The sequence below is a fragment of the Ahaetulla prasina genome, chromosome 2, assembly GCF_028640845.1.
Source record: "Ahaetulla prasina isolate Xishuangbanna chromosome 2, ASM2864084v1, whole genome shotgun sequence".
NCBI lineage: Eukaryota > Metazoa > Chordata > Lepidosauria > Squamata > Colubridae > Ahaetulla > Ahaetulla prasina.
In genome coordinates this window covers 161521910-161584932 of record NC_080540.1, presented here as the reverse complement: position 1 = coordinate 161584932, position 63023 = coordinate 161521910, and the positions used below count along the sequence as shown (strand labels likewise).

The 63023-nt window shown below is 42.4% G+C and overlaps 1 protein-coding gene across 4 annotated transcripts; it reads left to right on the top strand.

The window, feature by feature from the left end:
• The first annotated feature begins 3804 nt into the window (after positions 1 to 3804).
• On the top strand, positions 3805 to 25396 carry LOC131192459 (pleckstrin homology domain-containing family A member 3-like). Of its 4 annotated transcripts, none has more exons than XM_058171624.1 (8): positions 3805 to 4010; positions 5997 to 6113; positions 9376 to 9417; positions 12858 to 12994; positions 13886 to 14056; positions 16558 to 16601; positions 21813 to 22031; positions 22938 to 25396. In XM_058171624.1, exons 1-7 carry the CDS (start codon positions 3971 to 3973, stop codon positions 21997 to 21999), a joined length of 738 nt encoding a protein of 245 aa, XP_058027607.1. In that variant the 5' UTR covers positions 3805 to 3970; the 3' UTR covers positions 22000 to 22031; positions 22938 to 25396. The 4 variants fall into 4 exon arrangements, with proteins under 4 accessions (XP_058027607.1, XP_058027606.1, XP_058027605.1 ...); XM_058171623.1 differs by having other exon boundaries at positions 9376 to 9531; positions 13889 to 14056; XM_058171622.1 differs by having other exon boundaries at positions 9376 to 9531.
• Positions 25397 to 63023: the final 37627 nt, after the last annotated feature.

The following is a 63023-nucleotide window of genomic DNA, read 5'->3' as shown; positions in this document are numbered from 1 at the left end:
CAAGTAAAAATGCGAGTAATAACACAACAAGATGATCGAAACCTGCCTGGCATCACCTTCTTTTAGCTCTAATGTCTAATCCCTTTCCAATTGCTTAAGAACGAATGATGTTCCTGCAGTTATAATTCCATAACCACATTCGATAGGTAGGTAGGTAGGCAGGCAGGCAGACAGACAGACAGATACAGACAGATTCATTCATTCATTCATTCTCTATGCTTGCATGGCACACTTATCCATATTTAAGTGAACCCATGTTCTGGGTTCACTGAATGATGAAATAAGCATGTTTGAGTTCATTAAGGGCATGTAAACATAAATTTAATCGTTTCGTTATTTTGTGTTGTGTAAATGTAGCTAAGAAGGGAAATGCATCATTTGCTGAAGTTCTGCAAATCCAGTAACTTTGGCTTCCCTATTTTTACATCCAGATGTATAGAACTCATGCAGTGTGCCCTTGCAAAGATGGTACATACATAGCATTAACAATGTTAAAGATAAGTTTCTGCCAAAAAAAAGTATTTCAGTTTAAAACATATAGATTAAGAATTTTTTTAAAAAATCAGTGATAAAAGGGAATACCAAAAATATGACCTTAGTTATAATTCGTGACTAATTTTTAAAACAAGGCTGAATTTTTCAGCTGGAAACAAATAAAATAACGTAGGTTGAAGGAGATGATACTGAACATAGAGAACTTGTTTAATTATACACTGCTTAGGCATCAGGTCAGCATCAGACCCAGGCAGTCAAATTTTGTGACACATATTGTGCAGAAGAATGAATTTTGGTTCAGCTTATGGGTCAGTATTTCTTTTATCTTTAGGATAGATAACTGATTTAACTGATTTAAAAGATTAGACGCAAACACACTCCAAGGTATGGGAGCCTATTTAATAGAATCTTCTCTGCTAGAGCTATCAGATCTAAATTACTACTGTAGAAGTCAGCCAGATTTTTGAAGCCCAGATCTGGTAGTCTAGCTCACAGAGGGCAAACCTTTTGGGCCCTGCATGTTAAAATTCAGAATATGCCTAACTTGACTCTGCTGGCATGTCCACCCCCCCACCTCACAAAAGAGAAAATTCTTTCTATATTCATTTATAATTCAACACACTTGTTCATACAAATGAAAAAACTGATTTCATACCAACACTGATATAAGTAGTCCTCGGTTTACAACAGTTCACTTAATGTCCATTCAAAGGTACAATGGCACTGAAAAAAGTGACTTATGACCATTGCAGCATCCCCATGGTCACGTGATTTACATTGGGATGCTTGGTAACCAACTCAGGACAGTTGTAGTGTCCTGAGGTCATGTGATCCCCTTTTGTGACTTTCTGACAAGCAAAGTCAATGGGGAAGCCAGATTCACTTAACAATCAGGTTACTAATTTAACAATTGCAGTGATTCACTTAACAAATGAAGCAAGAAAAGTTGTAAAATGGGACAAAACTCACTTAACTAATTCCTCACTTAGCAACATAAATTTTGAGCTCAATTGTGGTCATAAGTTGAGGGCTACCTGTAGTGCGTTCATTTTGAACTCTGTGGTTGCAGGTAGCCTCTGGACTTGCATCTTGAAAATGATCTTTGCTGCACAAACAACCACTCTGACACCTGATCTGTGTGGCTGTCATGTTTCTATCATATTTTGTAAGCTGCGCGCTCTTTCCTGTCACCACAAATCACAATTCTGAAGATGACAGATCATGTGCTGATATCAATGGGGAGAATCCATTTTAAGCTTTGGGTAGTGCAGGATCTGATATTTCTTGTATTTGTGCTCATTCAAACAGGGAAAATAGTTGTCAGATTTTGATGGATGCTGACATGTCATCCAAAAACAAAATGTGTCAACTTTGACAAGCATATCATAGGTTCGTCATCACTATCCTAACTCGAATGGTCACTCCTCTAATGTCATGTTATTGTGCAAATAATAGTTTAGTAATCAGTTGCTCAGTCTTCAAGGAATATATTGTGGGGGTTTAAAGTGCATGTCTAAGGATATGAAACAGCCACTTTTAGCCATGATTATAGAATAAATCTCACCAAACTCAGTGGGACCCAAGGGTGCCTTTATTGGTTTATTGGGATTCGTGGTGGTGCAGTGGTTAGAATGAGGTATTGCAGGCTAATTCAGCTCACTGCCAGGAGTTTGATCCTCACCTACTCAGCCTTCCATCCTTCTGAGGTCGGTAAAATGAAGACCCAGATTATTGGGGGCAAAATGCTGATTCTGTAAACCACTTAAGAGAGGGGCTGTAAAGCACTGTGAGCCTAAATGCTAAATCTAAATGCTATAACTGTCTGGTTCGGTTCTGCAACCCAACAAGAAAAACTCAGACTTCAGAGGATAATTACAACTGCAGAAAAAATAATTGCTACCAACCTGCCTTCCATTGAGGACCTGTATACTCCACGAATCAAGAAGAGGGCCGTGAAAATATTTACAGACCCCTCGCATCCTGGACATAAACTGTTTCAACTACTACCCTCAAAACGACGCTATAGAGCACTGCACACCAGAACAACTAGACACAAGAACAGTTTTTTCCCGAAGGCCATCACTCTGCTAAACAAATAATTCCATCAACACTGTCAAACTATTTACTGAATCTGCACTACTATTAATCTTCTCATAGTTCCCCATCACCAATCTCTTTCCACTTATGACTGTATGACTATAACTTGTTACTGGCAATCCTTATGATTTATATTGATATATTGACCATCAATTGTGTTGTAAATGTTGTACCTTGATGAACGTATCTTTTCTTTTATGTACACTGAGAGCATATGCACCAAGACAAATTCCTTGTGTGTCCAATCACACTTGGCCAATAAAATTCTATTCTATTCTATTATATTCTATTCTATTCTATTCTTTTCTATGGCTATTCTGCATGTATGGGTTCAAAGGGTGCGCTTCAAGGTTTTGGTGAACGTCTTTAAAGCGCTCCATGGCATAGGGCGGGGTTATCTACGGGACCGCCTACTGCTACCGAATACCTCTCACCGACCCGTGCGCTCTTACAGAGAGGGACTCCTCAGGGTGCCGTCGGCGCGACAGAGTTGTCTGGCGACGCCCAGGGGAAGGGCCTTCTCTGTGGGGGCTCCCGCCCTCTGGAATGAACTCCCCCCAGGACTCCGTCAACTTCCGGACCTCCGAACCTTTCGTCGCGAGCTTAAAACTCACTTATTCATCTGCGCAGGACTGGGTTAGTTTTTTAATTAATGGGTTTTTAACGAGTTTTTATTATTTATCTTAAATTTTTAATCTCGGCCAATTGAATAAGTTTTTTAATTGTATTTTAATTGTATTTATATTGTAATATTATTGTATTTTTATCTGGCTGTGAACCGCCCTGAGTCCTTCGGGAGAAGGGCGGTATAAAAATTTAAATAATAAATAAATAAATAAATAAAGACGATGGATTTCCAGCCAAACACAAATTATATCAAATATTTGACAACCGCCAGCCGTCATACGACAGTCTGAATCGGTACATGTTTAGTCATTTAAGACCCACTAAACGTACATCAGCCAACTTGCAGAGACCGGGCTCTAACCAATATCCCTCAACTCCGTACAGCCGGCCGAGCCGCATTTCTAAAAGAAACGAGTCTAGGAAATGCTGGGAGAGGGCTGGCCGTTAGCAGAGTTTCGGAACTACATTGCCCTTAAGTCAGTGCGAGGGTCCGCCGCTTTGCAATTGGCTCCGAGAGAGATTTCCGGCTGTTGCTTCTCGTCCGATTCGTTAACGCTTCTCCCGCCTCCGCTTCCTCCCCCTGTCTTCCTTCTCGTCGGGGCTCCTGTTCGGCTGTCTCTCTCTGTCTGTCTCTCCAACGCTCCCCCCCCCTCCGTTCCGACCGGCACACGCCCCATGATTGGCTGAGCCTCGCCGGCGCAGGGCCGCAATTGGATCGGCGTGGCAGACCGGCGCTGAGCTTGCGCTGGTGATGGAGGGAGCGCTGTTGAAATGGACCAACTATCTTTCAGGTGAGTGGGGGGTGTTCCAGCAGGCCCGGCTTCGAGGTAGCGACTAACTGGGGGAACTGGAATGCCGGTTCCTCGCCTCCCCGCCCGCCTGCATCCTTTCTCCCTGTTGCCCTTGTAGACATAGGAAGAGCACCCAGCGACCCAGGCTCCCTCCCATCTTTGTTCACCCGCAGACGGTACTCCGATCCTCAGGGTCTCGCCCTTTCTGAGCCTTCCCGAAATGCAACGGATCCTTTTTGCCAAGGGAACCCCCTTGCCTCTTCTTCCCGAGTCAGGAGGGTTGGTCGATCCGCCAGGATTTTAATGGTCGAAAGTACCGTTTTAAGCGCTGGAAGAAGCGAAAGCGGTTTCCCCAGCTTGGAAACGCAGGGAAAGAATAAACTTCGACCGTTGCCAGGTGGCCTGGAGATGTGAAGCGCTACAGTTTGTGAAAAAGGGACTGTATGCTTTTCTTGAAAGAGGTAAAGCACAAGCCCGCAGTGGGGGCAAATCTGGAAGAGGTTCATCAAGATAAACAATAATAATTGTCTGTGTTTATAACTTTGCTTTGCAAAGGAAAATTCAAAAGCCTAACCTCCCCCAAAGTAGATTTAATTATTAATTAATTAACAAATGTTAATTAGATATTAATTATTTAATCAATTGTTTAAAGTACGGCTTTCTGAAATAAAGAACTGCCCTTTATAATAAAGGGTGTGTAGTCACTGTATTGATAGCTGTAACCTTCATGGCAGTGTATATGTACCTTTTTTTGTTCTACTTAAAGAACGAAATATTCATGGCCAATGAAGTCCATTTTCTTTATTCTTGGAATGTATACAGTATATAAAAGCTTGCCATGGGCATCCCTTTTAATGCAGGGTAAGTAAGCACTTGGTTCCCAGAGTAGCCATATTCATAAACCAATACAATGTAATTGACGGATGACAACTAGTAAATCCCAAGTCTGTGTTTGCCCTCAGCCCTGAAAAGTCACTGGGGGATTGAGCTGGGCATCTACTCTCAGGCAGCTTATTGCATTGATGGAGATAAGGCCACCTTGAGCTGTTGGAGGAAACGTGGGATATAAATAAATAAGGTAAAATGTGAGGGGAGAGGAATTGATCACTTTTTTATTTATAACTATTGCGCAATAAACTTTCTCTTGGATGGATTATATAAAAGAATAAACACCTCATGTGATCCAATAGAAAAATAGAATAATGCCCCAAAGAGGCTGCATGGGGAATAGAACCTAAAATACAGTAATACTGTCATCTCATGCAGGGAATTAGAATTATTTTCTATAATCTGGGTTTAAACGCTGGGCTCGAAATCCTAGAATACTAAGGAAAAGAGACATGTATTTGCCTGGTGCCAAACTCACAATAATCTGGAATAGACAAGATTCCTCCTGGAGGGTATTCCAAACTGTAAATAGATTGGGTGCTAACTCACAGAGGTTTCCTGAATAGAACACTTTACTTTTCTGTTGCTGATTCTTCCCTGGATGGCGTGGAATGGAAGCTATTTGTGGGGTGAATCTGCTGTGGGTTTTGTCTATTGGGCCAAGTTTTGGGCCAAAATCCAAGTACCTTTAAACTAGAGAGAGAGAGTGACAAATATTATTATTTGTCAATTGAGGTTTGTACTTGGTGGTTTATGAATGAGCAGCCCTCAGCAGCATGACTGCTTCTAATTTAATTATAAATAATGTTTTTAAACAATAAATACGGAGAGGCAAGGAGCCTGGCATAAATTAAGAAGGACCATGTTGCCCACCCTAGTCAGTTTAGTTTAGAAATTCCTGGGAAGTTAATCTAATTCCAAACATATGGGGAAGCTTAGTTGGTTTCCCTCGCTCCCCACCCCCCACTGCAAAGTGTTTACAATAGGAGTCTCCAACCTTGGCAACTTTAAGATTTGTGGACTTCAACTCCCAGAGATCCTCAGACAGCTTTGCTTTTCAAGGTCCGATTTGCCCTCTTTTTTTCTCTCTGGCCTCAGGTTGGCAGCCACGATACTTTGTATTAGAAAATGGCATCCTCTCCTATTATGACTCTCAGGACGATGTGGGCAAAGGCAGCAGAGGCAGCATCAAGATGGCTGTGTGTGAAATCAAAGGTAGGCAATTTCGGTACTGTACATGAATTAGAAAAAAGGTGTGCCATGCTGATGTGAGGTGCAACCAGACAGCCGGGATATAATATGCGGTGTTTCTGAAGGCTAAATAGGGCTTCTGTCTACACTTCAGAAACATTGTGTTTTCTAGTTTATCTTTCTCAAACTTTGCTGCATTTGGTGTTGTGCGTTCTGTTTTCTGCTAAGAAGGGCAGGAGCTTCACCTTGTTGCTTTCTTTACTTTGGGGCTATTTGCTGCTCTTCCTTTAAAGGCACGTGGTTTCTTACTTTTTTCATTACTTATTTTCTTACACAATGATTGATACCAGCCATTCAGTGAAGGCCAGATTTAAAAAAAAAAATATTACTAGTTTTGGTGCCTTTGAATTAGCCTTGATTCATGGCCTTTGCCTTGGCAAGTTCTTGCAGCTTTCTTGGCAACATTTTTGGAATTGGTTTGCCCTTGCCTGCTTCCTAGGGCTGAGAGGGAATGACTGGTACAGGTCACCTTACTGATTTTGTACCCAAGACGACAATTCACAGTCTTCTAGTTTCTGGCATGATATCTTAAACCACTGCATAAAACTGGCTCTCTTGAAGCCCAAATTAGATATTGTTAATATCTAGGGACCCCAGATATGGTCCATCAGCCTTGTTGCTTTTCAGCCTTCAAACAGTGGATTGGTAGTCTACTGACAATAATGAAAGTTACATTGATTCATTGCATGCTGCAGAGCCTAGATTATGCAGATTTGACTTGTATCTGCTAGAACTTGTAACATACGTTGTAGAAGTTACATGGTGGCTGCCATGCCTCTACTCTGGGCACCCCCAGTGTTCTTTTAAGTATTGACTCACAGGTAGCCCTTGGTTTATAACCACATTTGGGCCTGGAATTATGGTTGTAAGTTGTTGGGATCATTAAGCGGGATAGTTACATGACTATTTCACTCAGTGACCACAATCCCAGTTTTCCCAGTTGCGGTCATTAAATGGAGGAAACGAAAGCTCTTCCCTTTCTGCATGGAAGGGAACTCCTGTGGTGGGCCAGAGAAATGAAGTTTGGATCCTGAAGATCCGAGTTTCATTTCTCCAGCCCATCACAGGTCTTCTCTCTCCCCCCTCCCACCACCCACCACCCCCATGTGCAGAAGGGGACTGCTATGCTGGGCTAGAGAAAGGAAGCATAGATTTTTGGGAACCAAACTTCCTTTCTCTGGTCTGCCACAGGAATTCCCCTCCCCTCTCTGTGCTAGATTTTTGACTTTTCAGAAAGCTAGAGAACACAATGTTTCTAAAGGAAACATTGCATTTTCTAGTGTTCCAGCGAGAAACTAGAAAACACAATGTTTCTGAAGTGTAGACAGAAGCCCTATTTAGCCTTCAGAAACACCGCATATTATATCCCGGCTGTCTGGTTGCACCTCACATCAGCATGGCACACCTGTCAGCAGCTGCACAGAAAGGCAAAAGTAAATGGGTCCAGGTGTTGCAAGCTTGGTGGGGTGGGGAGAAGGCCTGAACTTTCTGGGTATGGTGGGGCATTGGTGAGGAAGTAGGCAGTGAGCAAAATAAGGCAGGGGAGTGGCAGAGACTGGTGGGCCTGGTTGGGCGACTGAGATGAAGAGGGAAAATAGGTGGGAACCCTTCAATGGTTGTAACTTTGGGCAGGATTTATAACTCCGTGTGTTCAGCACAGGGGTAAAATGCTCCCGGTTCGGACCGGATCACCCGATCCAGTAGCGATGGCGGTGGGTGGTTCGGAGAACCAGTAGCAAAAATCCCTGCTCCCCCTCCAGCTGAGCCATGCAATCATCAGAGGGTTTTGTTTTTTTTACTTTTAAAAGCATTTTTTCTTTGGCCGAAAAAATGCTTCTAAAAGTAAAAAAAAAAAGCCTCTGATGATCGCCCGGCTCAGCTCAGAACCCTTTAAAAGCATTTTTTTCTACATCATCTTCGGCCAAAGAGGTTGTTAAAAAAAACCAAAGCTTTTAAAAGGCTCCTCTGGCGATCCCAGCTGAGTTGCCTGAAGAGATTGTAATACCTCAGCTGAAGAGGTTGTAGAAAAAATGTTTTTAAAAGGTTCTGGTGATCAGGCAACTCAGCTGGGATCGTCAAAACCCTTTAAAAACTTTTTTCCTCTGGTGATCCCAGCTGAGTTGCCAGATCATCACAGGCTTTTAAAAGAATTTTGTAGAAAAAATGCTTTTAATAGTAAAAAAAAAAAAAAAAGTTGGCCATGCCGATAATTACCGGAACCGGTAATAACAAATTTTATACTTCACCCCTGGTTCAGCACCATCTTAAGTTCAAACAGTACATCAAGGAACAAGCTGTAGGAGGCTTGTGCATTTGCCAAATAAACGGGGGATGGGAAAAGTCTTGTCTTGCCACTGTGATTGAACAGTAGCTTCATCTGCAAATATCAGTAAATGAAGTAGGCAGACTTTATCTCTTGTTATCAAAAGCACAAAGGTTGCATTTGGAAAACTGACTGTTGGCTCCGAAAGCTTGAAGCAGTGTTCCAAAACTTGGTACTTTTTAAGGCGTTTTCATTCAGTTAGGTTAATTTTTATTAGGTTGATGTCTTCCATCTAAAGCGTTCTGGTTGGGTTCTTCGCTACCATATTATGGTTTGTGCTTCCTACAGATTTACATAAGTGTAGGACATGGTATCCCTTTAGCCCCAGAATATCTCTGAGTGTTAAAAAGCCATCACTCTGCTAAACAAATAATTCCCTCAACACTGTCAAACTATTTACTAAATCTGCACTACTATTATTTATTTATTTTATTTATTTATTATTTAAATTTTTATTAATCTTCTCATCGTTCCCATCATACATCTTCTTCCACTTATGACTGTAACTTTGTTGCTTATATCCTTTCGATTTATACCGTAATTGATTGTTTCCTGATGCTTAATTGTAGCATAGGACTACCATTAAGTGTTGTATCATTAAGTGTTAAATTTGTACCCTATGTGTATCACTAAGTGTTGTAAGTGTTGTACCTTCTTTTATGTACACTGAGAGTGTATGCACCAAGACAAATTCCTTGTGTGTCCAATCCCACTTGGCCAATAAAAAATTCTATTCTATTCTGTTCTATTCAAGGTTGAAATGTCAATTGGTGGGCATGAAATCATATTCGACATAACAATAAGACGTGTGACCCTGTGTGTGGCAGAGTTGGGTAGGGGCATGTTACTGATGATTGTATGCTTGCTTTTATTTACCCTTTATTTCTCTCATCCTTCCTGTAGTGCATGCAACTGATTCTACTCGCATGGAGTTGGTCATTCCAGGTGAGCAGTACTTCTACTTGAAGGCAGGAGGTGCTGCTGAAAGACAGAAATGGCTGGTGGCTTTGGGCAGCTCCAAGGCCTGCCTCGGGGATAGCAGAAGCCAGAAAGAAAAAGGTTGGTTCTTGGTCATTGACCAAGCTTTGTGTAAATTGGGTGGCTCAAGGTTACGGGGTTGTTGGTAGAGCTGGTTAGTACTGAGTTGAAGTACTTGGTCAACGTCAATGAGTATTTTGCTCTGCCACCTCCTTAGCAAACATATCTGGGTTTGTTGAGTCATTTGCAACCTCTCCCCTCCATTTACACCCATGTTTGCATAAAAGAATTTGGTTCTTCTTGTAATAGCTAGCTTGCTGACTGCCTACAATGGGTTAGAGAAATAGATGTCAGGATCCAAAAAGAAGACCACAGTGTAGAAATAGCACTGAATGTGCTATAGGGTCCCCAGTGCTAATTTTGATGACTTGGACAATGTTTAGGCACAGATAGTCCTCGACTTACAACAGCTTGTTTAGTGACCGTTCACAGTTAACAACAGCACTGAAAAATGTGACTTGGGACCGTTTTTCACAATTACAATCATTGCAGCCTCCCCATGACCATGTGATCAAAACTCAGATGCTTGACAGTTGAGTCATATTTATGACCATTGCTGTGTCCCGAGGTCATGTGATCACCTTTTGTGACCTTCTCACCAGCAAAGTCAGTGGGGAAGTCAGATTCACTTAACAACCAGGTTACTAACGTACCAACCACAGTGATTCACTTAACAACTGCAGCAAGAGAGATTGTAAAATGGGGCAAAACTCACTTAATACGTGTCTCACTTAGCAATAGAAATGTTGGGCTCAACTTTGATCGTAAGTCAAGAACTACCTGTACTTCAGCAATAAAATGAGGGAAAGAACAGAATTGATTCCCCCTTTTGAAAAGCAAGTCTTTAGGATTTTTAAAAATTCATTATTTAAATGATCGAAGACAGATAGTTCTATGGACAAGTGTAGCATTTCCCCCATTTATTGGTGGGTCTCTGAGGTTCTCCAGGAAAAAGTGCTGCAACTGGTTCATAAAACTGTTCATGCTCAACCCAAGAAAATTAAGACTCCTTGAGAATAAAAAATGAAGGGTATAATGTGCAGAGAAAAAAAGAATGAATTCCAGGGCCAACTGCAGCATTGTTTTACTGACTGGGTTCACTCATAAACCATAGTTTATTTCAACCAAGGTTTCCTGACTTAGCAAACATGACATAGTTCATGGGACACATCAAGGTTAATTTAGCATTATTCATGGGTAACATCTTCCCACAGGCCTATATGTTAAATTTCACACTGTCTATCGTGTTGATATCGGATGGCTACTTTTGCAATGGCTTGTCAGCCCTCACTTAACCTTTTCCCCCTTTAAAGCAAGCAGTCCCAATTTCGATGGGGGAAACTCACATAGGAACCCCACAAAAGTCCAAATCACTGAGTATAAGGGAGGGGGATGTTAATCCCTCCAAGTAATCCCCCCTTTAGGATATGAAAAGAGATTAAAGCAGCTTTATGTTACTGTCAGGAAGGCTATACTATATAGCTTATCCAACAGCTGTGCCTATGCCTAGCAGATTAGTGACAGCCCCCCGGGGGTTTCTTACTTTGTACCCAGTCACATTACTACAGCACAAAGCATGCGTTCCTATTTTGGTTAAAGCACTCTCAGCCCCAACCTACACTATTACCCGGTCTTGGTTCCATAGTAAATCTAACTACAGGCAAACTTGACTATTGGCTGGATGTATATCGTTCATTTAGGCAAAATAAGTCACCACTTAATGTAACTTAGGTTAATTTAGCATTATTGACAGTTGCTTTGTCAATTTTTCCATGTATGGGAGGAAGTCAAAGCCTGTGCTTAGAATACTTTTAATGTAAAGGTAAAGGTTCCCCTCGCACATACGTGCTAGTCGTTCCCGACTCTAGGGGGCGGTGCTCATCTCCGTTTCAAAGCTGAAGAGCCAGTGCTGTCCGAAGACGTCTCCGTGGTCATGTGGCTGGCATGACTCAACGCCAAAGGCGCACGGAACACTGTTACCTTCCCACCAAAGGTGGTCCCTATTTTTCTACTTGCATTTTTTACATGCTTTCGAACTGCTAGGTTGGCAGAAGCTGGGACAAGTAATGGGAGCTCACCCCGTTACACGGCAGCACCAGGGATTTGAACCGCTAAACTGCCGACCTTTCGATCGACAAGCTCAGTGTCCTAGCCCCTTGAGCCACCATGTCCCTTTACTTTTAATGTATATTTAGGCAATTTGTAGGCCATTCTTGTGATGCTTCGCCTTTTACTCTGCAGATTGTTAATGTTTCCTGCGTTTTGTGATTGCTATTTTATTTTAGTAAGACGATTCTGAAGTTCTACTTCCCTAAATAAATATTGGAAACATGAGTGTGCGCACAGACACAAGTTATGTTGTACATTTCCCAGAATAAATACCACTGAGACAGTGGCTAAGCCTAAGCCTCTCTTGGCAGATTGGGTGATAAATGTTTTCTTCCATCCCACCCACACAGATGCAGTTGTGCACCAACTGCAGTTAACATATTTTTCCCTTTCACAGAAAGCCACAAAACCAGCTCTCCTTTGCTTCATCACCTCCTAGTTTCTTCTTCATATTGGTGGGTTAAAGAATTATCAAGGCCTGGCATAGTTCAATAAAGATTATGTGCTATCCATAGGCACTTTCCTTGGTACCAGCCAGAGTCTCTGCTTCATCTGATTTTCAGTGTTTTAAAATGTTTATTTTTTTTTAAAAATGCTTGATCTGCCATGTCTCATGGCACAGAGTAAGAATATTCTTAGAAAATAAAAATTAAGTTGTAAAAGGGCTTCAACCGTCCTTTCAAAATTGCACCTGCGCGCACTAATCCAAGAAGGTAACTCTCAATCAAGCTTAGCGCCATGTGCAAACTCTTCCTTGAAAAGTTCTTCAGAGCATGTGGGAACATGAACACATCTAGCAGCAATTCTTTAAAACAGCTCTGTGTTCCTGGATCCCGTAGACAGATGCCTTTGGGTCTCAGAGATAAATTGGTGGCATTTCATTGAAACAGAGGGGATTGTTTTGGTTTTACTCATCTTTTTATATATTTATTTTTACTCCCTCCTGGAAAAGGCTACATGAAACGAACATAAATTGACAATCTATACTTCATCGCGCATGACATCATTTGCATTTTATTTTCATTGTTGGTTCTAGCCACATATTAATACTCAAAAGATATTTGCATCTTGAAATCACGGAAGGCATCTTAAGAGGCCATCTTGATATGACAGGAAGCAAGCTGTTTCACTGGCAGAATCAGAACTAATTCTATTTTTGCTTGAATTTCCCATTCTCTGCGGGGCTGTGTGAATGTTCTCTCAGTGTCTCGTGTAAATTCTTTGCTTGTCTATCCCAGATCTGGACATAAGCAACGAGTCCCTCGGAAGAAAACTGTCTGAATTGCGTTTGTATTGTGACGTGCTGACACAGCAAGTGCTAGCTGTGCAGGATGCAACACAACCTCAAGAGAATGGATCTCCTTTGGACATCCAGGTAGGGTGGGAGAGAATCCAGAGCAATTATAGGTTTCTGTTTTTTGCATGTTCTAGCCAGGCCTGGTAAGAAATCTGTGGAATGTTAATTCTCTGACAACATTAATAAGTTTATTTCTGCTCACTGTAGGGCAGGGATGGGAAGCTGAGAGCCCTCTAGGCTTCCTGGTCTTGTATTAACTTCAGCCACAGAGCCAGTAGGAGTTTGTAGTCCAGAGGTCTCAAGAACCAGGTGACACAATCAGTAATTGCATAGTGCAATTAAGCCCACATAAAAATCCAAATATCCAAGATAAATCTGTTTTATGGATATGTAAAGCAGATATTCCTATGTTTTAGAGATGATCTGACATAAAAGAAGCAAGGCTGATCCAAGATTTCTTTTCCTTTTGCTTGGAAAGATCCAAATGCTGCTACAATTTGCATATATCAACAAAGGTCGCAACCCACCTAGAATTACTTTGCAAACCTCATTTAACCAAATGACATCTATAGGTTTCATTGAGGCTTGAATATATATCTCACTTTGTCTCCTTTAATGTATTAATGCACCTGGCACAGATCAGGCCCACCCAGAAAGTTGGACATTGCATTAGAAGCAATTCTAATTCAGCAAAGCAAAATCAGTCAATTGACAGATAAATCTTGGATGCATAATCAAAAGTGCAGCTACTTAATCTTTTGGACGTGGGTGACTTATCAATCGATCCAAGTGCTAAAATAAAATTCCTCAGGATTTTTTTTTTTGAACAATTTATTCTCTTTCGATCTTTTCATCATTGTTCCAGAAATAATTGCCAATAATTGGGTGGTGGGGCTCTGAGGATTAGGATGGAAAGGCCACCTTGCAATAGTGCTGCTTCACTTGTCTGTGCTCTCAACTCCCCACCAGAAGATGAATGAAGCTTCGTCTTTATTACGGGCAACCTGCAGTCAGTTCATCTCCACCCTAGAAGAATGCATGAAATTTGCAAATACTCGTTTGGCTCCTGAGCTGTATCATCCTTCAACGATCCCCGAGCCTTCTGATTTTGTAGGCACTAAACTTCCACATTCCCACCGGGTAAGGCTATTTATGACTTCTTGCTATTTATATTCATTAGTTCTACCCTAATAAGAAGCTCAATTGGGTTGCTTCTGGAAAAACTGTATTTATGCCACATTGCCAGGAGTACACATTGCGCATGCAGTACCGCACCAAAAGGAGGTTTGAGAAAGTGAGTAGAACAGCAAGGGAGGGAAATCAGTTGTGGCACGCAGTTTAACTTTGCTAGAAAGCAAAGCTAAAGCGCGTGGCACAGCTGATCATCAGATTGTAGCTTTTTTAAACTACCGCTTCACCCGAACCGGTAGCTTTTTAAACACGCAGTGTGCATTTGGTGCACACTGCGCATGCGCACACATCACGCATTTGGTGTGCCTATGCACGTAGCATGCATTTGGTGTGCGTGCGCGTAGCGCACATGAGCAGCCAGTGAACCAGTAGCAAACTGGTTCAGATTTCACCCCTGGACTAAATGTATGGCACCCCAGGTGTCACACTGTTCACACATTGATATGTATATGTAATATAAAATAAAAAATTTGATTAAAAAAAAGTTTGGACTAAAGATTTCCGCTCCATTTCCTTACCCCTTGCTTCTGGTGTCGTTATCATTAAAAAAAAATGAAATCAATCTCCATTCTCCCATGAGAAATTATCTTCTAAATAATTCAAAGCTATAATTCCAAATCCTTCTGGTCCCTTAATCTGTCATCACTTTTCCAAAATCCATATACTAAGCACCCTTTTGCTGTGCAGTCCCCAAAAAATAATGAATTAAAAAAACTTTTTAAAATCAAATTCGCACCGTCTCTTAAGAAGATGAGAAACTCATCCGATGAATTCAATAAAACCTTGCTACTCCAAAGGGTCTTAATTTCTCTAATATGCATAGATTTTTTTTTAAAACAAAATCCAAAAACAGTGATTAAGATATAAGGCTTGGTCAAGCTGAGTGTCTATAAAGGCTGCTTTGTGGGTTTTAGCTTGATGTAAATCCTGACTATCAGCCACTACTTTCATAAGTTGACTGTAAAAACGACAGTTTCCAGGGTCTACTCACGAGGAGCGACTGTCCAGGGTCACGTGGGATGATGTCAACAATCTCCTTTGTTTCAGAGAGATTACGCTGACTCGGATCCAGTATCCTGTGGCGCTTTCCCACACAAAGCTGTCTTGCTAGCTAGCAAAAGCTAGCTAAGCATCTGCTCCCAGGAAGTCTCACAGAAAAGTTGTATGTTTTATACCAGTTGGAACAAAAGTTGCCATTATACAGCATGGCTTTCATTTTTGATTCTAAGAACTGCCATTTTCATACCTTGATCATCATATTGAGTTAGTTGCTTTTTCATTACCTAGGAACAGGGCTATATCTGTTAAGGCAGGGGTCCCCAACCTTAGTAACTTTAAGGTTTGTGGACTTCAACTCCCAGAGCTTTGCTGGCTGAGGAACTCTGGAAGTTGAAGTCCACAAACCTTAAAGTCACTGAGGTTGGAGACCTCTGTGTTAAGGGGTCTCTGACAATTCACAGCAGCCAACTCGCTGCGAGACAACTCGCTGCAGGACAAGAGTTACACTAATATCAAAGAAATGGTGGAAGAGAAGCATTAAAGAAAGAATGCAAAAGGAGGGACAAAATGAAATGTGAATGACAAAAATTAAAGCATTGTTTTATTTATTTTAAATAATTGCATTGAATTGTTAAATTGTCTCGTGGCGAGTTGGCTGCGGTGAGTTTTGAATTCTGTTCTGCTACAAACTGCAGTCATCTATAGTCATCTATAGGTGATATGAAGTGTAAAAGTAATTTGGACTTGCTTTATGGTGAGAAATAGGCTGCTATCTATTTGTGTGTGTGTGTTTGTTTTTTTACATGGAACCTCCAGATCTTAGTTTGCTTCTATTACTGATTTGGCTTGCACCAGTGATTGGGGATAAGGCTCCCTAGTGGTCAACAGATTGGGAAAATACATCAGATAAGTAGTTGGCAGATAGTTTAAAAGATGTCATCTGTGACATTAAGCCCTTAAAACATCTGATAAACTAAAGAGAATCCGTTTTTCCAGAGACTATGCAGCTAGAGGAAAAAAAGTCAAACTAGGTTAATAATTTTAAAAATCAGAATGTGACAGTGGTGGGTTGCTACCGGTTTGCCACAGATCGGGTGAACCGGTAGCAGCGGGAGGCTCCGCCCACCTGCCCAGATGCTTCTGTGCATGCGCAGGAGCATGAGCGCGCCCATGAGCAAACCGGTAGCAACGGGTTTTGAAACCCGCCCCTGTAGTGTGTAGTTGTACACCTACAGTGACTATCCCCTCAAAGCATCTGGGTTTGTGAAGTTGTACCTATCCATGCACATGCCAATCAGAGTAACAGGATATTATTTTGTGTTTAGGTCCTTACCATTGTTGGGGGCAATACTCTGACTGTGTAAACCGCTTACAGAGGGCTGTAAAGCACTGTGAAGCTGTATATAAGTCTAAGTGTGATGGTATTTTTTCTCTCTCTCTCCATTCTTCAGGTTAGACGTTCTATGAGCCACACAGGCATAGTTTCCTCAGACAGGTAAGCAGCCAGAATATCTCCAAGGCTTATTTTAGGATTGGTTAACTTTCCCAGAGAGTGTTTGGAGCCAGGGGGTGGATTTTTTGTTTTGTTTTTGTTTTGCCATGGTATTTTGGAAATAATCCCATGGAGTTAAGCATATTCCCTCTTTTTCACTGCTCTCCACGGTCCCAGGCAATAAAAATAAAGAAAGTGAAATATTGAAGGTGGGGTAACTTAATTACAGAGGTAACTGGCAGCAGATATATCTCAGTAGCGACAACAGAGGATTTTTCACTAAGCATTAGACCTGCCAGACTTCTTTTTTGTCAATTTCTCCCTCTTCCTGATTACTTCCTTTCCTTAAATGAAGAGGGTTTTTGCTTGCAAAAGAACTCAAGAAAGAAGTTGATTAATAAAGCGGGTAGATGCTATTAAAAACTTTTAATTTAGGAGGGTGGATTGTATTTTAACTCGACAAGGCTCTCTGAATGGAAAGTTCATACTTGTAAGTTGTCTGAGTTTCGAATTTGATACAGCTGGTCCTTGTTTACCAACCATTCGCTCAGCGACCATTCAACGTTTCAGTGGTGCTGAACGAGTGGTACTTAACGATTGGTCCTCAAAGTTCCAGCATTGCACACCTCCGTGGTCACGTGATCACCACCTGGCCACCTGACCACCGTTGCACTCTTAACTAAAGTTGCAGTGCCCTGTGGTGATACGATCACCGTTTGTGACCTTCCCTGCCAGCTTTCCGCAAGCAAAGTCAAGCCAGCAAGGAAGGTGGCAAGTTGCTTGTTTAAGTCTCCCTCACCTGCAGCAGCCACCATCAGGTCTAAAATCTCCCGTGGGTGTCGCTGCAACCACTCATGCACCTCCCCACGCACCCAGCAGCAGCAGCCACTCCCAGATCAAAAGTCACTTCCGCATGCCACGTACTTGCCATTCGGCTTGCTTGGGAACCGCCTGAGACTTGCAACTTCCTACCAGCTTGCCCATTGACTTTAGTTGTTGGAACCCAGCAGGAAATTGCAGGGAGGCTCTTGCTTAACAACCCGCAATGCTCGCTCAACAACGGCAACAGGAGCTACTGGGATTGCTATTGCTAAGCGATGCGGTCGTGTGACATCACACTTTGTAAATGCATTGCTTAGCGATTGAAATTCTGGTCCCAGTTAACATAGTGAAGCAAGGACTACCTCCAATATGAAATGTTAACCATCCCTGTCGCTGATTTAATCAATAGGAAACATTATTTTTCTAATTCTATTCATTTGGTTGGGTTTTGCAAAGGAGGGTGTATTTATTTACTTATTCTTTTATTCAGAAGTTTTTTTTTGGTTTTTTTTGTTTACATTTATACCCCACCCTTCTCCGAAGACTCAGGGCGGCTTACAGTGTATAAGGCAATAGTCTCATTCTATTTGTATATTTTTTTACAAAGTCAACTTATTGCCCCCCCAACAATCTGGGTCCTCATTTTACCTACCTTATAAAGGGTGGAAGGCTGAGTCAACCTTGGGCCGGGCTCGAACCTGCAGTAATTGCAGGCTCTGTGTTCTAATAACAGGCTTCTCTATTGCCTGAGCTATCCCGGCCCCAGAAGTATGGATTCTGCAACATGTTGTAGAGATTTATATCATGTAAGTGTATTGGATTATTTAAACAAAAAAGCAAATGTAATTACTTTAAATTTCAAGTGGGCCTCTGGTGGCTCAGACTGCTAAGTCTGTCTATTATTAACACAGCTGCTTGCAATTACTGCAAGTTCAAGTCCCACCAGGCCCAAGGTCGACTCAACCTTCCATCCTTTATAAGGTAGGTAAAATGACCCAGATTGTTGGGGGCAATAAGTTGACTTTGTATATAAATATACAAATAGGATGAAGACTATTGCTAACATAGTGTAAGCCGCCCTGAGTCTTCGGAGAAGGGCGGGATATAAATGCAAATAAAAAAAAAAAAAGTATCTTAACATCTTCTGGGAAACAAATTAAAGCATGGTCCTGCCAGGAAATGTGTGTCTTTCCTTATACTGACAACTTTTTCCTTCAAAAAGTTTGAGGACCGTTTCGGAAGACTTAATCGAAGAGGAAATAGCAGAAATCTTGGGGGTGGGGGGAGCGTCCATGTCATGCTAGACTTTTATTATTTTAATGGAAATGAAAGCTAAGTGTAATTGACTGGATATCATGAGCTTAAAATAAGAGGATTTTAATGAATTCAGAGCAATTATTCTTGCGACAGGAGAAGCAAATGGGAAAAAGCGCTCAAAGTACGTGGATTAGTGTTCCTAAAAAAAGGAGAGTCAAAAGGCACAACTGCAGATGATTCCAATTTATAAAAAAAAAAAAAAAAGCATGGAGCACAGCAAAAGAAATCGGCGTGACTGCACAAAACAGTTGGCGAAGATCTGAAAATACTGTAAGCAAGGACTGTTCTAAGACAGAACGGGATGCGTAAAAGACGAAGAAGCCTCGGAGAAGTAGTCTGGAAATAGAAAGCACTCAGAAAAGCTGAAATTCAAAAGGAACTGCCAAGAATAATCGAAAGAACTTCTTTAGAGATCTTCAAAAGAATAAAAGAAAATAATCAATATACCAATTATGCAGTGAAGACGGCAAAAATGTAACAGAAAAGAAAGAAAGAAAAAGAAAGAAAAAAAAGAAAAGAACGAACAATATTAAACTCCCTTCAGACCACGCCTTCACACTTCCTAGAAATTAGCTCTGTGTTTTTCCAATTCAATAATTTTAAGATGCACTGAATTCCCAGAATTCTCTACCCGGCATGCTAGCTGGGGAATTCTGGGAGTGAAACACCACACATCTTAAAAGTTGCCAGAGTTGAAAAACACTCATCTAACTCAAGAAAGCAGTCAGCATCTTTGTCCCACAGGTGCTTTTTTTTCAAGAGGCAGCTGGACTTTCTCTTTTTTTCTTTGAAGACCTTTCGCGTCTCATCCAAGAAGCTTCTTCAGCTCTGGATGAGAAGCGAAACACCTTCAAAGAAAAACCAGAAAGTCCAGTTGCCTCTTGCAAAAGCACCTTTGGGACAACCATGACCTGGATGACTGAGAATCTCCATAGACAGTCAGCGGTCCTTGAATACTGCCTAAGCTCAGAAATGGTCTGAATGAGAGAACAAGGTGAAACCAGACCCAATGGTAGGACTGCTTGATTTTGGAAACAGAAGGGAAGTTTCAGTTGAAAAAAGCAGATTTATAGTCCCTCTGCAGTCATTACCAGAGGTGGCTGCTGCCGGTTCGGACAAACCAGTGCTTAAGATTCTGCACAGTTCGGCGAAGCAGCAAATCCCACCACTGGCTGGCCCTGACCCTGCTTGTTTTTCAGCCTGTTTTCCAGACCAAAAATGGTTGAAAAATGGCCAAAAACAGCCAAAAAACAGACCAGTTTTCTGGCCGAAAATGGCCTGAAAAACAGCCCCAAAATGGGCGGGGGCTGGGCCAGCCAAGTAGTGGGATTAGCCCCAACCAGCTGAATCCTACCTCTGCCTTTGAGGTGAGTGGCTGGGAGGCGGGGCTGGGTGTGTTGAGTGATGTCTCCCACCCAGTCACATGACCAACCGTGGCTACGCCTATGAAGCCAGAGAACCAGTTAAATTATTCAAGTCCCACCACTGGTCATTACCCTCCAGGTAACGTCTGTGTTAACAGCTCATTTCAGCTCTGTGGCTACTGTCCCAACTGCGACCTTTCCTGAACCAGTCTGACTTAGCAACGATTATCCCCCATCTTTGTTAAAATCCCATCTTGCCTACTACAGTATCCTTTACATGGAGCCGTTTCTGAGAAGCGCCGGAAGTTGTAATGGATAGAAAATGCAGTGATCAGGCTGCTAAACAGTGCATGATACAGGAATCACATGATGCCTAAATGGAAAAAATCTGCACTGGTTGTCAGTTGCTTATTAAGTACTATCTAAGAGCCTGGCATCGACCATTAAAGACCTAAATGGCTTGGCCTTTGCTGTGAATCTGCCTAGTTACTTAGATCAGCAGAAGAGGCCCTTCCGGAGAGCCTTGTGGCTCATGGAAGAGCTGTGTAGTGCTGTCCCTAAGAAAATGTGTTTGTTTGGCCCGCCGTTCATCCAACCTTCAGAAAAAGGGCCCAAAACCCCATCTCTGCTCACCAGGCTTTTCCCTTTTAATGGAGCCGATTCGAATAACATTTATTTTACGTCCGATGTAATGGGATTATTTTGATATTTTTTTTTCTCATTTGCCTTTCTAAATGTGAGCAGCCTTGAATGTCATGCCTGTCTCTGTGGCTAGTGCCCCAACCGTGACCCGGGATCAAAGTTGATTATATATATAAATAAAATAGGAACACGATCGTCGAAACGTTTTAAAGGGCATCCCCCAGAAGAAGATTGGGACCTCTGTCGTCTCAAACAGCAGGATGAGGAAAAAGGGGTTTAAAGATGCACATGCTTAACAAATGTCAGGAAAAACCTCTTGATGGTAAAGCAGTGGACCCAATGACCCCAGAGAGGTGGTGTTCAGGAGACGTATTCAAGTGGAGACTAAAAGGCCATCTTTCTCCCCTCCGTTTTAATTTAGATTCTTGCACAATGGGGATTGAACTCACTGGTCAGGTCTCATTGCTGTTTACAGGACTTGGCCTGCTTTCCATGCAGCGTAGCTGCTTGCATGAAAGATCAGTTTTTGTTAGCCTTGCAAGGTAGCACAACCAGGAATGCTAACTGTCTTATTATAAAATTAGATTAACAGAATCTTGCCGAGACTGAAAGCACAGGTGGTCCTCGACTTAACGATCACAATTGAGCCCAACATTTCTGCTGTTAAACTGAGACTTTTGTTAAGTGAGTTTTGCCCCCCATTTTACGGCCTCTCTTGCCCCAGTTGTTAAGTGAATCACTGCAGCTGGTAAGTTGGTAACCGGTTCGTTAAGTGAATCTGTCTTCCCAGATTGACTTTGCTTGTCGGGAGGTTGCAAAAGGTGATCCCGTAATCTTGGGACACTGCAAATCGAGGATTACCTGTATTTCTCCTGTCGTAGAAAACTAGGGAAGGGTCCCTTTTGAAGTGTTTCCCATTCCCCTTTTTCTTCTGGGGGCTGAGACATCGCTTATGTGCCAGTTGTTCCTATCTGTGGCTGTCCCGCCTGTCTCCACCCACCCATTACACAGAGCTGTAGCATGTCGAGTGCAGGGCTTGCTAGCTACTCCTGCCTGTCTTCCTTTGCAGGGTTCTGGAGCCAGCTCGGATCCCCCCAGTGCCTCCCAAGGGCACCGAGACTGTCCTGCGCAACTTGGAGGACATGGTGGTGTTCTGCTCACAGCAGTGGGGGCAGCCGGGCTCCCAGTCTGGGAGTCCTCCCAGCACCATAAATGAAGAAGCCGTCGGTAGAAGTCACCACCAGATAACTGCATGAGATTGACCTGGGAGGGGAAAGGCAGTGAGTTGGTAGGTACATAAACTTGTTCCCTGCCCGGTGTGAAATAATTGCCGTGTGTACTTTTCTATGCTACCAGAATGTGGACTGAGGTGTCTGAAATAATTCTTACCGCCTAGGTCTTACCTAATACCGTATGGAAGTCCGGTCACCCAAGCCTGGAAGCCCTTGAATTGGGCTTACCTGAGATCTAATCCAGCATGTGGCCAGGTTGGAGCAAGAGAGATTGGTCTTCTCTCTTTGAACCAGATTCCCATTTTGATCTGAAATTAGATGGTAGCTGCCGCATTAGCAGGAATTGCGAAGCAGGCAGTGTCAGTTGGGGAGGAGATCACCTGTCAAGGTTTGCCACAAATCCCTGAAATCAGTACAGAATCTGGAGAACAAAGTAGAAATACTTCAACTTTTGCACTGGTGGAGGGAAAGTGTTATAGTACAACCAGGCATTGTAGCAAATTGTGGGGGAAAGGAATGGCCAGCAATGGTGGGCCATGCCAAAAGGCCTAGAATATTTTGTGGCCCATAGAATGCCTGCCTCTGCACTGAAGATCCTGACACTTGCTCCATTTACAAATAGGTTTTACTCTTGGTTTATGAATCCTGACTTACTTGGAAGCCATGTCCTCCTAGTTGAGATGGTAGGCTAAACAAACTCTTTGGGTTCGCTTAATAGAAATGATAACAAGAAATAGTAAAGCGGTGGTTCAGATAGACCAGAATTCTCTGGGATTTTGACATATTGTTCTGTGAGTATTTTCTGTCTCCAGGTTTACTTTGTAAACTCTGCCAGTAGACACAATGAGCCTTGCTCTGCTTGAGAAATTTCCATGTGGTTTAATTTCTCTTCCGCTCAGCTTTGAGTAGTCTTAACTACGAAACTCTTTTCATCTCAGTTCTTTTTTCTTTTTTTTTCTCAGATAAACCATTGTTGGTTCAGGACTTCCCAGTGGACTCAGCTGATGGCAACCAACCAACCAGCGTAACCTGGATTTTTTGGTGCTTTCTCAGCTCCTGGAATCAGCTTGGCTGCTCTTGAACTGAAACAGTCCGTCGGAGGCTTCCTCCTCTAGCTTAGGAATTACCTAAACTTTCTGGGTATGGGCTCCTGCAAGACCAGCAGGCACAAAGGGCCAGGCACCAGAGGCGGCATCCGTTCTGTTTTTTTCTGGCTTGTGCTTGCCAGGGGGTTGGAGAATGCAACCCATATATTCCAAAATAGATGTTGGCACCTAGGGGATGGGTTGGGAAGAAGAACCGGGATTAGTTCTGCAGGCTAGGTTGGTAGGAAAGAAGAGATTGCTCTCAAAAAACATATAGGATGATTAGTAATTCCACACCGGAAAAGTTAAGCAACCATTCTCCTGGCACTCCCCCAATCGTCTTACGTTTGCATTCGGCCGTCTGAGATACTTTTGAGTCTATCGAAGGATGGCCTGTTGCAGAGGCGGAACACAAATCTCCTGTCAGCAACCCTGCTAGTGTTTTGCCTTCTGTTAATTGGATGGGGGAAGCCTTTTGGCCAGGAATTCAGTCTAGATGGAAGCAGGGGAGATCTTGGTGAGCTCCACTGCTTTTCTCAGTAGGAGCTTTCCTCCCTCAAGCTTCGACTTCCCCACAGAGCTCGCTGGCTGGGATGGAGGAGTCCCTCGGAGCTCATCAGAATGCTCCTTAGTTCCTTGTTAGAGCAGCCTAGAGCAAATTCTAAGGTAACTGGAAAAGCAGCCCCTCTGGGCATGTGATCTGAAAGCGAAGTTTGGTTCCCTCACGTATCAGTCGCTTGCCTTTTGCATAAAAGGGGTGAAGTCTTAGTCTTTCGGGAATGCCTGCCCTCTTCTTCTTTTTTTTGTACAGACACACGGCAGCCTTGTGGGCATCTGCATAGACCTCTGTCTGGAGCTCTCTCTCACACACACACAGGAAGAGTCCAGCCAAGGATGAGACTCTTAATTTTGAAAATGAAGACTTTGATTTTGAAACGAACGCAGTGTGACGGCTATATGTGTTTTTTTCCCCTGTGGGGTGGAAGTTGGCACCACTGGGGTTTTCTGCCAGAAGCAAAGCCAAAAAACAAAACAGCCTCTTTCGGGCTTGCCTGATATAGACACAGCAAACAAGGCGAACCTGCATGTGGTCGCTCGCCTGCAATACGGTGAAGGGGAAAAAAAAAACAACCGAGTTCAGGAACACCTGGAACTAATTCCTGTCTGTCCCGATGAACAGGTGGTTGCAGTTTTATATATAAAGAATTGTCGCATCACTGAAGCCCAGTGCAAAACTGAGAGGCAGGTGACTCATAATGGCAGAAACAAACTGGGAAACAGCAGGGCGCTATTTCTGGCTCTCCTACTCTTCCCCCCCCCTTCCTTGAAGAGACGTCTTGTTTGACTTGTATTTAATTTCTTTCCTGGGGCATTTTATGTAATTAAACAAGGGCTATATTTTTCTGGAGGTTTAATTCTAGTTACCTGAGCAAGAATCCACCAATCCACCACTGCATAGTCAAAGCCAGGTATCCTTCCGTTACTTTTCTGAACATCCCAGGAAGGGTGAGAAGCAGTTTGGGGTAAAGGTTAAGGCATCAGGCTAGAAACTGGAGGACTGTGAGTTCTAGTTCTGCTTTAGGCACAAAGCCAGTTGGGGACCTTGGGCCAGTCCTTCTCTCACAGCCCTAGGAAAGAGGCAAGGGCAAACCACTTAGGAAAATCTGGCTAAGAAAACTGCAGGGACTTGTCCAGGCAGTCACCAGGAGACTGGTGTTCATTGACTTGAAGGTGCCCATGCACGCGCACACCTATGCATACGCACAAAGGGTAGAAAAGAAATTCCTACAAATGGGACAATCCTCCTTTGCCGCAAACTACAAGCATTGCCCACTGGCAGTGTGCTCAGGTGACGTAGCGCCATGTTGTGTAATGGGGCAGAATACCCAAGAATTATAACATTAAAGGAAATGATGGCCCCCAAATCTCACAAGATACACCAAGACTTGTACAGTTTCAGTGATTTTGTTGATATTCTTACTTGAAATCTTGTGAAATCTCGTACAAGAGCCATTAAATCTTACTGGATAGGTCAATTTCGCAAGATCCCATCTTGTTATTTGATTTTAGGATACTGCTGGTGTCTTGACTAAGCCTGACCAAGAGTTGAGGTGGTCAGCATTTGGACAGCTCCTCATTTATAAGAGCTAGGAAATATGTGCAACGCTAATTTCAAAAGAAGGAATTGTTCATGGAATGTTTGTGTACAGTATTTATATATTGGAGCTCTCTTAATGCCAGTTTCCTTCTTTTTTATTTGTCTGTCTTTATATGACTGCGCATCTCACAAAGAGGGGCTCTGGATAGTTACAATGGAATAATAAAAACAATAAATTAAAAAAACCCAGTATTTTTTTTTTAATTAAAAATCATAAGGTGTAAGAGAGAATAGATGTTAACAGCCACCTCAAGATCTCACCAGTTCCCTGGGACTACCAAATTTATTCTAAGTATTCTAAGCAGGATTGGCCCTGGTTCATTCTTAGATGGGCATTTATCATGAATACATTAGCCTGAATTAGAAAAATGTTAAAAATATATCTTGAAAGGAGAAAGTGACAAACTATTTCCAAATGTTTCCAAGAAAATTACATAGATCTGTGAAGTCATCTAAAATGATGCTGGACCCAAAGGTGATGGAATGGAATGGAATGGAATGGAAAAGAAAAGAAACTGTATTGTCACTTTAAATGTACACTTAATTGGCATACATTAAAATGAAATTTTGTCGCATATAGCTCTCAAAGGATCACCACCTCCAATATACACAACATGAACATGACAAAATAGAGAAATACAAAATTATGCATATACCCACATATGTTATATGACACAAAGAAACAGCACAGTCTAATTTGGATGTATACATGTAGATGACGAGAAAAACAAATCTTGCGAGTTTATCAGACAGATGAACAAAGGGAACAAAGCTGATTTGATTTTACTTTCTAAAGGACTAAGGAGAACTTCCCGCAATACAGGTAGTCCTCAACTTACAACCACAATTGAGCCCAAAATTTCCATTCCCAAACAAAACTGTTAAGTGACCTTTGCCCCATTTTACAACCATTTTTGCTACAGTTGCTAAGTGAATCGCTGCAGTTGCAAAGTTACTAACATGGTTGTTAAGTGAATCTGGCTTCCCCATTGAATTTGTTTACCAGAAGGCCACAAAAGGTAATCGCATGATCCCGGGACCCTGCAGTCGTCATAAATGCATGCCAGTTGCCAAGCATCCAGAATTTGATCACGTGGGTGCTGCAATGGTTGTAAACGTGAAAAATGCTTTTTGTTCAGTGCCAATATACTTTCAAACAGTCACAAACTGAAAGATTGACCTGTTGAAGATGACCTGTAACTTTAGTCTAGGAATAGATTTCTGTTCTGTCTCCCCTCGCTTCCGTCCAAGCGATGGCTTAATTAGCCGGCACTATCAGCTCTGGCAGCAAACTAGCGAGCGTCTGCCAAGTGTCTCTGTTATCTCCCTTGACGCCGATGAGTCACCCAGGAACAAACAGTACTTCAACTCTTAGTTAATCAGTTGATTTGCCTGCTACGAAGAGGTACAGCAGCTCTTGCTGCCTTTATATCCTGTGGGGTGTGGCTCCTTGACTCAGCACTTCCTAGGCCTGCCCCACCCTGCTTCTGTTGTTCCCGCCTCTCCTGCCTACGAAACCTAGGGTCCAGCCAGGCCTGATTGCCATCAGCTGGGTCTGGAGGTGTGGCCTGGGGGGGGAAGAGTCAGGGGACGGAGGCCTCATTATTTCTTCCACCTGGCCTGCCTCTGGTTCCTGGAGCTGAGCCAGGGAAGCCGGGGCTCCCGAGGTAAGTCCTGACGGCCCTTCCCCCTCACTTTCCAAGTCACTTTCTGGCAGGAGGGCCAGCTCGGGGGGGCGCAGACACAACAATTCCAAAATCTTGCACTATTAGTAGCAGGTAGTGCAAAGGCTACCTATAGTGGCGAATCCAGAATTTCCTTTTGTATTCTCCACCGTTTCCCTTCCCTTCTCTGCTGTCTTTATATTGGTGCATGGTATTTGAAATAGTAACTGATGATGACCTTGCTTGAATATTCCCATCCCTGAGGAAGAATGGGGATATACATTGGGCCATGTAGTATAAAATGAACTTTGGAGCAGGTAGGCCCTTGAGGCTACCTTTTCCTTCCTGACCAAATTGTCTTGGAGGCTGGTTCCCAAGGATGTGGACTCTGCTTTTGGAGCCCCTCCTCAAGAGGTCTACCTGTTTGCATTGGGCTGATCTGTGGAGCCTTTGCAAAAGCCTCATACCAAATCCAAAAGGTGGGGCTTTGCACAGCACACCTCATCTTCAGTCCAAATAACCAATGGTGCTAAGTGATATTTCCAAGTGACTAAGTGGTTGTTTGCATGGGCACATAACTCAGGCCATCTCAGTCTTGGTGTGGACATTTTCTCCAGGTGTGCCTTAAACTATCTTGCCCTTGAAACTTCCAAAATCAGAATTAAGCCGCCCAAATTAAACTGAAGAATGTACAGAGAGAAAGTCTTTATGGAATCCTCACTATTGGTGATACTCAGATTTCTCTAGGCGGATGTCTTGAATATGGGAAAGTAGTTAAAGCAAAAACCGAAGAGTTTTAAAAAGCTGCTTAAAACTGGTAAAGCTGCAGTTAGATTTATACTAGGGTCACAAATGGACCGACACAAAGAAAGCTCTTCCTCTACCAAATGCATATAGTGGACTTGATTGTGAGATTATCAGAGTGCTTGGGAGACTTTATCCTCCAACAGAGACAGGTAGTCCTTGACTTACAACAGTTCAGTTAATGACCATCCAAAGTTACAATAGCATTGTAAAAAGTGACTTGTGACCATTTTTCATGCTTATGAAAATTGCAGCAACCCCCATGGTCAGGTGATCAAAATACACCCACTTGGCAACTGGCTTATATAATGATTGCAGTGTCCCGGGGTCATGTGAATTTTCCGAACACTCCTGAAGTCTAATGGAGATCTCTTTAGGAAGTGCTACTTGTGTGTGTTAACTTGCAGATTCCATTTGGGAAAATATCCATGGTTTCTATTTGAACCTTTTGAATAGATACTGGGATAAATGTAACTGACTGGTGCTTGTTCTATCCCAGCAATTACTTTCACGGAAGGATTTCATGGAATTATCTTCAACGTGAACAAAAGGAGGGATAGTCATTTCTATCCCCATAGACATACACCTTTAAATTATTTTGGATCTTTTTTTGCTTACTTTATAAGGAGAATATAAAGTAGGTGTTGTGGTCCGCCAGCAACCAGCAGAGCTGGGCAGCAGATTCGGACAGTGAGGAGGTTGGGGAAGAACTTAGGCCTGTCCTGGAGTCTGGGGAAGGTCAGATGAGGGCTCTGCGTCGGAGGCAGAGAGGAGGCCAGGGCCATCTGGTAGTTATGTGCTGCCTCCGGAGCTTCCAGAATCTGACATCAACGAGGCAGAAGAACGGGGAGCCTGTTCCCAGTGCATGCACACATAGGAAGCAAGAACAGTTAAGACAAAAGGGGCAACTTGGGAGCAAGGCTTGGAAATGATTGGCCCCTCCCATAAGACATAAGAGAGGACGGACGTGAGCCTTTGCAGGAAGCAATTTGTTCATTCTGGTCGGTTCAAACTCTGAGAAGCTCTGTTTGACTCTGTGCTCCGTTTGGCCTTGCAAAACTAATTGGCATAATGATATTTCTATGGCCTAATCCACAAAAGAGTCAACAATATTGTACCTGGCATGCTTTGTGAAGCCACCCCACATGGATAGATTTGGAGTCAGGGTGTCTTTGCAATCCTAAGTAATATCCCAATTATTAATGAATAAAAATACGCTATTCATTCATTCATTAAATAGGCTGCTTAGCTCCTAATCGGTGGTTTACAGATAAAACAAAAAACAAGCTGTAAAAGCATACAACTGAATGGAAGAGCAAAATACTAGAACTATAACATAAAATTGGGGCTCCACAATCAACTTGTCCTCAAGGTCTGGGTGGGAGAACCACCAAGGCTTCTGTAATTCTCTGGATGAGACAAGGATCATCTGCCACGCAGATTTCTTGGTGCACATCTTCACAGCTGAATAGATGAGTTTCCTCAACCCTGTAACATGACGTTCTTTAATTGATGGAACCCAGAGTGCATTTACTGTATCTCAGGGGTGAAATGTAAAATTAGTTTCTACCGGTTCTGTGGGCGTGGCTTGGTGGTGGTGGAATATGACTGGGTGGGCGTGACCACATTTTTTTAACTTTTAAAAGCATTTTTTCTATAACCTATTTGGCCGAAGAGGTTGTAAAAAGTGCTTTTAAAAGCCTCTGATGATCCCAGCTGAGCCGTGTGATCATCAGAGCCTTTTTTTTTAACTTTTAAAAACATTTTTTCGGCCGAAGGAAAAAATGCTTTTTAAAGGTAAAAAAAAAAAAAAAACAACCTCTGATGATCGTGTGGCTCAGCTGGGCATAGAGGAGGCAGGGATTTTTGCTACCAGTTCTCTGAACCACCTGCTGCCATCGTTACCGGATCGGGCGGTCCAGTCCAAACCGGGAGCATTTCACCCCTGCTGTACCTGCTAGGCTAAACTGGATGAGTAGAGAAGACTGGAGATAACTGGATCTTCAGATAAATTCTGCCTCCAGAAATCAGGATGACCCTGATCCAGAGGGCCTTTCATAAAGTCCTAAAGACCTAGTTGTATATCCAGGATCTGTGTGTGAAAGGACCCCGTCTCCTGTCTATGCTAGTGATTGCAAACTGAGCTGTTTTGATTTTGTTTTTTGATTTTGTTCATCACCCAGAAACATTTATGGGAAGGTATGCAAATTGATTAAATAAATAAATAAATAATAACCAGGAGTCATGCCACAAAGGACTTCGAATGCAATAGAACCAGCATCTTGGCTTGCACCCAGAGGCCAGTTGACAATCAGTAGAGCTCCAAAGCCATGGAGTCATGCGTGCATCAAAATGCAGCATCCCCATCACCACCTATGTGGCTGCATTCTGGACCAGTTGTAGCTTCCAGTCAGTCTTCAAGGGTAGCCCCATTTAGACACATTGCAGTAATTCGGTTGCTAGGTGATTAGAGTGACTGTCTGATAAGCTTCCCAATTCAGGAACGGGTACAACGGGTACATGACCTGAGAGTCCAAAAGGACCCCCAGTTTATTCATAAACCTTGAATGTGAAGTCCAACCCGATGGAGAGTCGATATTGGAATATTTCTAATTCTGGAAGACCTAGGTAGGCCCAGCCATTTGGTCTTGTCATGACTGTGCCTGAGTCTGCTCCTTCCAGGACCAAAAACAGGGGTGGGGAGTGGAAACACAATAAGGATAACAATATAGCACAACGGCATCCAAACCCACTCTTAACTCAAACTGTACAAAATCACATGCCAAGACAACATCCGGGTCTTCAAACGTTTAGAAAATGCTAGCAAGGTCAAGGCCAAATGAACCTCAGGGTAGGGTGTTCCAGAGGGTAGGCATTGTAAGAGAAAAGGCACACTGCCGGAGAGCACTGGACAGAATCTGAAACATGCCCACGCTGTTGGATTTAGGCAAGGAGACGGAACCAACTGGAGAAAGATGGTTCCACAAATAACTCAGCCCCATGCCATGAAAGTTTAATAGGTGGCAATCAGCTCATTGAATTGCACCTGGAAATCTATGAAACAGTGGTAGAAGAGATCCTTAAGTGGGTTTTGGGACAGACCTCTCACTTCCTAATAATCCAGACTGGAATTAGCCCTAGAACAAGGAGAAGAACCACTGTAGCATCATGGCCCCCCACTCCCAATCTCTGAGTCAGTCTAGAAGGCTATCATGATTGATGGCATACTGAAAGCTGCTGAGAGATGCAGGAGAACCATTCCTATCCTGCTCTTGCCATCCACAACCATGGTCAATGCTGTCACAGTCTGCTACATAGACCCGATACAGGACAAAAATGAGTCCAGATAATCTACTTCCTTCAAGGCTCTTTGCAACTGCAGGGTGACTACCTTCTCAACATCTTCTTGTCCAACCCGGGCTTCTTGAGAAGAGGGTGGACCACTGCCTCCATAAGCATTAATGAGATCCTCCTCTCTCACACAGATGGAATTCACCACCACCTGGATTCAACCACACAGCCTGTGAGAAACCTTAGCTATACAGATAGCTGAGTTCATCGTCCCGAGAAGCCTGTCCACTCAGGACTAACACAATCTAACTCATCCCAAAAAAACCACAACCAGATGTTCCTTTGTTAAATCCACAAGACGACACGCCATCTCAATATAGTTTGGCATGAATACAAATGATTTGTTTTCCAGCAGTGTCTAGAATATCCCACACAATACATTGCACATTGTTTGATTATAGCACATATGATGTGCTACTCATAAAAAAAACTTCACTGTGGAATGGATGGCATAGCAATTAAGCAGATGCAGAGCTGTCTTGAAAATGATACCCAAGGAGTGAACTTCCATGGCTTCTCATCAAATTGAGCCAAGACAACTTGTACTGTAGGCTACCACAAGAATTAGGTCATCTGGGCCCCCCTACATTTCCATATTTGTTTCTAAACAATATACAGTGGTTAAAGAGGTAGAAATAATACCTATCAGATGTGAGGTTGACACAAATACTTTAGGACACTGAAATAAACTGCCAAGTGATCTCAGTGGATTACAAAAATGGGCTGAAGATTAAAAAATGAAATTTAATATAGACAAATGCAGAATTCTTAGGTGGAGAACAAAATATCAAATGCGCAGGTACAGAATGACCTGGCAAAATTATTTGTAAAAGCATCTTGGAAATTGAGTTGAAACTGGGTCTGAGCCAGGAGACAGATATGGCTGCAAATCAGACATTATAATGAAATTGTAGAGTGTATCATCAGAAGTATAATTTCCAAACCCCAAGACATAAGTATTCTGCTTTGATGAGACATCTGCCCTCCCACCCTTGCATATTGCAGCAAGTTTTGAGCAGTGCACTTTTAAAAGATTCAGAAAAAATGGAGCAGGTACTAAGAAAAGCAACGGGATGATCAGGAAAGCTAAATCCTATGGATCGTTGAATGTATTCAAAGGCAAGACAGTCATATTGTTTGGCTGCTCTGATTGGAACCCCTGCATTGAGCAGAGAGTTGGACTCAATGGTCCTTCTCAACTCCATGTCTCCATGAAGCAAAGAAACATGAACAGAGAGCACTTTGAACATGTACAATGAGTGGTGACTGTTGTTCAAATAGGAACTATGCACACCTTCCCACTGAAAGTTTAAAGACAGACTGACAGAGATGATAAATGATAGAATAGAATAGAATAGAATAGAATAGAATAGAATAGAATAGAATAGAATAGAATAGAATAGAATAGAATAGAATAGAATAGATTTTTTTATTGGCCAAGTGTGATTGGACACACAAGGAATTTGTCTTGGTGCATACGCTCTCAGTGTACATAAAAGAAAAGATACCTTCATCAAGAATCATAAGATACAACACTTAATAATAGTCATAGGGTACAAATAAGCAATCAGGAAACAATCAATATCAATATAAATCGTAAGGATATAAGCAACAAAGTTACAGTCATACAGGGGAAGGAGATGGGTGCTGGAAATGATGTGAAGATGAATAGTAGTGCAGACTTAAATAGTTTGACAGTGTTGAGGGAATTATTTGTTTAGCAGAGTGATGGCCTTCGGGAAGAAACTGTTCTTCTGTCTAGTTGTTCTGGTGTGCAGTGCTCTGTAGCGTCGTTTTGAGGGTAGAAGTTGAAACAGTTTATGTCCAGGATGTGAGGGGTCTGTAAATATTTTCACAGCCCTCTTTTTGACTCATGCAGTATACAGGTCCTCAATGGAAGGCAGGTTGGTAGCAATTATTTTTTCTAATTGAAGTCTGTGACTGTCTTGTTGGGTTGCAGAACCAAACCAGATAGATAGATAGATAGATAGATAGATAGATAGATAGATAGATAGATAGATAGATAGATAGATAGATAGATAGATAGATAGACAGATAGACAGACAGACAGACAGACAGACAGACAGATATAGAGAGTGGGGGGGAGGTGATAGGATGATGATAGGAGAGAGAGATAGAGAGAAGAGGAGAGGAGGGAGAGGGAAAGGGAGAGGGAGAGGGAGAGGGAGAGAAAGAGATGTGGATCACCAGCAGCTCAGAGCTGCTTTTGAATTGGTGCAGACTTTGTGAATAAAATGCCCTCACACTGGTCTAATTTGTAGTGACTGCCAATAGATACTTCCAACTGCAAGTCACTCATCCTCCACATAATGCTTTTTACATGCCTTGAGACTCCCATTCTCTGAATTAAGTTGAGTATTATGGGAATTTTTTTAAAATTTTTATTTTGTCACAACAGTATACGTAAACATTGATATAAAACAACAACACATCATAAAAAGTAAAACATATATATAAGCAAAAGTATGCAACAACTCTATTAATTTGATATAATGAAAGGGAACAATAGGACAGGAACAGTAGGCACTTTTCTGCTCTTATGCACACCTACTCTTATGCACGACTCTTACGCACGACTCTTATGCACAACTACTCTTGTAGTCCCAGCCCAACATGCCAAGCAGGCATTGGCTTGGGGATACAAGTGTCCTCAGAAAGGAAAGAAGATAGTTCCATCTGTGCCAATCAGAATATGATTAGAAAGACCCAAATCATGTTAACCTTTCCACATAACAGAAGGTCCTTTTAAGACTCTGATAATTTTGCCCGGCAATCACAGAGATCTCTGTTCAAAGGTAACCCCAGTGAGTTCAGCAGTATTTTGGAAAGGGCAGACCTTAATTGTTTTTCATATTTTCACCAGTGTTAAGAATGCTGCTTCTGGGATAAAACAACCAGAAACCTCTGTCTGTACCCCATAATCCAACTCCCTTATCTTTATTTTCTTCTAAAGAGAGTGTTTCCAAAACCCTGAACTGTTGCTAATTCTCCACTGCCATTCATTCACTGGTCCCTTGTCCACTTGTTCCCAATCCCTTATGTTAGTTATCCTGGGAGGCATCATAAGCCTTTTATTCTTTTTGGCAATGGGTATTCTAATACAGGTAGGTCCTCGACATGCAACAACAGTTCATTTAATGACCGTTCGAAGTTACCACGACACTGAAATAAGCGACCTACAAGCTTTTTTTTTGCACGTTTTACAACCATTGCCGCATCCTCTAGTCACACAATCGAAATTTGGACGCTTGGCAACCAGCTCGGATTTATGACGGAACCTCGTAGTTGCAGCGTTCCCAATGTATGTGTGTGTGTGTGTGTGTCTGTCCCGTGATCCCTTTTTGCGACCTTCTGACAAGCAAAGTCAATGGGGAGAGCCGGATTTGCTTAACCACCATTTGGCTCACTTAACAAGGGCAGTGGTTCGCTTAACGATGGTGCCAACCTCACTCCTTTTCACAACAAGAAACCGGTGGGGGCTCCATTGCCGTCGCAAATCGAGGACTGCTCGTAGGTGAGGTTACATCTTAGAAAGGTGTGTGTGCGTGCGCTTCTCTCCCGCACCCCCCTCCGTCGTATTGAATTCTACAACGCGTTTTTTTTTTCCTTGCAAGCCAGGCTGTCTCCGGCTTGCACGCAAGGGCGCTTCGCCTTTAAGGGGTTGGCGTTCCGCTTGGCTTGAGAAGCAGATCCAAGTTCCCCAGGCTCAGGGCGTGTCTGTCCCCAGAGTGACACGGGGAGGTGGGGGGGGGGCGCAAGCGGTGGTGGTGGTGGTGGTGGGAGACCGGCAAGAAGCCTGCCCACTGCAGAACCGAGCCTGTCCCTCCTTTGGAATTGCCCAGGGTTGACGGGGGGATATACGGCCGATCCCAGGCTGGCACAGCCGGATTTCTTCCCCCTCCCACCCTCCGTCTGCATCTCGCCTACTATCAGCTCTGGCTCTGGCTGGGCTCGGCTTGTTTGCGTGCGCCGCGCTGCGCTGCGCTGCCCCGCAGCCACGGCCGGGGAGGATGCGCCTTGTTCCAGCGGCGGCGGCGGCGGCGGTGGTGGCGGCAGCTGCTGCTGCTGCTCGTGTCCGGGGAGCGCGGTGATTAGCCAGATGGGGACCGGCCTGCCCGGCTGACGGAGCGGGGGAGGAGCAGGCGCTTTTGTTGCCGCTGCAGCCGCTGGATCGCCCGCTGCAAAGGAGTGGCGAGGCGCCCCGGAGAGGTAAGGCAAGGCAAGGCTCGGAGAGGGTCCGTCGCCGAAAAGGGGGAAAGGTGGGGGGAGACATCGGGGTCTGGAGGAGAGAAAGGGATGCGGCCCCGGGCGAGTGGAGCGAAAGGACCGCCCGGAGCTGTCACCGGTGGGGGGAAGGGAGGGCCGGGAGGATGGATGGAGAGTTGATGGTGGCGAAGGAAAGGCGTCCAGTCCTGATGAGGAGAAGCCAAAGGAGGCTAGTTTGCTCCCTTTTCCTCCAACCCCGATCCTAGCTCATGTTTAGGGTACCTTGGGAGGAGGAGGGGTCATCCCTCCACCTTGTCCCCCAAAGGATGCTCCGGTTTGTTTTCCTCCCTGCCCCCATCCCCTTCCGATCAAGGTGAGAGTTTGGTGAAGAAAAACGCCGCGGTGGTCCTTTGCTTGAGAAGTGATTTGACAGATGGTGGGGAGCAGGGAGGTGGGGAGGTGAGCAAGAGATGCTCACCGCTCTCCCTGCTTGCAGCGCTGCCGCTAAATAGGTGAACTATAAATGGAAGAGCTGGATCCATGGATGGCTTGTGATGGACTTGTGCCAGCCTTAGTGCTGCCTTGGAATGGTTCTCTCCCTCAGCACCCTCCCCACTTTTCCTCCCCCCCCCTTTTGCTTAGAGACAGAGCGGCTGCAGGGAAAGAAGGATGCAGCTTTCAAGGCCAAGCTAGCTGGCTGCCTGGCTGCCTCCCATCCTGGCTGTTTGTTTGTTTGTGCCTGCAGAGTGGTCCTCCTCGGCCTTGGTCCTTCTGGAGGGGGCTGGTTGGAAATTTTTTTTTTTTAAAAAGGAAAATGGACCGATATGGTAGTGAAGGAGGGAGAGGCAGATGGACAGAGATCCCCAGGGCTCAGAGCCGGGAGGGGAGGGAGAGGAAAGGGGGCACAGGCTGGATGGTGGGGGAGGAGGAGGGATGCGTTTGTGATCTCCAACACCACATGCTAGAAATGCTTAGAGGCCTCCTTGTTTAGTTTGAAATAACCACTCGCTGAGAGTTATTGCACATCAAATAGGAGGCCTCCTGAAACCAGCAGCTGCAGATATGGAAACCTGGTCCCAAAGAGAAGAGGCTGGGCATTTCACTTTGATTACTTAAGAGCAAGAAAATATGCCTTGGGTTTGCTTCGTAACACCCTCCCTCAAGCCTTTCTTGATTGGTGATTACGGTTCAGATCCGGTACCTGGAAAGCAGATTTTAAAGACTGAGGCCACAGCATATTCTGAGTTTTGTAACTCTATATGAGATTCACTGATACTAATTGAATTCCCTTCTTGGCCATAAAATGGTGGCAGGGAGGGGGCCCCATTTTTAAAAAATCATCTTGTTTAGGGGAATCCCTTCATACCAAATGGATGTAAAAATGCATTCTTACTGATTTAGAAGGAATAACCTCGGTCTTTATCATCCTCCGGTCCCATGGAAAGATAAATGTTAGGGATATGGAAAGGCAGTGTCTCTTGGCGAAGCAAGGAAAGAAGATTTATGCTCCCTGATTGGAATACCCTCAATGTAAACCTTTGTTCACTTTTCCTTATTAATCCCCTTTCTTTTCTGGAGCAGAGAGAGATGTTCTCCGAGTCTGATTTATGAAGCATGATGGATTAAGGGCTGCCACTGGGAGATGGGATGAACATAAATTCTGGATTTGCCACACATTTGTTTTGTAACCTTGGGAAAGTCACTTGGCCTTCGGTCTCCCCAACAAATTTGCCCCACGATTAAGTGACTTGGAGAATTAAGCATGGGTTTATCCTGCTGTACCTATATACGGTACAAGGGCAGGAGGCGGGAAATGAGCTGTCCAGCTCCTGAAAAGTTGGAAGAAAGAACATAATTCTGGTAATTAGTAGTGAAGTCGGTAGTTTTTAGGAAACTTAATAGAACCTGCTCTACCTCCCACACACTGCCCTCCCTTACACACATACACAGGCCGTGTGGGGAAAATACCCTCAAGCAAATCTATCTTTAAAACAGGCACAGAATCAATCTGCATTTTATAACATGGTACAAAAGGAGGCACTGTCCCTCCTTCCACCCCTACTCACTATTGGTTGGGTCAGGAGCAAAACAAAACAAAACAAAAATCCCTTACTTTAACTACAGAGTTGTCTTTTGATGCCCCAGCTAGAAAATAGAATTTGCTATAGGAACAAATTTGTTCCAAGGTAGAACAAAGCTAGAGTTCACTTTATGTGCACTTAGAGCATATGCACCAAGACAAATTCCTTGTGTGTCCAATCACACTTGGCCAATAAAAAATTCTATTCTGTCCTATTCTATTCTTATCATTTTCGATCAGAATCATCAACATGGAGATGAAGATATTTATTAGAAACTTTTGGGCATTATTAAATCCATGCCAGATTCCTAAGTAGCCAGGTGACCAGCAGATGGAATGTTTTTTTAATCCCATTTCTGTGTCAGATCAGAGGAACTTTTTGTTAGATGAGAACTACTGTATATATACATATTGTTAAATACCTGAGATATTTACCATCTGGTCACAATCTGTTTTTAGAATGAGCCCCTGCCTAGTGACAGAATACTTCCGTTACATGAGGACTAATCACAATCCAAGTAAATTAAAAGCATGGCAAAGAACAAAAAAAAAATCAGATAGGTGCTGCAAAGGGTATTCTGCTTTTACATAAAAGCCTGAAAAAAATTACAGCCAGCCCTAGAAGAAAACAGGTGGAGAAATAATTAGGTTACAATTCTATATACATTCTTAAGTAGGAATAAGTCCTACTTACTGCGATAGTGTAGCTGCCGAGCAAAATGTTCTACCTCTTAAAATAAAAGGTTTCTGATCTTTATCATCAGAATATTCTCTTTCCATCTTGGTCACTTATTCCTTGTCCAAAAGGTGTGGAAAAACATAAATATGTTACCCTCCCAGCTCAGAGGTAGACCTTAAAAGACTCTCTGCAGAGGCATTTTTCATTATTTCTGTGCATATGGGCCACTCTTAGTGTCCTCCCCTTCTACAACAGAAGAGAGGGTGTGTGTCACATGCTCACATGCCTACATCCATATTTCTATGCGCTCTGCCCCCCATATGTGTGCGACCTTCCTGCACATGCATGTGCTACCCCACCCCCCATGCTTCCCCGCTTTTGGCACGCGATGGCACGGTGGGCATGGTGGGCCCAGTAGGCCCGTTTTTCATTCTCCTCAGTTGGGAAACGGGCCGTTTCTGGCCTCCAAAGGGCCTCGGGGGGGAGGGAAGGCTGTTTTTGCTCTCCCCAGGCTCCTAGAAAGGCTCTGGAGCCTGGGGAGACCGAAAAACAGGCCTTCCCCACCCACCCCTGGAGGCCCTCCGGAAGCCAGAAATAGTGTGTTTTCTGACTTCCAGTGGGCCCAGAAGGCCCAAAAATCAGTTGGCCGGTGTGTAAGATAATAGTCTGAGTTCATCTGATAATAGCTGAGCTTGTGTGCCCACCGATATGGTTCCGTGTGCCACCTGTGGCACAGGTTCGCCATCATGGTCCTAGATCAATTAACAAGGGCTCTTTTCTTTTCTTTTCTTTTTTTGTTCCTTTGAGTTTGTGTTGTTTCCTGGAAACTGTCTGGGCAGGCCCCTTGTCAAGATTTTTCAGAAGTGGTTTGCCATTGCTTGCTTCGTAGGGCTGAGTGAAAGTGACCGGCTCAAGGCCATCCAGTTGGCTTTGGGACTCAGAAATCAGGCCTGGGGCCTTAACCACTACACCAAACTAGCTCTCTAATGAGTGCTAGGGGAAATTTTAAGACACCCCCCCACCACCCCAAATGGAGATATTTAACATGATTGCAAGCTTTTAAAAAAAAAAGAAGTTTTAACTCCTTGGCATCAACACTGAGTCTTTTGGAGTGGGGTCAGCTATAATAAATCATCATCAATGTCATAATCCCAAATTAAGGAATCTTGGGAGCTGAGATTCTATTGAACTGGACTAAAATTGGGACCCCATACCTAAGTGCCATGCATATATATATGTGTGTGTGTGTGTGTATCTATGTGAATGAGTATACAGGTAGTCCTTGGCTTATGACCACAATTGAGCCCAAACTTTCTGCTGTTAAGTGAGACATTGGTTAAGTGAGTTTTATGATCTTTCTTGCCACAGATGTTAAGTGAATCACTGCAGTTGTTAAATTAGGTACTCAGTTGTTAAGTGAATCTGGCTTCCCCATTGACTTTGCTTGTCAGAAAGTTGCAAAAGAGGGTTAGGTGACCCTGAGAAATGGTCATAAATATGAGTCAGTTGCCAATTATTCTGAATTTTCATCACATGACCAAGGGGAGGCTGCAGTGGTTGTAAGTAACTTTGAATGGTCACTAAATGAATTGTTGTAAGTTGTATATGTATATATGTATGTATTCATATGGATCGACTCCAATTTTCAATCACAAGTGGGATCAGAATTTCCATTGCTAAGCAAGGCAGTTGCAAACTGAATCAGGCCCAGTTTTATGAACGGTTGTTAAGCAGATCACTGCATTTGTGAATTGACTTGCTGCTTGCCAAGTGCCTGAATTTTGATCATTAACTGTTGGGAAGCTATGATGTCACAAAGGCGTGGAGCGGCGGTAAATCACTTTTTTTCGGTGCCCTTCTAACTTCAAGCAATCACTAAATGAATTGTTATAAATCAAAATCTACATCTGTGTGTGTGTGTGTGTGTGTGTGTGAATGTGGGTAGGGGGGGTATGTACATGTATGTATAGTATTCCACATTAAAAAAGGTGACACAGAATTCAGTTTCTATGGGCTGCCTTAATTTAGGTCCTGGATGTCCATTAAAAGTGTTAGCAAAAGAGTAAATATTCATTCGCTCTTGAATATTATTAATAGACTAGGAGGTAGAACAATCCCATTCCATTGCCAGTGGAAATTTTATTGAATCAAGGCCAGCTACAGAAAGATTCAAAAATCCAGCATACTCCCACTTCATAGAACTTCATGGGAAATGCACAACAGCATGGTTGCAGGGTAGCTGTTTCCTGTGGCCTGCCTCTTCAACATGTCGTCTCCAGCATGTTGTTGTGATGTAGGCTAGGCTGCGAGATAGTAACCAGGCCAAAATCGGTAAGAAGGGTCTGAGGTGGGATTCAAACCCAGATCTCTCCAATCAGAGCCTGACAATCTGTCTATTATTATTATTATAGCGCTCTTTTTTTAAATTATAAATAATTTTTATTGTGGTGTTTCTTTTCCATAACTCTAGTACATAGTCAGAAGGGATGCGGTGGCTCAGTGACTAGGACACTGAGCTTGTCGTTCAAAAGGTCAGCAGTTCAGCGGTTCAAATCTCTAGTGCCGCGTAATGGGGTGAGCTCCCGTTACTTGTCCCAGCTTCTGCCAACCTAGCAGTTTGAAAGCACATAAAAAATGCAAGTAGAAAAATAGGGACCACCTTTGGTGGGAAGGTAACAGCGTTCCGTGCGCCTTTAGCATTTAGTCATGCTGGCCACATGACCATGGAGACGTCTTCGGACAGCGTTGGCTCTTTGGCTTTGAAACGGAGATTAACACCTCCCCCTAGAGTCGGGAACGACTAGCACATATGTACGAGGGGAACCTTTACCTTTACCTTTTTAGTACATAGTCAAACAGACTGTGTCATTTTTATATACTTTGGATTAACAGTTCAAGTAAAATCTACATTATATACATATATATCCATCCTCAACTTCCTTGTGAATATTACCTATTTTTGTTTCTGTTGTCTCTCCACCTATACCATTTTTCCCAAACCGCATAATATTCCGAATCATCTTTTTCTTTTAATTCTAAGGTTAGTTTATTCATTTTGGCACATTCAAATATTTTCTGGATAATCAATCCCTCTGGTGGTAAGTTATGTTTCTTCCAATATTGTGCGAACGCAATTCTTGCTGCTGTTATTATATGTAGGGTCAGATATCTTATTTTTTTTAATCAAATTTAGTTTTTAATATTCCCAGGAGAAATGTTTCCGGAATTAACTCAATTTGGCATATTATTAAATCTTGTAGCCAACCTTGTATTTTGGTCTAATACTTTTTTGCTTCGGGGCATAACCACCAGGCATGAAAGAAGGTACCTTGTTGCTGGTTGCATTTCCAGCACTTGATGCTCATAGCACTCTTAATGACCTGCCCCCCCAAATTTCCTGCCAGAACCATCACCCCACTTAAGACTCCCTTGACAGTACACTAAACCTCCTTCCCTAATCTGATGCTGCAGATTTGACCAGACAGAAGCGTCTCTTCCCAAAAAACTCTTACTTAGGAAAATAAAAGTAACTAGAAGTTGAGGTATAGCCCTCTTGTTTGCCTTCACAAACCGTTGTTCCACATTGTGGCTTGTTTGAATCAGTCAAAATGCCTGAAAAGCAATAATAACCGTCACCTAAATGGGCTGTAGTTCTCAGTCACTTTGCTTTGTGATTCCTCCTAGTGTCTGGAAGGACAATTCAGAGATCCTGATTGTCTCATTATTATGTCTCACTTCACACATAGCCGCAGCGCAGCCTTCACCGTGCAAGGTTGAAGTCTTCCCAGCTTCCCCGAAACATAGCTTCATAAAACTGCTGTGAAACATAAAACTGTTGTCGTTCTTCACCCTCTGAGAAAATTATCTGATGATAAGAAATGACCTGGCATTGGAATCAATGGACAATTTTTAAAGCACAGGTAGATACTCTGAAACAACATTTCCCCCTTGAACTAGGGATGGAAGGTAAACATTCTGGCTTCTTGCTTTCATTGCCTGGCAACAGTCCCTTCCGGGTTAATTAAAAGCAGCAACATGTCTATAGGCACGTCTGTTCAAACCTGGCTGTGAGAATAATGGCTTAGTCTTGATGGAAGCCAGAGGCGGGTTTCAGCAGGTTCTGACCAGTTCTGGAGAACCGGTAGTGAAAATTTTGAGTAGTTTGGAGAACCGAATTCTAACTGGCCCCGCCCCATCTGTTCTCTGCCTCAGGAGTCCCAGCTGATTGGGAGGAAATGGGGATTTTGCAGTATCCTTCCCCTGGATTGGGGAGGGAATGGAGATTTTACAGTATCCTTCCTCTGCCATGCCCACCAAGCCACACCAACAGAACCAGTAGTAAAAGATTTTGAAACCCACCACTGATGGAAGCATGTGCCTGAGCATGGTTTGGAGGTATGATAAGCATGGACTGTAGCTCCTTGCAGACCTTAGTTCTTGTATGAGCAACAGTTAGCTTATTTCTGCCATGACCTTTGATTTCAGTTTGTGAATGAAGCATTTTCTCACAGATTTTTAGCCATGTCAAGTAGAATAAGGAAGGGGAGAGGCTTTGTATGAGGCTGAAGGTCAATTATAATTAATTACTGAGAGGAAATTACATGTGAGTCACTCTGTCTTGCTTTGCGGAATAAAGGCCCTTTGGTTCTCCGTCACTTGCCATTGTGACAGAAAACCATGTCCAAATAATTCCTCAGTTTTGGATCAGATGGCTAACACCAGAGGGTTTTCATATCAGAAACTTGGCGTTGACCCGCGTACCAGTTTGTCTTTTCGGTTTGGATGCACCAGAGCGAATTGAATCACAGTGTGTAAATGAGGGGAAAGAATGAGCTACGGATTGGTTAAGTTGCTTCTGACATCAGAATGATCGCTATTCAAATGCACTTGAGTTGTTGACATCATTCAGGCAAGAGGTCTATGAAGCTTCTCAGCCATCCAGGTCATGGCTGACTCAAAGTTGCTTTTTCAAAAGGCAACTGGACTTTGTTTTTCCTAGGAAAACTTTTGAAAAAGCACCTTTGGGACATTCAGACAAGACATACTAACAGAGAATTGCAGGTAGAGGATAACGGAAACAGCACTGGTAGTTTATTAGCTGGAAGGAGGAGAGAAATTCAGCAGCCAAGCTATCAATATTACAAGCACCAGCTATTGTGCCTCTGACTTTTTTACAGAAATGTGTGTGTGTGCATGGTCAACTTAAACAATTGATTCCATGTATAATTACAGTAACACTAAGCAAGATTAAATTGTGATTTTTCAAAAGTGTAATCCTTAGAATAGGTCTGGCTGGCTCTAATATGAAAATGTATTAATTTATTAACTGTAAAAGTATCATTAATGAAAAACACAAGAAAGGAATAAAGAGGGAAAAAGGAGATCAAAGAGCAATTTAAAAGCATTGCAAAATTAGATTAAAAGGTTTCAAAATGGCATTGGTAGAAATCTGTATTTGAAACATTTTCTATCAATTTATTTTATAGCAATTTCAAAATAAGTCAGTACTAAAATTCTACTATTATTCAGTAATTAGCAATAATCAGTGCAATTCAAATTAAAAGACGAGGTAAAGCAATTGCAATATTGTCTAATTTAATAAATCTGTCAAACTGAACAAATAATTTAAAATGGAATATTATAATCTTATGTTAAACAGTCTCAAATTTTGAATATTGTACAACCCTGTTTCTAAAATTATAATAATAATGATAATTTTAAAAGGTTTCCACATTGACTTAAGTTTTGTATCAGAATTTTTTTAATATCAAGTTAGTTTGACATCAAATTGTATAGGCTCACATCTTAACTTGCTATTCATCCATGGAAGGAATTGTTTTCCAATGAGAAGCAGACAGAAGCCTTATTGTATAGAAAATCAGTTAAGTATTACTTGTGGGAATATAAGATTTAGTAATATTTAATTTAAAAAATAGCAGGCTGTACAGAAAAGTCCTTCTTTAGAATGTACTTGTTTGATTCTATTATAAATCATTTTCCAGAGTTGTTAGGCTTTACAACATTACATCAGATATGAAAAATGGAAAAATCTTATTATTTAGTTTCCAACATTTTTTAAAGAATGAATTATCTACATTGACAATAAATACTGAAGCAATAAATATGTTGGTAAAAGAATCCTCTGCAAATCTGTATTTTTCTTCCATCAATATTTCCATTGTTACACGCAGATTTTCATATTCAAATGCTGCATTTATTTAACCATAGAATTTTTCACTTGTTCACTTTCTGAATCATAATTCACTAGGACTTTATAGATAAGGCCCAATAAGTGACAAGTATTTTATGTGATCGTTTTCCTTAAATCAGTCATATTAAGTTTAAATTTGTCATTCCTGTGGGCTATATTGCTTATTTGCAGATATTGAAACCAATGAGTTTATTTTGGCCATTCTGAATGGAGCATCTTGTTCTCCTTGTTCATTAATAATTATGTCTCGCAGTCCACACTAATTATCATCCCTCCACTGATCAAATGCCTTTGCATATTCTCCTTCACAACAATAAAGGATGTGTGTTACATCTGGACTAATTCTTTTTTCTATATTTATCATACTCATTTAGAATATTAGTTATTATAGAATGATGCCTTATAGACCAACGAAAGCCAGTTTGACGTAATGGTTACGGCATCAGCAAGAAGCTGAGAGGCCAAGAGTTTTAGTCCGCTCTTGAACAGGTGACTTTGGCCCAGGCACTTTCTCTTAGCATTAGGAAGGAAGCAATGACAAGCCATTTCCGAAAAACCTTGTCAAGAAAATATCCTGGAAGTCACCTGGAGTGAAGAATAATTTGAAGGTGTGTACGTGCGCAGTCATGCACACACATGCAATTGCACCAAAGGTATTTGTGGAACTCATCTGGAAGTCTTACTCCTTTGATAGAAGCAGCTCAACTGTAATCAAACAGCGGTATTAATAGCCTACCCCAGGTCCTTGGGAAGGACTTGATAAGAAGATAAAAAATGCCAAATCCAGTGTAAACATCTGGCTGACTGTGTGACCAAGCATCATCATCATCATCATCATCATCATCATCATCATCATCTAATTTGGAACAGTTTACCTTCTGGGACAATAACTTTAATATTATTAAACATCAACATCTGCCTATCACATATCCTTTTGTCTAATAAGTGAACAAAAATGTCCACAGTCTTAAAACCTGGGTGATGGTGTGACCAACCATAATATGCCATCATCCAGTCTATTCAAACACAATATTAAATATTAATATTTTGATTAAAGTTATTATACTCATTACCTACCTGAAGAAGCAGAGCTCTCACAAGAATTTTGCTTCTCTTTAAAAGGTGCTAACATTATTAACATCTGGAAATACTGAATTCACTCACTTTTTGGGGAAAAAATATCACAGGATCCCTATCAAATTGTTCCAAACTTTTCTTGTTTGTTTGTTGTTTGTGGTCATCTCCCATATTTTCTCAGTTTGGCTTATTCATTGGGGTCTTTTATGATTCTTCAAGTCAAAGTATTTTTTTTATTTTCAGACCCACTAAGTTTTATCTGTTCCTCTTCTTCTTCCTGTTCTTCCTGTTCTTCTGGCTACAAAAAATAAATCATTTGGACATAAAGCAGTAATATTCTATTGAATTATTTCTTCATCCTTGGCCTTCTAGTTTTCTGTCTACACACTATCAACATTCTTGGAATCTAAACCTGTTCAGCCCTCCCTGAGTTTTGAAGGGGGGCTTCTCTCTCTTTCTACTCTGTTTCCCTGAAAATAAGACCCAACCGGAAAATAAGTCCTAGCATGATTTTCCAGGATGCTCGTAATATAAGCCCTACTCCCCCTGCAAAATAAGCCCCAGTTAAGATTGTCAGCCAGATAGATGCATTTAATACCATATTTTCTCCAAAATAAGACCTAATAAACCCTAATGCATCTTTCGGAGCAAAAATTAAAATAAGACCTGGTCTTATTTTCGGGGAAACATGGTAAGAACATGGTATTCTGCAAAATTTGGAGTGTCCCTAACCTTTCTGGTACTCACATTGTGTACCCTCATACTTCATGTAGATAAGCATTCATATTCAGAATGAGTTTGAAGTTCATTTATAACCTATTTTCGTTTTTTAATCATGCAATTCTAATTGAGAGCTTCCAATGCTGTTTCCATACCTGATGGTGTCAAGGACCAAATTCCTTTCAGTTTTTTTCACTATAGGAAAGTACTGAATTACCTGTACCTTGTTGGATGGTAAGAATGGACAGGAGCCTTCTCCACCCTATTCTGCCCACAGAATAGAAAATGACAAAGGAACAATCCAAGAGCTTTTTATAAGAAAGCCTCCTGTTCCAATCAACCAGATGTAGGATAATGGGTAAAATGCTTAATTAACATTGGGAAAGTTTTGGCCAACTAGGACCTACTTGTAGGTAAATATTGTAGAAAGACCTGTAACTTTGTGGTATATGAGATTTCTATTACAAAGAATAACACACATACACAAAATGTTTTAGCAATATTTCAGAGCTACAGGTAGTCCTTGAGTTATGACCAGAACTGAGCCCAACATTTCTGTTGCTAAGTTAGAAATCTGTTAAGTTTTGCCCCATTTTATGACCTTTCTTGCCACAATTGTTCTGTGAATCACTATAGTTGTTAAGTTGGTAAGACGGTTGTTAAGTGACTCTGGCTTCCCCATTGACGTTTGCTTGTCAGAAAGTTGCAAAAGGTGATCACGTGACACCGGGACACTGCAACAGTCATAAATATGAATCAGTTGCCAAGTGTCTGACTTTTGATCAGGTGAGCATGGAGATGCTGCGACGGTTGTGTGAAAAATGGTCATAAGTCACTTTTTTCAGTGCCATTGTAACTTTGAATGGTCACTAAATGAACTGTTGTGGACCTGTACATCGTGAAGTCACTTTTTTCTAGGTACACAACAGAGAGCAAAGCTGAGGATCTCCCTGTCACTGTTGACTAGAAATAATGTGTGAGACAAAAAGAAAATGCAGTCTTGTATGGATGACACTCCTTTTTTAAAATAGAGCTCAGCAGTTCTTAAAATCATTTTTGAGGTAAGTTTGTTTGACATTAAGGAATGCAGTGGCTCAGTGGCTAAGACACTGAGCTTGTCGATCGAAAAGTTGGCAGTTCAGCAGTTCGAATCCCTAGTGCCGCATAATGGGATGAGCTCCCATTACTTGTCCCAGCTTTTGCCAACCTAGCAGTTCGAAAGCACGTAAAAAATGCAAGTAGAAAAATAGGGACCACCTTTGGTGGGAAGGTAACAGCGTTCCGTGCGCCTTTGGCATTTACTCATCCTGGCCACATGACCATGGAGACGTCTTCGGACAGCGTTGGCTCTTTGGCTTTGAAACGGAGATGAACATCTCCCCCTAGAGTCGGGAACGACTAGCACATATGTGCGAGTGAAACCTTTACCTTTACCTTACCTTGTTTGACATTAGCCATGCTTTCTGATATCATTTTCATGAATTGATTTCCTGTGTGTATTTCACATTGCCACACTTCCTCACCTCCCACAGAATCCAAATAGATAGATGATGGCCAAAGAGCACAAAGCTCCAAAGAAGAAAGAAATGTTTGTTTGCAGTTAAGCTGAAGCCGAACAGGTGGGATAGCAAAGGAATATGAGAATCGTGGGTGGTTTTTCTGAGGAAAAAGTAAGAACCATTTTTTTTAGCAATGTACTCCTATATTTAGGATTTCTGAAATTGGACACATATGCCACATTTATGGGAATGCATATGTACTTTGCTTGAACTAATCCAGTCATTATATCCAAAATAGTCTTACCAGATCTCGGTCCAAGAATATAATTTTAATATCTGCAGTAAGCTCTAGAAAATGCCTCCTGAATAATCACAGAATACCTCTTACTTGCATTTATATTTGTAATAGCTATTCGTTACTGACTATAGTCAAACCCAAGCTTCATACTTCAACATTATGTATCTTCTATTAATTCTTCAGCACTTCCTCCTCCCTATTGCTCTCACTTCTATATTAAACCTTTTGCTACTGGGTTGGAGATGTTTCTTTGTTAAAAACGTGTATTTATATATCCTGTTTTCTCCAAGGACGTTGTAACACCCCAGTGTAGTGTGGTTAGGCCAGGGATCGGCAACCTTAAACCCTCATAGAGCCACAAAGGTCCTAACCGGAAGGCCCCCCCCCAGCCGACCGGAAGTCCGCTTCCCTCACCATAGAGTCTCCTCCTAGTGCGGTGTCCTTTTTCCTCTACCTGTCCTAACCAAAAGCCCTATCAACTGTGGAGCTGATCGGAAAACCCGCCCCTTGCCATAGGTTCTCCTCCTGGCATGTCATGCTCCCCCCCCCAAACTTCTCTCAAAATTGTGGCGCCGACCAGTGACAGGGAGCTGCAGCAGAGGGATGAAAGAGCCACATGTGGCTCCAGAGCCGCAGGTTGCTGACCCCTGGGTTAGGCTGAGAACTGGAGAACTAAATAAAGAAATTAAGCTGTATGTCCCTAGCCTGGGTCTCCTTATTTTGTCCACCTTCCAAAAACAAAGAGCTTGGCTTCAGAAGTTGTGGGTTCTTCATCGCTGGAGGTTTTAAAGAAAAGACTGCCGCTTGTCTGAAATAGTACAGCATCTCCTGCTTGAGCAGGGAGGATTGGACTAGAAGACCTCTAAGGCCCCTAACAGCTCTATTCTGATTGTTGGGTAAAGAGATAACTATTTTCTTTTCCTCCATCCACCATGGAGCTGGACAGCTAATCCCTACAGAATCCTTGTTTTGCCTCCTTTTCTTGGCTAATTAGGCTGAAGCAAAGAAGGGGGAGAGGTGGGTCTTCCTTCTCCTCCTACTGCCCCTCCCCCCACCCCCTCAACTTGTGCCTTGCTATTCACAGAAAGCCACTCAGCCACAAGGCCATCTTTGTGGCTGTTGCTTGCATGCAGAATTCCCCCGCCTCCCCCCTCCCCTTCCAAACATTAGCTGCCCTTAAACATCCTCAGCTGAGAGCTGCAAAGGAGAGAGCGCGCAGGTTTAAGAGTGCCGGAGAATATGTCGCAGCTGTACTAGAATAAAAAGCCAATTCCTGGACTCACAAAGATGATGCAGATTAAAAGCATTTAAGTCAGTCAGTTGCAACCTGGCCTTTGCATTCACTGTATAATAGGCATTGAGAAAAAACTCAGCCCAATTCTAAACAGCAAGGCCGCCAAATGGAAGACATTCAACCAACTGTTTTCCAATGGTTGTAGGATTACATAATCAATTAACTATGCATGTGTATATTAATAAACGATCTGCAGGGGTATCTCTTTGAGATGCCTGAAATGTAATTTTTTTAAAAAAATGAAACTATCATGCTTGGTTATTTTAGAAAAATAATGATTTTCTATTTTATTCACTATTTTCCGAGATTTGAGAAATACTGAGATGATCTGCCTTATCCTTCTGTCTTTGCATATGAATTAAGTAACGTTTTGGATGATTGTTGTAGCAATTCCTGGCTGCAGAGTCCTTACTGTAAAGTAAAAGAACAATTTAAGTGACTGGGTGTTTTTTTTTTTCCCCCTCACCTTTTAGTGGCATCCCAGATTTTTCTGCCAGAGACAGCTGCATCAGTCTTACTGTTGGGTGACTTTCGTTTTTATTTTGGGGTGGAGGGGTTTATAAAACTCTATAAAGTGTCTTGTGGATTTGGTGGTACTGCATAAACAATGCATAATAATCAGAGCTATTTGCAAGGCATTAACTTTTACACTGAATAACTCAGAAATAGAGTGTTAATCAGAACAGGACATGGGATGTGACTCAGACTGCACAGGCTACTTGAGGTAGGTTCTGAACTGCAGATATTGACCATTACAGATATATAAGGTTTTTTGTATAGTTGTTAGGTGGGGAGAAGCAGAAGGAAACATGAAACATGTGAAAATTGGACGTTTCAGGTTAATTCCAATTAAGACACAAATTTTTATTTTATTGTTTTTTTTAGGCTTTTTTAGCCCAATTTCATTATTTTTATAAATAACTCAAGGGGAAAAACATACGTAAAGATTTCCTTCACCTCTTCCTCCTCCTCTTTCCCCCCACAACAATAGCCATGTAAGGTGAGATTGGGCTGAGAGAAAGTGACTGGCCCAAAGTAACCTAGCCAGCTTCCATGCCAAAGGTGGGACTAGAATTCACCATCTCATGGTTTCTAGCCTTAACCACTAGACCAGGGGTCATCAACCTGTGGCTCCGGAGCCACATGCGGCTCTTTGGGCTCTCTGCTGTGGCTCCCTGTCAGGTGATCCCACCACTGGCTGCCCCCGCCCCCAGTCACTTCTCGCCTGGCATGAGAAGGTAAGGGCGACGGCGGGGGATAGAAAAGCAGCCAGGGCAGAGAAAGAGAGATACAGATGTGGGGGGGAGAGAGAGAGAGACATAGAGAGATACGGGGGGGGGGGGTGGAGAGAGAGGGAGGGAGGGGAGAGAGAGATATGTCAAAAGGATTTTGTGGTGTTTTTTAACAACTGGTTCTCTGCTCTAATGACTGGCTGGGTAGGCATGGCTAGGGGGTCATGGTGACTGGTGGAAGTAAGTGACATTGAGTTGGCCATGCCCACCCAGGTTTTGTGGCCCCCGGTGTTTTCTTTTCTCTGGGAAAAGGGGCCAAATGGCTGTTTGAGTATTTAAGGTTGCAGACCCTTGCACTAAACCAAACTGGCTCTTGTCCCATTTCTGGTGATGCGGTGGTTAGAATGCAGTACTGCAGCGCTAACTCACCGCTCATTCCAGGAGTTTGATTCTGACCGGCTCAAGGATGACTTAGCCTTCCATCTTTCCGTGGTTGTAAAAGGAGAGCCAGATTGTTGGGGCCAATATGCTGACTCTGTGAACCCTTTAGAGAGGGCTGTAAAGCACGGTGAAGCGGTATATAAGAGTGCTATTGCTATTGCTATTTCCTTTACCTGGGACCTAGAAAAGTGACTGATTCAGATGTCCATGAGCAAGAAGCATTCAGAGGCCATCGCCTGGCTGTTCTGCTGAAGCCTTCCCCCTGAGGAAGGAAGTCCTTTTGCTCCTCTTTCCTATATGTGCTTTTCCTTGTTTGTGACTCCCTTTCCTCCAAATAATAAGTCTGATAATGTGTCTGGATAGACATATGAATGATGACTTTGACAAACAATGTTCTGCTTCATAAGAGAAACTATGTCAACATGTCCTTCAAGACAAACACATCAGTGCATAAACCACAGCAGAGATCCTTCTGAACTGCTGATAAATTACTTTTTTTCAAAACTGTCATAGGATGATAGAGTTGGAAGTGACCTCTGAGGTCACTTGTTTCAGAATCCTCTAGAATATCTCTGACAGATGACCGTTCAGTTTCTCTTGAAGATATCAAGAAGGAAAACGTATGACTTGATGTGGTTCTAATTCCACTGGATGACAGAACTTTCTCAGACCTAGTCTGAAGCTGCTTACTTGTAGCTTTTTAACCCATTGATTCAGATTCTCTTTTCTGGAGCATAGGGAATAAGTGCTGAGACCTTCTAAAAGGAGGCCTTGCCAGTATTTTTGACCGCACGTCATACAATATCTTTCTATTGGCCATAGCAACCATGGCAAATAAGAGTTTAAAGTTCAAACTTCTGGAGAATAAGAGACTGCCTATCCCCCCACCCCAAATATTTCATTTGCTTTATATGAATAACCTGAAACTTTATGGAAAACCAGAAATCAAAGTCCAGTCATTGACAAGTACCATAAGAATTTTTAGCACAGATATAAGAATGGAATTTGACCTAGAAAAATGTGGGCAAGTAGCAATAATTTGGGGTAAAATCACAATCAGCAATAGAATCGAGATGCTGAATGGCTAAACTATCAGGAACCAGCAGAATGAAGCCTAAAAGTATCTGGGCATATTACTATTGGATAACACTAAGCATGGATAATTTAAAAATGTGATAAGTAAAGAATGCATCCAAAAATGCATTCTTTACTTGTCACATTTTTAAATTAACCATGCTTGATGTTATCCAACAGTGTTAGAGAAAATTACTAAAGACAAAATCAAGTAGTGATCAGAGCCATCAATAACTGAGCCATACCTGTGATGTTATACATTGCTAGAATTATTAACTGACTACAAGCTGAACTGAGTAGTTTGGACAAAAAACAACAACAACAACCCAAGAAAACTGATGACTAGTTACTATGCATTCAATTCCCATGGTAATACTGAAAGTTTACACCTGCCCTGCAGAAATGAAACCAGAAGTTTACTTCAAGTCAGACAAACTGTCAAAGAAGAAGAGCATGTTGATTGCATAAAAGACGGCCAAGAACAAACATTGGCGCAAGTTAAAAATCAGAACTTACTGAATGTGCAGAAAACAAAACATGAATATTGAAATACTGTAATAAAAACATGAACAGAATGCTGGCAAGAAAAAAACATTACATGGTCAATTTCTGCAAAAGATCAAGGGAGTGGCTTACAACTGGAACATTAAAAAAAAGAAACTGAAGGCTTGGTTGTAGCTGCTCAGGAACAAGACATTCAAACTAAGGCAAGCAAGGCCACAATTTTTTTAAAAAAAATCATAAAAGTGTTTCAAAGTGCAGATTGTGCAAAGAGGCAGAAGAAGCAGTAGATCACATAATGAGCTCAGGCAAGATTGCGCAAATGGATTATAAGCAATGACAACAGATTCACCAAAATGATTCACTGGAACATCTATAAAAATTACCATGTGCTAGTAATGAAGAATTGGTGAGAATACAGAGTTTAAAAAGTACTTGAAAACGAGCAGGTTAAAATATTGTGGGATTTTGGAATACAACTGGTAAAATCTTGGCCCATAACCCGCCAAATTAAACTGTGATTGAAAAGACAAAAGTATGTAGATAATTAATGTGGCAATACCAGGAAATAGTAGACTAGAAATCAAAGAATTGGAGAAGATTACAAAATTGAAAGATCCTTCCACTTATGACTGTATGACTGTAACTTTGTTGCTTGTATCCTTATGATTTATATTGATATTGTTTCCTGTTTGCTTATTTGTACCTATGGCTATCATTAAGTGTTGTACCTTATAATTCTTGATGAACATATCTTTATTCTATTCTATTCTATTCTATTCTATTCTATTCTATTCTATTCTGGCACAAACTGATCATGATGGTCCCATTGTATATTGGCACACCAGATGCTATATCCCAAAATCTTGGACCACACTTAAAATAAATGCACATTGATAAAATTTCCATTTGTCAATTACAAATAGTCACATTGCTTGGAATCACACATATTATACACAGATAAATAACAACATCCTAGATTCTTGAGGAAAACGTGATGGATATGAAAGCCAACACCAGCTAAAGACCTGGCAGCTGTAATTTCATATTTTTGTAAATATAATATAACTAATAACATCCTGCAATCTGGCTGACCATGCAACCCACAATAATAATAATAATAATAATAATAATAATAATAATAATAATAATAATAATAATAATAATAATAATAATAATAATAATAATAATAGACAGTTGATGTGATACAAAACTTGAACTAGGACTGAGAGATCTACAGTGGTACCTTGTTACTGAACTTCTTTGAAGCTCATCGAATTGGTACTCAATGCATTTTGATGTGAAAATTTAATACGGGTACTCATAGTTTGTTTGGTATTCAACACACAAGCTAGAACTTGTAGGTATCGGGTGCCTTGTGATTCACTACATTACTCCTTATGGGGAAAAAACTGTTTGGTACTCATTGTTTTTGTTAGTCATCATGCCTCCTGATCAGAGGTGGGTTTCAGCAAGTTCTGACCAGTTCTGGAGAACCGATAGCAGAAATTTTGTGTAATTTGGAAAACCGGTAGTAAAATTTCTGACTGGCCCCATCCCCATCTATTCTCTGCCTCCCAATTCCCAGCTGATTGGGAGAAAATGGAGATTTTACAGTATCCTTCTCCTGCCACGCCCACTAAAGCCACGCCACACCCACCAAGCCACGCCACGCCACGCCAACCAAGCCATACCCACAGAACCGGTAGCAAAAAAATTTGAAACCCACCACCGCTCCTGATGAGTACCGAGGTATACTTTCAAGTCTACCTTCAGCTGTGGAAATTCACTGGTGACTTTGGGCAGTAAGTCACTCTCAGTCCAACTCACCACAGAAATAACTATTGTGGGGATATAATGTATGGCTCCCTAGAGTTCCTGGAGAAAAGGCAGAATACAAATACAAGCTTTGTAGGCTATGTATTTAAAAACAAAGCATTAATGTTTGTTAATTGGCTTCTTATGTATGAAACAATCTCCAATCCCTTCTCAAATCCTTTCTGCCCAGCCCAGTACATTCCATCAGAGAGCACATCCTCTAGGCCCCCTTTATTAAATATTGTCATTTTGCAAGACTGAAGAAGCATGCCTTCTTTGTCTCACAAACACACACGTACACACAAATGCATGCATGTGAGCATGCAGACACACACACCTGGAGCAGCATTCCCCCAGAAATAAGGATAGCAACCTCTCTCCTAGGGATCAGGAAATCACTTAAAACCTGGCTTTGGTCCCAGGCCTGGAGTTAAATTAATGTTGCGTTTTGGGGGGGGGAAGGGAGCCTGTTTTGTTTTGTTTTGCTTTGTTTGATTTGTGTGGCTTTTATTGTTACGGGACTGTCTGTATGGTGGTTTTTTTTTTGGTTTTTAGGGGAGGGAGGGGGTTGTATGCCACTCAAACTCCACTGGAGTTCAGCAGCCAGCTATAACAAATTTGGATAGCTGATAGATAGATAGATAGATAGATAGATAGATAGATAGATAGATAGATAGATAGATAGACAGACAGACAGACAGACAGACAGACAGACAGATAGCAGGGGTGAAATCTATTTACTTTCCCTACTGGTTCGGAAGTGCGCCTGCCGTTGTCAGGTCCGATTTTTTACCCTCTGCGCATGCACAGAAGGTCAAAAACAGATTACTTCCTGGTTAAAACCAGGAAGTAACAACATCCGGGCAGGTGGGCGGAGCCTCACACTGCTGCCAGTGCCAGTTTGCCAAACCATGCACTGCTGCTACCAGTTCGCACGAGCTGGACAGAACCGGCAGGATTTCACTACTGGATGATAGTTAGTTAGTTAGTTAGTTAGTTAGATAGATAGATAGATAGATAGATAGATAGATAGATAGATAGATAGATAGATAGATAGATAGATAGATGATAGAGATGGATGGATGGATGGATGGATGGATGGATGGATGGATGGATAATTGTTAGTTGCAAAGTCGTGTCCGACCCATTGCGATCCCATGGACAACATTTCTCCAGGCCTTCCTATCCTCTACCATCCTCTGGAGTCCATTTAAGCTCATGCCTACTGCTTCAGTGACTCCATCCAGCCACCTCATTCTTTTTTTGCCCTCAATCTTTCCCAGCATTAGGCTCTTCTCCAGGGAGTCCTTCCTTCTCATTAGATGGCCAAAGACGGATGGACGGATGGACAGATAGTGTGGGATCTTTCCAGATATTGCTGAACCATAGGAGGACCATAGCCTCTCCTATCCACAGTAGTTTGGGCTTACCTCCAGTTCAGTAATATCTGAAGTCTTATCCATGTTCCATTTGTAGCTTGAAAGAAGTTAGCATCTGAGAGGTGGAGGGATACTAGTAAATTCTCATCCTTCCTATGAGTAGAAATTATAGAATCCCCATGCATAGAACTTAGGCGTGCCTATTTGAACATCCTAAACAACCACTGAACATCCCAGGTTACTTTTTATATTGCTCCAGAGCAGGTGTGTCCAACCTGGGCAACTGTAAGACCTGTAGACTTCAACTCCCAGAATTCCCCAACCAACCGATTCTGAGAGTTTAAGTCCACAGGTCTTCCACGTTGCCCAGGCGGGACACCCCTGACCTAAAGCTAGTGCAATGTCTTCTAGCCTATAAGCGTCTTAGAAAAACCATTCATAGATTGAACTCATAAACTGCTTTCCACTTGGTTTCCCCTGGAATCACACCATAAAGAGCATCACCTCCAGCTCTCCAGAGTTTTATCTAGCTCATCCTTGGAAAAGTATCACTGCTGGCATTTGTATTCTGCACTTCACACACGCCAGGCAAATTTTGTACTGGGCTGGTGAGTCATTGTCCTCTCTCCCCTTGATTCCCTCCTCTCAGTACAGGAAATGTTTATCAAAGACCTGCTTAATTTCTATGAACAGAAGTCTCTTGATTTCCAGGAAGTACCGTGCATTTCCCCCCTCCGATGACTGAATCGTGATATTTTACTGCTGAAGCTTTATGACTTTTTGGCATTACTCTGATGATATAATTCCAGTAGAAAGTGAGAAAGGCTGTTGGTCTAGAAGATTCATGTTTCGCTTGAGTAGTTAAAAAGAATTGGCAATGCCCTTTCTATGCTTGCAAAGTCAAGCGAAGGGAAGAATGACCAACGAACATACTCACCTGTAAAATGAAATGTTTTCTCTGCTTGCTGGGGCCAAGAAGCCCTTGATTTGAATCTCCTTTTCACAATTAATCTTACAAGTTCATTAAGTAGGGGAGCCTAAACGGGAGTGTGCATGTGTGCAAACACGTGTGCCAGAAACCGGAAGAGCAGATGATCTTCCGGTTTCTGGCACACGCATGCACGCTGGCCACCTGGTCTTCCGGTTTCTGGTGCGCACACGAAGACCAGCTGTCTGGTGCACATGCTCCTGCTCCGCCTGACCTTTTGGAGGTCCTTGGGCCACCCTGTCCAGCCCCCTTCCTGCACCACTGGTCCCCATCAGGGTGGTGGGACATCCCCACTGACCCAATTCCACAGCCCGGGACAGGGAGAGAAAGTTGGGCGGGGAATGCTGCCTCCCTCTGCTGGAAAGCCGGAGCCCCTTTCCGGCCTTGGAGGGAAAGGGTGTCGGCGTTCCTGGGGCTCGAGTTGGGGGGCCAGTACATGGGAAAGCTTTACCCCAACTCTGACCAGGATGAGGTGCACCCCCATCCTGCCACTGAGAAAAAGGCAGATGATCTTCTGGTTTGTGGTCTGCATGCACACGCAAAGACCAGCTGGCCATGCACATGCGTGTGCCAGAAACCAGAAGATCATCTTCCCAGTGCATGCATGTGCACTGGACGGCTGTTCTTCCAGTTTCTGGTTCTCCTGTGTACGTGAAGACCAAGTGGCTGGTGCGCTAGAACCCAGAAGAGCAATGGGCAAAGGCTCGTGTGCCCGGACAGATGGCTCTGCGTGCCACTTCTGACACTGCGTACCATAGGTTCGCCATCACGGGTCTAGGGATTAAGAAGGCATCAAGCGAAAGATCAGGAGACAATGAATTCTACTCCCACCTTAGGCACAATGCCAGCTGGGTGACCATGGGCCAGTCACTCTCTCTCAGCTCTAGATTGCAGGCAAAGGAAACCACTTCTGGAAATCTTGCCAAGAAAACTGCAAGGACTTGTCCAGAGAGTCATCAAGAATCAACAGTGACCCAAAGGCATATACATTTCATCAGTCCAGGGATAGGCAACTTGGCACCATCCTTTGGACTACAGCTCCCATCAAGCCTAATCAGGTAAATAATTGGTAGGAAAGCGTGGAAGAGCAGTCAGAAACAAGTGTTGCCTTCCCTATACCTATCAATCCAATCCAAAGCAAGCATCTGTAGATAGGGTCTATTGGGTTTAATGGCAATTATCACTACTATAGAGGCCAGAGTAGGCAACCTTAACCAAGCCAAGTCCTACCCTTGACTTTGGAGTGGTGCATAAGGGCCATACTCCAAGAGGCAGTGGATGGGATCCAAGTTAAAAAAAAGTTTTGATTTCATTTCATTTACATTTAATATAAACAATTGGTAATATGTGATATATGAACTATTTTTCTGTGTTTGCCATATGATTCATTACAATCTACTATTAACATTTAGAAGTCTCTGGGGGGGCTACCAAAAGCTATATGTAGCCCTGGTCATGATTGTGTGTTGATGTACAAGATCAATAGAAATTAATTGATATTGTTCGCACTATTCTCTCGCCGGACATTCAGCTCACTGGGGAGGCAAGGAGAGATGGGAGGGGAGGGGTGAGGAAAACACTGAATGGGTTAAATTAATCCATCTATAGAACAAATAAGCCAAAAGCATGGTACAATGTCTTCAACTAATTTCATTATCTGATCGTGAGTCAGTGAACTATTTTTCATAAAGTTATGTGGACAGCAAAAAAGTCATGTTATAACATATATTTTTCATGGGAATGCAACATTGTTTGTCTGTCTGTCTGTCTGTCTGTCTGTCTGTCTGTCTGTCTGCCTGCCTGCCTATCTATCTATCTATCTATCTATCTATCTATCTATCTATCTATCTATCTATCTATCTATCTATCTATCTATACATCATCTATCAATCATCTAATTTATATAGCCGCCTGTCGGGTGGGTTCCACTTCTACCGGTTTGCAACAGGAGTGTGCACATGTGCTTGCTTCACTCGTGCACACCCACGTATTTCTGCGCATGCGCAGAACCTTCTGTGCAAGCGAAGATCACCCATGATGACATCGTGGCGGGTGGGTGGAGCCTCCCACCAGTTTTATTACTGGTTCTATAGAACCGGACCGAACCAGGAGCAACCCACCACTGCTGCCCATCTCAATCAGTGGGGGACTAGACCAGTTTTCTAGGTAAGTTCCTTTTGGAAGTGGTTTGCCCTTGCCTCCTTCCTATCGCTGAGATTTAATGACTGGCCCCTAGTCACCAGCTGATTTTGTGCCTAAGGCAGGGCTAGAAATCACCCTCTCCCTCTTTCTAGCCTGATGCTTTAACACTACACCAAACTGACTCCATGGCATACATAATAAAACAATCAAATGCATTTGAAAACCCAATGAAATACAACCAAAATAAAACTAGAACATTAAAAACAAAATGGCAGAAAGACATACAAGAAAGTGCATCCCATTTAAGCATCCTATAACCATTTAGCAGGCTTCATTTTATCACAAGAGCTACCAATAGATTTAAACTTAATGTCAACTGCTCCAGTTTGGATTGCAGAAAATATGATTTCTGTAACAGAATTATCTGTGCTTGGAATGCATTACCTGACTCTGTAGTCTCTTCTCATAACCCCAAAAGCTTTAACCAAAATCTATCCACTGTTGACCTCACCCCATTCCTAAGAGGACTTTAAGGGGCGTGCATAAGAGCACAAACGTGCCTACCGTTCCTGTCCTATTGTTTCTTTCCATATATATATATATATATATATATATATATATATATATATATATATATATATATATATATATATATATATATATATATATATATATATATATATATATATTTATATATATATATATATATATATATATATATATATATATATATATATATATGTAGGTCTTTGGTTGTTCGGGTTTTCTCCCGTGTAAAATTGGAAGTGTCTTGGCGACATTTCGACGAAGTCTCATTCGTCATCTTCAGGCTTCAGCTTCGTGCTTCTGGGAGCAATGTGTGATCGCAGCTGTTTCTTCCTTTAACTGCTAGTGGGGTTTGAACTGATTGGGTGGGAGCTTGGCTGTGCTCTGATTGGATGGGGGTTTTGTGCTCTGATTGGCTGGGGTGTGTCCTGTGTTGGTGGGGGCTTGTTTGTGCTCAGTTTAGTCTGTGTTGCAGGGGGATTTGAGCTGGTGAGCTGCATAGCTGTTGTTTGGCTTTGTGGTCGTGCTACATCTTCATAGTGGGTGTCAGTCTGCTGCATGTATGGATTGGAGGGGTTTGAGATGGCTAATGTTGCAGCTGCGGTCTGGCTTCTGGTCCTTGGTCGTGCTTCATGATCAGTGTGGGTTTGGGTCTGCTTTCTGGGTGGATGTGCGGTGGTGACATCCTGTGTGGACCTCGTGAGTGTGGGTCTGGTGTCATTCCTCGTGTTAGGGACTCGTTTGTCAATAAGGGTGGGTTTCCAAATGGCTGGTAGGCGGAGGTGTCATCTCGTTTGTTCATGCTGTGTGGGCGTTTATCTCAATGGCTTCTCTGATTATTCTGTTGTTAAAGTGTTCAGTTTTGGCGATAGTTCTGGTCTTTTAAAGTCAATATCGTGTCCTGTGACTTTAAAGTGTTGGACCAGGGAAGAAGTTGGTTCCTCTTTTGAATGAGTTCTTGTGTTCTTCAATGCGCACTTATTCTTCTGTTGGTTTGTCCAATGTATGTGGTGGGGCAGGCGTGCATGGGATTTCATATACCCTTGATTTTCTAACTCAATTTTGTCTTTGGGGTTTCTTAGGATGGTGGATATTTTTTGGTTTGTGCAGAATGCTGTCTTGATGTTATGTTTGTGGAGGATCTTGCTGATTCTGTCTGTGGTGCCTTTTATATATGGGAGGAGGGCTGTGCCATTTTCTTGCTCTCTGTCTTGGGTTTTAGTGGGGGGTTCTTTTTGGATTAGTTTGGTAATCTTATTTCTCTGGAATCCATTGGATGTTAGTACGTTTGTGAGAGTGTGTAGTTCGGTTTTAGGTGTTGTTCGTCAGCTAAGCATTTTGTTCTAGAGATGAGTGTCTTGGCTACGGAGTTGATCTGTGCTGGGTGGTGGTGTGAGAGTGCATGCAGATAGCGGTTTGTGTGTGTTTTCTTCTGGTAGATGGTGTGTCCTAGGGAGCCATTGGGTTTCTTGTAGACTAAGACATCTAGGAAGGGAAGTTGGTTGTTAACTTCTGTTTCCATGGTGAACTGTATTTTGGGGTGTAGGCTATTGAGGTGTGTGAGGAAGTTTTCAAGTTTTTCTTTCCGTGTGGCCAGATTATGAAGGTGTCGCTCACGATCTGAGCCAGAGTTTGGGTTTGTGATCAGATTTTTCTAGTGCTTGGGTTTCAAAGTGTTCCATGTAGAGGTTGGCAATGACAGGTGAGAGGGTGATCCCATGGGTGCGCCTTCTATTTGTTTGTATTTTTGTCCGTTATAGATGAAGTATGTGTTGATAGGCAGTGGTTGGACAGATCTAGGATGTGCTTGGGGGGGTTATATTTGTTTTGGATAGCTGTCAAGGCTTCTTTGATTGGCACTTGGGTGAAGAGGGATATGACATCAAAGCTCACGAGTAGGTCGCTGGGCTGTAAGTTTTGTTTCTTTATGATCTCTATGAACTGGAATGAGTTTTTTACGTGTGAGGCGATGGATTCTGCATAGGGCTGTAGTTGTTTGGCGAGAAATTTGGCTAGGTTTGTAGAGGTGAGCCAAATTTCGCCAAACAACTACAGCCCTATGCAGAATCCATCGCCTCAAAAAAACTCATTCCAGTTCATAGAGATCATAAAGAAACAAAACTTACAGCCCAGCGACCTACTCGTGAGCTTTGATGTCATATCCTCTTCACCCAAGTGCCAATCAAAGAAGCCTTGACAGCTATCCAAAACAAATATAACCCCCAAGCACATCCTAGATCTGACCAACCACTGCCTATCCAACACATACTTCATCTATAACAAAAATACAAACAAATAGAAGGAGCACCCATGGGATTTCACCTCTCACCTGTCATTGCCAAACTCTACATGGAACACTTTGAAATCCAAGCACTAGAAAAATCTGATCACAAACCCAAACTCTGGCTCAGATACGTAGACGACACCTTCATAATCTGGCCACACGGGAAAGAAAACTTGAAAACTTCCTCACACACCTCAATAGCCTACACCCCAAAATACAGTTCACCATGGAAACAGAAGTTAACAACCAACTTCCTTCCTAGATGTCTTAGTCTACAAGAAACCCAATCCCCTAGGACACACCATCTACCAGAAGAAAACACACACAAACCGCTATCTGCATGCACTCTCACACCACCACCCAGCACAGATCAACTCAGAGCCAAGACACTCATCTCTAGAACAAAATGCTTAGCTGATGAACAACACCTAAAACCGAACTACACACTCACAAACGTACTAACATCCAATGGATTCCAGAGAAATAAGATTACCAAACTAATCCAAAAAGAACCCCCACTAAAACCCAAGACAGAGAGCAAGAAATGGCACAGCCCTCCTCCCATATATAAAAGGCACCACAGACAGAATCAGCAAGATCCTCCACAAATATAACCCCCAAGCACATCCTAGATCTGACCAACCACTGCCTATCCAACACATACTTCATCTATAACGGACAAAAATACAAACAAATAGAAGGCACACCCATGGGATCACCCCTCTCACCTGTCATTGCCAACCTCTACATGGAACACTTTGAAACCCAAGCACTAGAAAAATCTGATCACAAACCCAAACTCTGGCTCAGATACGTAGACGACACCTTCATAATCTGGCCACACGGGAAAGAAAACTATGAAAACTTCCTCACACACCTCAATAGCCTACACCCCAAAATACAGTTCACCATGGAAACAGAAGTTAACAACCAACTTCCCTTCCTAGATGTCTTAGTCTACAAGAAACCCAATGGCTCCCTAGGACACACCATCTACCAGAAGAAAACACACACAAACCGCTATCTGCATGCACTCTCACACCACCACCCAGCACAGATCAACTCAGAGCCAAGACACTCATCTCTAGAACAAAATGCTTAGCTGATGAACAACACCTAAAAACCGAACTACACACTCTCACAAACGTACTAACATCCAATGGATTCCAGAGAAATAAGATTACCAAACTAATCCAAAAAGAACCCCCCACTAAAACCCAAGACAGAGAGCAAGAAAATGGCACAGCCCTCCTCCCATATATAAAAGGCACCACAGACAGAATCAGCAAGATCCTCCACAAACATAACATCAAGACAGCATTCTGCACAAACCAAAAAATATCCACCATCCTAAGAAACCCCAAAGACAAAATTGAGTTAGAAAATCAAGGAGTATATGAAATCCCATGCACCGCCTGCCCCACCACATACATTGGACAAACCAACAGAAGAATAAGTGCACGCATTGAAGAACACAAGAACTCATTCAAAAAGAG

Excerpts from the sequence above, each read along its gene's own strand:
- LOC131192459 (XM_058171622.1), top strand. The coding sequence starts at position 3,971 with ATGGAGGGAGCGCTGTTGAAATGGACCAACTATCTTTCAG. Across the intron at positions 4,011-5,996 it reads ATGGACCAACTATCTTTCAG|GTTGGCAGCCACGATACTTT; the intron begins GTGAGTGGGGGG and ends CTCTGGCCTCAG. Across the intron at positions 9,532-12,857 it reads CAGAAGCCAGAAAGAAAAAG|ATCTGGACATAAGCAACGAG; the intron begins GTTGGTTCTTGG and ends TGTCTATCCCAG.